We start from the raw sequence: 71,406 nt of genomic DNA on the forward strand, positions 1-71,406 counted from the left end.
TCCCATTTGTCTGGTTTGTTTTCTAGATCAACTGGGCTCCGCCTCCACCGCGGCAGCATCAATTTGAGCGCTGTTTCGCGGTGCTTCCCAGGGATTTGAATTCGAGCAGCACCGTGACGGTTGATTTACAGCACACTCGTTTGGTTCATGTTCCTGCCCCCGACTACCCTGGCGATATCCGTTAAAGACTGGTCAGCAACTCTGCTGTTGGCATTTTTTCTCCTTCGGCTTAGTTTACTACAGGCTACCTTAAATGCTGCAGATGGAATTCGCTGCCAACATGTGAACGTGACAACCGTTTTGGTTTGGGCTCATCGTTATCAATCAAAACTGAGGAAGAGACAGCAACAAACGCTGTAGATTCTGACTTTTATTTCCAGTTTGATAATGCGTGCCTCATCAGGTCCCCAACGACGCGTCTGCTCGTTAGAGGAGGTGTGTTTCCTCAAGGGCTTTTGCATCCCAGAAGAGAATTCGGGAAGCCAGAGAGCCTGAACTGGAGAACCACAGCTGTACCGACGGAGGGATGGATAGAATTAGGGAGGGAGCAAACTGACCGATCCTGGCATGTTTTCCTCTGGGAAGCTTCTATACTTCTAACCGGGGAACCTCGGGGCAGTCTCCAAAAGTTGTTTTTCTTTTTTCCAGGGCATATGAGACATCCTTTGGGAACCAAAATAAGTGTTGGCAAACCTCACCCCAGCCTCCAACCGACCCTTCTCCTTCCCGCCCGCGCTCAGCCGCTACTACAACTCCCAGCAAGCACCACGCAGTGCCGCAGGAGGACCGGTCCGGCTGGAGACCCCGCCCCGCGCGGAGCATGCTGGGAGTTGTAGTCCACGTGTCTGTTCGCTCCTACTTCTGCTATTTGGCATTCCCGCTTGGGAGATGGCGATGGGCTGCCATAACGGGTTTTCCACTCCAGTCTAGTAACTGCAGCTAAACGTGACCGAGGACTGCGCCCTCCCGCTCTGCGGTGCGCGCCGCGTCAGTGCCAGGGAGCTAAGCTCCGCCCCGTCCACGCCCGCTCCCTTGACAGCTGGGCAAGGCTCAGAGCGCGGCGGGCCAGGGGTGCGCAGGCGCAGCAGCCGGTCGCGCCTGGAGGCGTGGAGGGCGGGCCGGGCGCGAGGCCTCGCGGCCGCCGGGGCGCGCACGTAAGCACGCAGAGGCGTCACGTGGGGCGCCGAGGATCGCAGTGCGCGTGGCCGCGGCGGCTGGTGTGGGGTTGAGTCAGTTGTGAGACCCGGAGCTGCGGACCGGCGAGCGGTTCAGCGAGTCGCCAACAGAGCGGCGGGTGTCGGGTTCGGGAGCCGAGCGCTGGCCCCGCGTCTAGCCGGGCCGACCCGCGCCGCCGCCGCCGTCGCCGCCGCCCCCCGCCCGCAGCCAGCGACCCGCCGCGGGCGCGCCCCCGCTCTGCGCTGTCTCCGATGGCGTCCGCCTCCGGGACCATGGCGAAGCACGAGCAGATCCTGGTCCTCGACCCGCCCACAGACCTCAAATTCAAAGGTGGGCAGGGGTGGCCTGCGGGAGCGGCGGGCGGGAGGTGGCGGCCGTGCCCGGTGGGCCCCCTCCCCCGCCGCCCGCGCCCGGCCCGGTCCGGCCCCGCCCGCGCGGGCGCGCGCGCCCCTCCCGCCGCCATCTTGCGGCCCGCGGGCGCCTCGCTGCGGCGGCGGCCTCGTCCTTGGCCCGCGGGCCGGGGCGGGGTCCGGGCGTGGGCGGCGGTCTGGGGACGCGGGGCAGGCAGGGCGGTTGTCTGCCGGGCGCGGGCCGGCTTTGCGTCAGCGGGCCGGAGGCGGCTGGACGTCCTCCGCGCCGGGCGACACCTGCGCGGGGCGTCACCTGCTCGGGGACCAGGGGCCGCGGGAGCTACTCGGGCGGTTCTTACTGGGGATGCTGCGGGCGCTAGAGCTCGCGGAGCCCGTGACTCGTCCTTCATTCCCGGGGCCCCACGAACACACGGGCTTGGGACTGAGGCCGCTCCAGTGTTTTAGAGAATCAAACAGAAAGAAATGGAGTGCGAAAGAAAACACCTTGGTTTCCGTAGAACACGTTTTAAATAGTTTTAGGAGCTTTAAGAGGTTGTATTCTGTCTCTATGAGAGGAGTGTTGTATAAAGCCTGTATTTTGCAAGCTCTTCAGTGCATTTGCGAATTTCTTTGAATGGAAATTTCAGTGAGCCGCGTGTTAGGTTAGGATTCGGTTTTAAGACGACTCCACGAAATATTCAAAGAGACTTCTTAAGTGCATTTTACTGTAGCAAGTTTATGGGTGTAACTTGAGTTTACATAGTTTTCGCTGAAAGGGGGAAGTAAAACACCTAGGGGAATAATGAATACCAAAATTCAGGTAATACCTAACTCTGTAGCTGTTGTCTGAGAACGGAAGAATTTAATGTAAACCTTTATGGTAGGTAGTTTTTCTTAGAATTTGTGTTTTGCACTTATTTTGGGGGAGGCTGATTTTACAGAGGAAGTTTTCTCCTTGTTAATCTGTGTGTGTTGCCATGAGGGATTTGGACGCCGTTAAAACTAGTTTTAGGTCAAGAAGTATTCACAGAGTTGGACAGTTTCTTCTTAGAGAAGTCGGTGTGTTTCAATGACATGCTTACTGGCTCAGTCGTCTCCGCCTCTTTGCTGACTCCATGGACTGTAGCACGCCAGGCTCGTCTGTCCGTGGGATTCTCTAGGCAGGAATACTGGTGTGCGTTGTCATTTCCTTCTCCAGGGGATCTTCCCCACCCAGGGGTCGAATCTGAGTCTCTTTAAGTCTCCTGAATTGCAGGTGAATTTTTTTACCGGCTAAATCTTCCTTGGAGTCTTTACGGTCTCCGTAGTAAGAGGCTAATAATAGCAGAGAGGCAAGTTAAAGCAACAACCGAAACCCCGACCCAAAGACTTGCCAGATGTTTATTTTAGGTATTGAAGAATTACTAGCTATGATTACAGAACAGATTCTTGTGTTATGGGTGAAAGTAATTAACAAAGTCTATTGAAGTTTGGACTTATTAGTTGACTTTTTTTAAAAAAGAATTTCATGGAAAAGCTTATAGGGATACATATTCAGCTGGTCCATTTACTTAGCAAACACTATTGAAAGTTTTGTACCATCTCTGTATTTGATGAAGAGTATTCAACAATTTATTCAACAAACATCAGCTTGTATTTGGGGATTCAGTCCTGAGCAAGGTGGAGAAAAGACCCACAGTTAGTTTGTAGTTTAAGGGGTAAAACGTGTTTTTTCTTAGTGCTTGAACTCCCAGACGGAAGAGGAACGCAGATGCTGTAACAGAGGCAAAACAAGTATGAGGAAAGAAGGCTCTGCTTCCTTCCTCCCCACTTGTTCAGTAGGAGTTGTTCAGTCGCAAAGTGCTGGTCGACCCTGTGACCCCATGGACTCTACTGTAGCACAGCAGGCTCCACTGTCCCGCACTGTCTCCTGGAATTTGCTTAGATTCATGTCCATTGTTGGGTGATGCTATTTAACCGTCTCATCTTCTGCCACCCCCTTCTTTTTGCCTTCAGTTTTTCCCAGCATCAGGATCTTTTCCAATGAGTTGGCTCTTCGCATCAGGTGGCCAAGGTATTGGAGCTTTAGCATCAACATTAATCCTTCCAATGGATATTCAGGGTTGATTTTCTTTAGGATTGACTGGTTTGATCTATTAGAAGTCCAAGGGACTCTGGAGTCTTGTCCAACACCACTATTGGCTTGCTTTCAAATGGGGAATCGGGAGGGCAGGTCATGGGAATGGTTTGCACCTTTCCTGATGTGAGAAAAGATTGGCTTGTGCTTAGATACCCAGGGTGTGCTGTGTGCTTCTGTTTAAGAGTAGGGGATGGGGAACATTGGGAAAGCAGAGGATAGGATGAATTGGGAGGCTAAATTTGGTGTCATTTGATTCCTTCCTTCTTAAAAGTTATTCTTTTAGTCAGAGGTAAATAGGTTGATGGAAACCTCTCTGTATTCCAAAGACCAGTTCAGCATTAAGTGAGGAGACTCATTTGGAATCAGCAGTTCTCTTCATGTTAATTTCGATGATGGTGTGAAAAAAATCTTTCAACTCTACTTTAAATCATCTGTAGTTTTTAGTTGAAGTAGAAGTCTGTTAAAAGATATTTTTGCAAAATGTCATCTTCTGGTAGATTTATTTGAATTATTTTAACTTTACATTTGATTAAGATAGTTTCTCCAAGAATGAGTCATTTAATTATTCTGAGATCGTATGGTGCGTTTTTCTGTTACATGCATAATAAAGTCATCTTACTATGGATTATTGGCACTTTGTACAATTTTGGAGAAGCAAATAACAGTTTAATACATTTCCTACATACTTTAATATTTTATTCTAGTTTATTGTTTGCTTTATACAATTGTTTATATGAAAGTACTTTTATAATGTCATGAACTCTGAAGTAGTTTTTTTGTTGCATTACTAAAGAAAAAGATGTACATATTTAAAAATTCTGTTTTTTTAGCTTTGGCAGTAATTTGACCTAGAATTCAGATGTGAAATTTGGTATTACATGTGAGACTTTTTTTTGGGGGGGGGGGTCTTTAGAGTGTTTATTTACTCCTGTAAAAATTATTCCTTTGTATTATACAAGATTTTATTTTTCCAACCTATTCATTTTGGAGGAAAGTTTGGAGAAGAAAGTTTAGAAAATGTTGAAATAAGTTGTGAATATATTCTTTCTGGTCATGATCAGAGAAAGGAAAATAGAGCAAAATCATTGTGTTGAAGGTTGCCCATAGTAATGGCATCAGTAAAGAAAACTAAGTGCTCTGAGCGACCAGGGACCAGTGATGTTCAGACAAAGCATCTTTGGGTAGCAGCACATCAGGAAGAAGAGATCTGAGGGAGCATGGAGAATACGCCTCCTCCTGGTGGGTATGTGGCACAGTTGTAGGTGTTTCAGCTCACTCGTGTTTCACAGTGGCTACATCAAACCCCTGGGTTGATTCCCCACACCCTGGACATGGATGTCATATTCCTTAACAGTTTTCAGGGAGCTCTCGACTGCCCTCTGGGTGAGAGTTGTAACTCTTAGTGTGGCATACATGCCCTCTGGGATGTGCTGTCCCCTCTTGTAACACCTGTTCGTCGGCTCACGTCCACACTTCCCTGAGAAGGCAGAGCCTTTCTCGTGTCCAAGCTTGTTGGTTTTGCTGGTTAAGGTAGAGATTGCTCATGACTCAGACCCTGTTCCATCAGGTATTTTCTCTGTCGTGTTTTCAACCACTGGCTTCTTCCTTTAAACATAAGAACACATATGCCTAAGTCTTTCCTTTTAAAAACAAACAAACCAGCAAAATATTGTACTTCTTGACTCCCAGTTCCCCGTGGCTCTTACGTCTCCTGGGCTTTGTTTCCTTTGCCGTCAGGCTTCTTGGAAAAGCAGTTGGAGTTCGGGTCTCTTCTGATCAACACTGTGGTGACCACGATGCTTTCTCTCTCCCTGACCCTCTCTTTGGCACTTGCCAGTGTTGACAGCTTGCTTTTTAATAACTGATTCTTCTGACTCCTGTGACATAGTTGTCCTTCAGCCTTCGTCTTTGCTGTCTCATTTGTGACCTCTTTTTTCTTAAATGCTCATGTTTTTGAGATTCTGATTTGGTTTCAATTTTATCTCATTCTGAGCTTCCCCTGTTCAGTCTTTCTTGTTTTGAGGGCTTCTCTGTCTCCTTCATGCTCTCCGCACACATTGCTATACACCCAAATCTGTGTTGAGTTCAGAGTTAAAATCAGCTTTGGGGGATTCCTCAGTGGTACAGTGGTTAAGACTCTGTGCTTATGACTGCAGGGGGCACGGGTTTGATCCCAGGTTGGGAAGATCCTCATGTCGCCAGTGAAGGCGGGGATCCGCTTTGGAGGACATACTGATTGGGTGCATGCATGCTAAGTTGCTTCAGTCCTGTCCAACTCTTTGCAACCTTATGGACTGTAGCCCACCACACTCTGGAATTCTCCAGGCAAGAATACTGGAGTGGGTTGCCATGTTCCCCTCCAGGAGAACTTCCCAACCCAGACGTTGAACGTGTGCCTCTTTTCTGTCTCCTGTGTTGGCAGGTGGCTTCTTGACCACATACTGTTACTTCTTGACGATCCTGGGTTTGACTGTTGCTCAGGTGGCTCCCTGGTAGCTCACCTGATAGAGAAACTGCCTGCAGTGCAGGCATCTCTGGTTCAATTCCTGGTTTGGAAGGGTCCCCTGGAGAAGGGATAGGCTACGCACTCCAATATTCTTGCCTGGAGAATCCCCACGGACTGAGGAACCTAGCGGGCCACAGTCCATGGGGTCACAAAGAATCAGACACGACGGGGTGACTAAGCACAGCACAGGTGGTGGCTCAGTGGTAAAGAATCCGCCTGCACTGAGGGAGATCTGGGTTTGATCCCTGGGTCGCAGGCCCCCTGGAAAAGAAAATGGCAACCCACTCCAGTGTTCTTGCCTGGAGAATCCCCTGGACGGAGTGGCTTGGCGGGCTGCAGTCCATGGGGTCACAATGAGTAGGACTTGACTCACCACACACGCACAGACGTCTCAAACTCTGCATATCCTGAACTGTGCTTTTAAGTGCACGCCTACTCCTTTTCCTATGTTATTAATTTCTTTTTTGTGGCATCTTGATTACTCATTCCAGAAATGCTGTGCACATCTAATAATTTAAATCTGTATTTTTGCAGCCCAGAGATAACTTTTGAATCTCTCCTGTTAAATGCAGCTCAGCTTCTCAGTTCATTTGTTTTAATTCATTCAGCTATATAAGAAAGATTTGAGTTTCTAATATATGTGACGCACGTTGAATAAGTGTTGGAACTACAGTTTCGAGTAAAAGAATCTTTATTTTTATGAGGTGATTGTCATGGGAGAGGTAGAAGCTAATCAGATTTTCAGAAGACAAATTAGCTTTGAAGAGTCTGTGGTGCTGTGAGAACGTGGAATAGGGGTCTTTGATGTGGTCGGGGAAGGCTGCCACAGGTTGACTAAGATTCCAAGAGTGAGTGGAAGTTACCTGGGTGAAGAGGAAAGGAGCGCACTGCTGGAGCGGCAGGTGCAAGGGTCCTGAGGCAGGAGGGTGTGGTGTTCAACGTGTTCAATAACCTCTCCTGTGTTTATGAGGCTGCGGGGTCAGTACCCCAGTCACTGGGTCAGCCGGGCTGCATGGGTGTTGGCTTAGCAGTTCTGTTTATGTCCTGGCTCACTGTTGATCTTCAGTGGGGAGAAGGCCGAGGTGTGGAGGTAGTGGGCTGGCACCACGCTTGTGATGGCAGGAGTGTTGTAATCTGGTCATAGTGTGGATTTGTGGGAGAGGGAGCTGGAGGTGACCCGGGCTGTGGCTGCCGTCCATGCAGGTGCTGGCTCCTGGAGGGGCCGTGGTGGGGACGGTGAGAAGTTTGAGGGGGTCTCTTGGGTGTTTGCACGGGGGGAGAGTGTCCAGACAGCGCTGCGGTCTCTGGCTGCACAGCTGGAGAGGGGAGCTGGCAGATGCTGGCAGAATTCAGGGTCGTGGGAGAGCACCTGCAGGAAGATCCTGACCTCCTCTGATAGGGTAGCTGCATTTAGGCCCTCCAGCTGGACTTGAGGAGGGAACCCATGGGCATTTGGGGTCAGGTGCCTGACTCGGGAGGGATCTGGACTTGGCTCGTTTCTTTGCTTCTGGTGATTCTCTTTCCCCTACCAGTCAGGTCAGCAGGCTCATCTCCTTTCTTGTGTTCCACTTCTCCAGCCTGTCATCCTCACGGATGCTGAAAGAACTACTCTTTGAAAAGTGCACACCTGATTCCATTGCTTCCCTGGTTGAAGAACGTGCAGCATTTTCCTGTTATGCACTTATCGGAGCCCAGATCCACGCCTACCTCTTCAGTTCTCCTCTGCTGTAGCTTTGCTTGCATGCAGTGGTTTCTCCAGACGCTATCAGTGCTGCAGGCCTCTGCATGCTCTTTTCCAAACGTCGTCCCCTCCTGTTGGGAGGGCTGTCTCCCCCCCAGGAGCCCCACCTCAGGTGCCGGCTCTGGCTCTCCAGGCCCCGGGCCACTGCCATTTTAAGGACCCTGTCCTCGTTGCCGCTCACTGGCAGTTGCAGCGCTCACCACGTGGCACAGTACTGATGTTTACATGCTCTTCTCTCACGAGCTGGTTGTGAGGCGCTTGAGGACATGCCCATTTATTTCTATATCCGTGATAACAAGGTCTGGCCTGGGGTGATTGCCCAGTCAGTCTTGATCGCGTTAATAAGACTCAGACCATCTCTCTGTCCTATAATTGTCATGGTTTTAGCCTTGCATCTTTCAGTAGATGCTTCATCTGCCTTTGCAGGTAGTGTTTTCGGAGCTTTGTAGTTCCAGAAAAGAGTATTTTGTTAAGAGCTGACTATTATGCTTCACCTTTTTCATTTGTGAAGTGAGAAGCAGGGGTGGGTGATTTCTCGGTGGTGGTCTGGCTGCAAAGGTTTGTGAATGCATAGGATGGTTGAGTGCAAAACAGAAACACAATTTTTTTATGAAATGGAAGAACATAAGAATTGGGAGACCGTTCTTCTTAGTTTGGTATTTTGTGATTGTTAGTATTGGTATTCTTATTGTTGTTTTCTATATTGTAATAGTTACCTGTTCTTTTTCCTTTCAATAAAATGTTCCTTAACCATGTGGAGACCGTCTGTGAGGCGAGTCTGTTAGCAAGGACCCCTTTATCATTGCTTTCAGAGGTGCTCGCTCACTTTCTTTTTCTTGTTTCTGTTATCTTTACTGACCCTACAGTGAACTCCTGTCTTTCAGAGGATATAGTAGTTAATATAGCATGGATCTTGCTTTCCTTAATAAAAAATTGGCTTAAAAGAAAATAATATTTGCCAGCTTATTAAACTTCACAGCCCACAAAATGTAATATTGTGTGACCACTAAAAAAAATTATTGATTAAGAAAAATTAAATGTAAAGGGAAGGTTATTTTTGCAAATGCTTGTTTACTGGGTTTATTATGCTTAAAATATGACTCAGATTACTCTAAAATTCCTTATGAAAACTTTCAAAACATTCATAAAAAACTTTCTATATACTTAATGAACCTCTGTACTCTTTAATAGTGTCATATAATTGTAGGTTTAATGATTATTGTACTGTTTTGGGGAGAGTAGGATTACTGCAGTATTTTAAAAAAATTCTGGGTATAACATCTTAAGCCTGAATATTTGAGCTTACATTTCTAATAAAAGAGGCTTTTTCTTTACATAATTATGACACCATTGTCACTTAATAAAACCAAAAGTAATCTTTAATAATCTGATATCTGGTCTGTTGAAATCTTCCCAGTCATAGTCCTGATGTTTGGCTGCTGGGTGTCAGGTTGTCATAATCTTTGGCAATGCCTCCTCCACCTGTTTTTTTTTTTTTTTTTTCTCCACCTGTTTTTTATCACACCGTTCACTTGTTGAAAAGACCCCGTAGCTGTCCCCTGGAGTGTCCCAGACTTGTGATGTTTCTGGTATGTATTTCCTGTAAGTTTGGAGTTGGATTTAAGGGCTTCAGGATTCAGGTTTCAGTATTTTTTTGGTACAGATACTTAATAGATAGAATTGTGTCACATCAGGTGATAATAATGGCTGCTTATCCCCCTTTTAGTGATGTTAAGTTGATTGGTGATGACACCCTTATCCCTACAGTGAGAAGTTGCATAAATATGAGTGCATTTATGGTAATACATGTGAGAAAAAAGATCAGAAAGGAAAGGACGTTAGCAGTCCTTAGGTCTACTTTAGGATGCTTTTGTTTTTACTTTTCTGTGTTTTTCAAGATTTCTGCATGAACATTCAGTGCTTTTCAGAGTAAGAGAAAAAATTATTCTGTTATTAGACTTGATACTTTGGGAGATTATATCAAAAGTTTCAATTGTCCTACAATGAGGTGACTATGTAAGGTCAATAGAAAACAAATCTGTAACCATCAGGTAACAGTTAAAATTAAGGCATATGAAGACAAGAAGGAAACCATGTTTGTTTGAAAGTGAATCTAATTTATAACTATCCTGTGACAGCTGACAAATTGAGCTCCTACTGTCAGCATCAGTTGGTGGTCCCTGATGAGAAGCATGGTAGATTGTTGAGGGTGTTTATTTCTCAGAGAATCAGCCCTGCCCACAGATTGTATTTAAAAGCAGTGTGGATGCTCACAGGAGCCCTCCCTCTATGTCCAGACTACTGGACTCATTGGTCTTGTGGTGGGCATCTCCCCCAGGCTGGACCGTGTATGTATGCATGGCTGACAGTCAATATTTTGATGTCTCCTCTTTAAACTTCAGACTTTTGAGGTCGCAGAGGCTTGGAGACAGTGCCTGGAGTGGGCCCTGTGCAAGCAGAAGAAGCTAGCTGAGAGGAAGGGGAGAGCAGGTGGCAGAGAGCTTGTGGATCCACGTAGCAGTTTTTCTTGGAAGTAGCCTTTTGTGAGGCTTGCTATATACTTCATTCATTTCCTGTGCCATAAGATTGAGTGCATCTTTAGAATCAACTCTTAAGTGTGATTGTATTCTTCCTAGTAAAACTCCTTGCTTAAATAAAATTAGACTACAGAACTTATGAGAATATGTTCAACTTGATGACTGTGACACATATTTCACTTTACAAAAATAATCTCCACCAACGTCTTAAATTTTTATAGCTGCCATCTTTGATGCTGTGTTATTAATATGCTGTAGTTTGCTTAGCTGCTTTTCTCTGGCATTTGGGATGTTCAGTGTGGTAGAGTTACTGCCAACGTTTGGTACTGTTTTCAAAATTCCTGTTTAAATTAATGAAATGTTTAGTTATTTGTATTTCAACTTTTAAAGGATATGACTGAATTCAGTTGCCATTTTTAAAAATAGATATGTTAAAGAATTTTTAATATGAGAGGACTTTGAAGTACTAGTTTGCAGTATAATTTGACAGATTTCTTATGAGCTACATTTTGACAGCCTTTTATTTTGTAGTTATATATTTCCATATATATATACACACATACATTAATATATATATTTATACACATATATTTTATTTTGGTGCTTGGATGATCTGACATAAATTGGAGCGACTGGCATACCTTTGAAGGTATAGAGTACCTTTGCATCACAGAGTGTGTTTTCTGTTTGTTTACTCCATGACCAAATTTTACTTTTATAACTTATAGGGGAAGACGAATTCCTTGGTTTTGTTTTCTGAGTACGGTTCCCACTGCCAAACATCTCAATAACCACATCTTCCAAAGATAGCTTTTTCGTATCTTCTCAGTACCCCCACCCTGACTTTAAAAATAAAAGCTTTTATGAATAAATTAAGCTAATACGAATGTTTAAAAATCCCTTCTGATTGTAAAATCAGTGCTTAATGTTGAAAGTTGAGAAAGTATAGAACAGTAAAGCAAATTCTCGATCCTACCACCTAATAACACTTGTTGCTGCTGCTGCTAAGTCACTTCAATTGTGTCCGACTCTGTGCGACCCCATAGTCGGCAGCCCACCAGGCTCCCCTGTCCCTGGGATTCTCCAGGCAAGAACACTGGAGTGGGTTGCCATTTCCTTCTCCAGTGCATGAAAGTGAAAAGTGAAAATGAAGTTGCTCAGTCATGTCCGACTCTTGGCGACCCCATGGACTGCAGCGTACCAGGCTCCTCTGTCCATGACATTTTCCAGGCAAGAGTACTGGAGTGGGGTGCCATTGCCTTCTTTGTAAAATTTATACTATTGTGATAATTTTTTCATAACTATTTTGCTTCTAGTCTAACAAGAGCTTTAGATTTATAAGTAGTGCTAAAACATTTATTTCAAGTTCTCCCCAAAGTATCCATTTCTCTTTTATTCTTTCCTATCCTGCCTACCTAGGTTTTAAAAAGTAGTCTAAACTCTTCAAATATGAAGCACTTATTTCTGTTTTAATGAAAGTGTTTACTTAAGCAGCCTCCACATTTAATGTTTAATTTTGATTGCAAGCATTAAATTTTATGTGCATGTACATCTGATTTTTCTTTATAATGTTGCACAGTGGAAGAACATAAAATTTATATAAAAATAGCAAATCAAATTGTCTCATTTCTTTGTGAAGACAGTGCAGTTGTGTATTCTCTACCAATCGTTTTCAGTACCGTGTCACAAAGATTGTTTAGGCTCAGAGTGAGCAGTCTATGTGTCAGAAGGTCAGAAAGAGTACTCCTAAAATGTTTAGTAGCTTTATGCTGAATGTCAGTAAAGCTGTGATCATCTGAGATTGGATTATCTGCCCTGCTTCCCTGGAGTAGTAGGTGTTTTCTAATTAATGTAGTAAAGTTGTTCCTAAATGTCATGTAGTTTTAGGACTGAGAGGAAAAGTTTAGGAATTGGAGCTGGTTTTGTCTGCTGAGCTAGAGCGGGGGTTAGGCTGTGCTGGAGAAGAGACATGATTTGCTCAAGGTCACCCCCCCCGCCTCCCACAGGGGAGTCAAGGATCTATGCTTTGACTTCATGGTGGCCGTGCTTCTTCACTGGCAGGTGATGGGTGAGTACTTGACTGTGTGCTCAGAACACTGCTAAGTTAACTGAAAGCGCTGCCAGGTAAAGAAAGGACATGGTTCCTGCCTGCTGGTCACTTGTAACCCTGACTTCAAGCCCCTCGAAATGGCCACAAACTACTACCTTAAGTGGATTTTGGAGATTTTTCATGATGCATTCTGAAGTTCTTTGCTGATTATGTAATATGGATAAACAAGGGCAGTGAAGCAGTTTAAGACATCAAAGACTTTGTTAAATAGTTCAGTTCAGTTAGTCTTGTGTCCGACTCTTTGTGACTCCAGGGACTGCAGCACTCCAGGCTTCCCTGTCCATCACCAACTCCTGGAGCTTACTCAAACTCATTCCCATTGAGTGGGTGATGCCATCCAACCATCTCATCCTTTGTCATCCCCTTCTGCTCCCGCCTTCAATCTTTCCCATCAGGGTTTTTTCCAATGAATCGGTTCTTCCCATCAAAGTATTGGAGTGGCCAGAGTGGCCAAAGTATTGGAGTTTCAGCTTCAACATCAGTCCTTCCAATGAATATTCAGGACTGATTTCCTTTAGGATTGAATGGTTGGATTTCATTGCTGTCCAGGGGACTCTCAAGAGTCTTTCCCAACACCACAGTTCAAAAGCATCAATTCTTTGGCGCTCAGCTTTCTTTATAGTCCAACTCTCACATCCATACATGACTGCTGGAAAAACCATAGCTTTGCCTAGACAGACCTTTGTCGGTAAAGTAATGTCTTTGCTTTTTACACTTGAGCTTAGCCAAAAGGCCGAGAAGCGATGTGTCTCTGCTTTTTAATAGACTGTTTAAGTTGGTCATAGCTTTTCTTCCAAGGAGCAAGCGTCTTTAATTTCAGGACTGTGGTCACCATCTGCAGTGATTTTGGAGCCCAAGAAAATAACGTCTCTCACTGTTTCCATTGTTTCCCCATCTGTTTGCCACGAAGTGATGGCACTGGATGTCATGATCTTAGTTTTCTGAATGTTGAGTTTTTTTTTTAATTTTTTTTTAATTTTTATTTTTCAGTGGGTTTTGTCATACATTGATATGAATCAGCCATAGAGTTACACGTATTCCCCATCCCGGTCCCCCATCCCACCTCCCTCTCCACCCGATTCCTCTGGGTCTTCCCAGCCCATGAATGTTGAGTTTTAAGCCAACTTTTTCACTCTCCTCTTTCACTTTCATCAAGAGGCTCTTTAGTTCTTTTTCGTTTTCTGCCATAAGGGTGGTGTGTTTAAATAAAATAGTGAAGTTTGGCTTTTGTATTAATCTCCGCGTCCTTACTTTTGTAATAATGAAACCTTGTAAAAAAGATATGTTTAGTATTTTATTTTATTTTGCATACCAATTTTATTTATTTTCATTTATTTTTATTAGTTGGAGGCTAATTACTTTACAATATTGTAGTGATTTTTGCCATACATTGACATGGATCAGCCATAGATTTACATGTGTTCCCCATCCTGATCCCCCCTCCCTATGTTTAGTATTTTAATAACTATAAACCATCTTGAATTGATTCATTTTGTTTCCTGAAGGGGTCCTCTTGTTTGTTTTTACACTAATGCTTGTATGATGACATTTATTCAGTACCTGCTGTGCCGGGGATTGTCCTAGCAGCTGGGGGCAAGCTGCACGTGAGACCAGTCTTCACAGAGCTCACATTCTCTCAGGTCAGAGATTTCAGTGTGTTTTGGGGAAAATGGAGTAAAGGTAAATAAAGTTAGGTAGCTTTGTGTTTTAGGGCATTCTTTGGTGTAAAAGAGAAAAACTTTTCTTGGTATTCGAAACTTATTTCTGGAAATGTTTTTCCTGTGGAACCAAGAGAAATACAGTAACCATTAAAAATCTTCTTCCTGTATTACTGATTTGACTGCAGTTTCATGCCTTAATGCTGCAGAAGTCTGCCTAGAATGGCTTATGAATTAGGAAATAAATATAGCCAGATAGTTCACATAGAATATATAGAGAATTTATGAGAATTCAGGCCCTGGAGACAGATCTGCTTTGACTTCCCATTTGCACGGTTCTGTGCTTGTCTGACCTTGGACAAGTGTTCTCATGTCTGAGTCACAGTTGACTCATCTGTAAAATGAGAATAATAAGTAATAAGAGTATCAGCTTCATGGCTTGTTATTAGGGTTAGATGACATAATTCATGCAGAGTTCTTGATACTTGGTGAGTGTCCAGTAAAGGCTAGATTGTGAAAGCTGCTGTGATCACTTCAGGACATTGAGTCTGCTTCAGGGTTGTGGGTGCTGTGGAAGGCATGGGACTCCGGGGTGCAGAGACCAGGGTGTGTGATCGTCAGGGCACTACAGGCAGCATCTTCATAGCTGCGTTGGGTTCCTTTGCCCTTCATTGCATGGGCTGGCACACAGGGCTTCAGTGTAGGCGGGTGCTGCCCACGTGGTGGATTTGTGTCATAGCTGGGAGACTTTGAGCATAGGGCCCTGAATCTTTCATGATGCTGCACAGAAGCCTGCCTGACCTTTTTCCAGAGGAAGATCTGAGCTTATCATGCTGGATAGTAGAGAAGCCTACTCTTCGGGAGGAGGTGTTGTCTTCCAGGGCTGTTGACTCTGTTGTACATCCCCGGAAAGACTGTCTGTGTGAAAGCCCCCAGGGCCTGCACTGACCAAGCTGCAGAATTGCCAGGACCCATGGAGACTGGTCTGTCAGCAGGCCTCCAAGTCCCTGGTCTAAAGGATGCCACAGCCTTCTCAGGGTAACGTTCATGCACACAGCTGTTGATTCTGGAGCCGCATCCCAGAGACCTTTTCTGTTTCTGTAACACTCCATGCTGTATTCAGGACCATGTATCCTGAAGCATTTGATTCTCTTCTCAGTAAGCAGATACTGTTGAACTCAAGTTGGTATACATGCTGAGGTGTTCGGAGTTTTCAGTTAAGCCTTGGAATGCAGGAAGATAAGATGGATGGACACAGATGGCTAGGTAGGTTGCTAGGTCTTACAGTAACAGCAGGTGTCAGTTGTAGAGTCTAGGTGATGCATATATGACTATTTACAGTTGAGTTATTTTTATTTTTCTGAAATTCTTCAAAGTGCTGGGAGAAAAGGCAACTATTCTCTCTCCTCTCCCCCCCCCCCCCCTGCACCCCCCAAGTCAGTTTTCTTTGTAACTAAACAAAGCCTGGCATTTAAAGAAAACTTTTAACAGCAGTTTGCATCAAAATATGGATAGATGATAAACATTTTAAGGGTTTGTTTAGTCAGAGTGGTTCTACTTTCAGCTGTTTTTAGCTTAATTGAGTTCCTTTTAAGATTGGATGGTTTGGAGAACTATTTAAAAGGAAATCATTGCTCTAAATTTTAGATACCCAGTGTTTCGGGCCTGGAATACATTTTTAGGTAAAGGAGTCAGGCTGGTCTCCCTAAGGACAACCTTCCAGGTGAGTGGCCCTAAGCTTTTCCTACATTTCTGAAGTGTGAGGGTGCAAAGTTTTCCAGGCTTTTTAACACTGAGCCCACATTGAAGTATATTACATTTCTGTCAGTTTAGGGTTGAGGCTAGGATGCTGGTTTACAGGGAATGGTAACTGGTAGAGTTAGGGTGGAGTATCTGGTGACCCGAAGTGGCCTGGCTGCTTGAGAGGAGAGGAGAGCAGCCTGTGTGATGAAAAGGTAGACTTTTAATAAAATTAGATTTTGTTTTGTTTCTTTTCAGTAGAAGAGTTTAAATGTAATCTGTATTGTGTGGAATTTTGTTTTATGGGGAATATTTTTACGTGTAAACAGTGAAATTTCATCTCTCAAGTAGGGAATACCAGATGGTATCTGTGGTTGGTGATTAGTTTACTACCAAGTAATCTTAAATGGATTGTTGTAGTAATTATGTTTCTAAATGTTAAACTAAGCATTTATGTTGGACACACGGCTGGATTTCTCTCAATTACAGGGATTGTTCTAGAAATTTTCAAAACATGAGTGTTTATTTCTTATGTGAGTGAGTGAGTGAGTGGTCACTCAGTTGTGTCCGACTGTTTGCAACCTTATGGACTGTAGCCCACCATGCTCCTCTGTCCATGGGGTTTTCCAGGCAAGAGTACTGGACTGGCTACCATTTCCTTCTCCAGAGGCTCTTTCCAACCCAGGGATCGAACCTGGGCCTCCCGCATTATAGGCAGACGCTTTACTGTCTGAACCACCAGGGAATACTATTTCTTATGTAGTTTGCTTCAAATGTTTCACTTTTTCATCAGAAGTGCTTTTCACAGGTTTTTTCAGTTTTTTTTTTTAAGGTTATACCAAGAGTCATCTTTTCTTAAAAAAAAAAAACACAAAAAACCAAAAAATCCTTTACTGTTTTTCATAAAAGGAAAACCATCTGCAGTTGATAGAATTATCAGAGTCAATAGCCGTGCAGTTACGGCCCAGGCTCAGAAACGGAACTTGGCTTCAGCAGAGCCCTCCTCCTTTCCCTGGCACAGCTAGCTAGCTCTTTAAAAAAGAGTGACCATTTTCATGTTTTTCTAAACAGTTTAAACACCTAAGCTTTGCACGGGATATTAGTAAAGCTGGAGAGTATTGATAGAATGCAGTAGTTTTTAACCTTATTTGACACAGTATCCCATTTTAACATTTTATATTTTGTAGTGCCCAGTTTTGCATTCTGAGATGAAATTCATGTATGAATTACCTACTAACGTACATAGTTGAAAATCTTAATATATGCCCTGACTGTGTAACATACAGAAGAAACTGGATTTGTAATAAAATAGGCATTTCGATATGTAAGTGTTGGGCATGACTGTACTAGAAGACTAGAAGATCTATCCTATAGACTATACTAGATGTAGTGTATCTGTATATAGATAGATAATATATCTATGTAGACTGTACTGGGAGCCTAGTGAAGTAGCCAGATGGCCTGTGACCTCCTTCAACAAGTGAGCTTCGGTTTAAGGGAAGTGAGGCAAGAGTTGTCTGGTGGAGGCTGACTGGTTTTCTTTAACGTCTTGAAATAAGGCCAAGAGAATCTTTATGCATGTGGGTGCACTCATATGACTGTCACCCACACACGTGTGCTGACTGTCCCAGACCTGTTGCAGAATTCACATGTCCTGAGTGGCATTGCTGTTGGTAGAATAATTTTCTGTATTGGTGTGAACTCATGTTTTCGTTTTTTGGAGAAAGAGAATAGAGTTTTTGCAATAGATGTATTTCTGGAAAAGAGATTTTTTTTTTTTTTTTTAACCAATGTGGATGTCTGGAGGGGTGTGTGAAGGTTTGGTGGGTCCTTGACTGTGCAGGTCTGCCTGGGCATCACAGAACACTGCTGTCTTGTTCCTTTCCCCCAACAGCAGCTCCTCCAGTCCTCACGTCAGACAGAACACCTAAATTCTAATTTTGTGAGATTCTCAGAGTTTCTGTGACCCATGAAGTGTAACAGATATCTGCCTGAACCCGCTTCCAGCTATAAATCTGGTTTTTATGCTTGTGGTCGTTAGTACTTAGTGATTTTGCGTTTTAACCCGGAAGATGGCTTTGGACTCTGAACTGTCTGCTGGAAGCAACCCTTACTGAGAGAGTTGGTTAGAGGGACGCAGTGGTGCAGAAAACCTCAAATTCATTTGTTAGGTGGGTTTATTACAGGTAATTCTACATTTTACTGAGGTTAACTTATATTCAGTTAAGAATTTGGTTTTAGTGAAATTTTTTTCTTTTGACATGTTATTTTCATCTTTAGATAGTTTGTATTTTCATGTCTAGAAAGATCACAGTCTAATAATTGAAGATTTATATTCATATTCCCTGATGGGCAATCAAAAATGTGAGTACTGTTTCAGAATTCATATGTTGATGAAAATTGACACATGGTCATTTAAAAAATCAGTTTAAAAAACCAGTTATTTTACCTTATTTTGAATAGTTGGTACTTTCCTCTAAAATTGGGGACATTTTAGAAATTGAATTTAAAATGACAAGGTTACATAATTATGTTATGAAAATATAGGATTGTTCTAAATTAAGATTTGTAAAATGTTAGCTATTTTACTAAGAAACTTTTAAAAATTATACTTCATGCTAATCTTAAAATCCTAGTTGAAATAATAACATAAAAATGGACACATTCTCAGTTACCTGTAGTAACTTGTGGATTTTGAGAATGTTAGGAAATGGGATCTGTCTCTCTAAGAGTCCTGGTTTTACCAGTGGATTCACGTGGGAGAATGCACAGCTGGGGGCTTTCCCGTTAACTCCCTGGGTGGGGGTGTGGGGATGGGGTGGTCAGGTGTCTGTCAAAACGTGCAGGCAGTAGCAGTGCTGGGAGGAGCAGCAAGGATGTGAGACAATATGCAAATACAATGAGTGACTCGACCGTGAAATTAAAACGAGCTGTCCGAGAGATTGTAGCTCTGTGTATATTGTATATATTAAAAAAGAAAGCCTACTTGTTGATTTAAATGCCTGTTTCATGGTAAAAATTTTTTTATAACTGGTTCTCTGCCTTTTTTGTGTTTTCTTCTAATGTCCTCTTGTTTCTAGCTTCTTCTTCACATCCCAGTTCCAAATCTTCGTTAGAAAATATAACTCAAAAACTTTTAAGCACAGAGTAGAATTAATTTATCTCCTTGAACTTGAAGTAAGTGCTTTCTCCTGGCCTTTCATTTGAAGTCTCTCTTTTCCTCTCCTCTTATCAGTTTGGTCTACTTTCTGCCCGGCCCTCCTAGCACTGTCCTTCATTTGTCTGTGTGTGTTGTTCCCCTTCAAGCCTTTGTCTTAGATAATTTCCCACTACTCAGCAAAAAGGGAAACTATTTGGCAGAGTTGGGGAATTTTCTGTCTTTTCTCAGTCTGGGATCCTTACTAGAAACATTTTAAAGCATACTAGAAACATTTTAAAGTTTTAAAAGACATGTTTACTCTGGTTTATTTAATTTCAGCCTTGAAATTTGATTTCAGACTTCTAAAGTTTTTTTTTTTTTTTTTTTCCATTTAGAAACCACTTAAAATTGCTTTTGGGTTAGTGAGAAGTGTGTGGTTGTTGCTTCTCATTGGGACATATTTTTTAAGTTTTATCTTCTGTCTCCAAATTAACCGGTATTCAGTTTATTGTCTAAATCTGCATAAAATGTCTTTAGGCTTTTCTTGAACCAAGAACTGTACTGTTTCTCCGCACTCCAGTTTACCCCCCCCCCTTTTTTTTTTTTAAAACAAACAGTGGTTTTAGATTTACTTATTCAGGCAGGAGTGCATCACCCTTTTGGTTTCTTTGTTTTGCAATTTTATGTTTGGGTGTTGAACCAAAGCTTAAAAATACCTTTGTATGTAGAGCGTTTGACACAGTTGCCTTAGTGAACACGTGAGTGAAAGGAGCGAGTGAGGGGATCAGAGCTGATGGAGGTAGGGGGGCCACCCGGCTCCCGGCCTGCTGTCTTCAGGTGGAGAGACTCTGTCCTTGGCTCGGTCAGGAGGGTCTGAAGACAGGCTCTGGTTTGCAGAGCACTGGAGAACCGATCCTTTCAGTAATGGGGTAAGCATGTACTGGGAGAATACAGTTTGGGGCTTATTTCGTAAGTTGTGACACTTTCAGAACACGTTTTACGTGATGGAAAGAAGAAAAGTTGGAGTAGGGATTTTATGGGTTGGTTAGGAACGAAGGAGAGAACACAGCCCCTTTGTGAGTCCCCACCTGTGTGTGTACTTCACTACACACTACATAAAGTCGAGGTTATGTTTCTCCAGTTTTGAATTCTGTGTTTGTGTGGGTGTGAATCCAATTACATTTTTTCCCGTTTTTGCTTTTTTAAAATCTTACAGGCCCCTTCACAGATGTAGTCACTACAAACCTTAAGTTGCGAAATCCGTCAGATCGGAAGGTGTGTTTCAAAGTGAAGACGACAGCGCCTCGTCGGTACTGTGTGCGGCCCAACAGCGGGATCATTGACCCCGGCTTGACTGTGACCGTTTCAGGTAGCAGATGCTCGTGTCGTCCTCTCACTGTGTGCAGACTGCTGCCGAAACTGCCTCCCCTTCCCTTGGGGTGGGGTGCGGGGTGTGTTTGGGGATGGAGTGGGGGGTGTGTGTGATGGGCTGAAAGCAGTTACTGTCCGTCTAAAATGTTACCTTGTTCTTTATTTCTGCAGCTTACTGCCACATCCTCTGCCCTTATTATTTGGTCTTTGAAACTTTGTATCATTTTTGGCTTTGCTCATTCTCTCCCATAGATCACTAGTGTGACATGTTACATGCAGCTATGGAGGGATTATTGTCAGTCTTTTGGTTAAGAATGTACAGTGCATATCTTTGGCCAGTAAGTTGTAATAGTCGATGAGGCTTCTGCCTTTCTTGTTAATGCTGGGTGTCAGTTCTGTACCCCTTCTGTGGTTCCTTGAAGTCCGCGGTGCGTGCTTGGCCCCCTCCTCATGCAGATGGCTTACCTGCCCTGGAGCAGAGCCAGTGCCCCCAGAGTGTTCGTTCTCCCCTCCTGACACTCTCACGGTGCAGGCAGGAAGGTAGTCAAGGCGGCGCCTCACAGGCCCCACGCCAAGACCAGTTACTCCCGTTTTCTGGCTGTGGCTCTCACCTTTGTGAAGGTCTGTCACAGTAGCATGGGCTTCTCCAGATTAGCCTCTGCGGATACAGCCCAGATGTGTGTGTGTTCAAGCATACAGAGTATGCCTGGGTAATCCTGACAGGTATTACTAAGATATTAAGCAATTCTGTATCAGTGTTCCAGTTTTCAGGCCCACAAAGCCGGCTAGGGGCTGGCTCCTTGAGATGTTTCGCGGTGGAACCTGATGCAGTGGCAGTTGAGGCCAGACTGCCATCAGGCCTTGTGGGGCACTGAATCCTCCCTTAGGTAACTAGCCCCATACGCAGAGCCTGGAGGCCCTGGAAAAGGAGTTTTATGATGTGGCAGCTGGGCAGGCTTGCTGTCGTGTTTATTCGAGCTGTCAGTTCATGGGAAAGGTGGCGGGCAGTGAGAAGAGTGAGCAGTGGGGACGTGTGTCCTGGAAGTTGCTCTCTAAGGCCACAAGCCTGCAGCTCAGTTGGAAGAAGATAAAATAATTTCTATCCACATGATTAAAAATGGATTTTGGCACGAGCAGCTGTACCCCTAGGAATCCAAGAATCTGTTCAGAGTGACTTTCTTGAAGGGTTTTAATTCACTGAGCTTTTCCGGTATTAGTGTTTGTTAAGAAGGTGTATATACTTCTCCAAGCACACTAGTTCCTGTGTCCACACGCATCCTCGACGCCTTTCCTTCACTTGGAACTCGGCACTCCAGCGTAGTGCAGCCCCTCAGTGGGTGAGGGGTCCTCCAGTCACACTTTGCAGCAGCCCTCCTTGATTGACTCTGCATACTCACTCTAGCACGCGCTTTTATGGATTGTCTTTCTCTTGTTATGAGGTCTGTCAGCAAGTCAGTCACATTTTTGAAGTTTTCTTTTTATGCAGTTTCTAGTGAATATCCTGGGGTGGTGGCTCAGTGAAAGGTGTTCCTGGAGATAGATTGTTCATTATCTGGATTCTGGGCATTTATCCTGTGCGTTTTCTTTTTTCCCCATAATTTTGCTTGCTTATTTATGGCTGCTGGTTCTTCGTTGCTGCATGGGCATTCTCTCCTTGTGGTGCACAATCTTCTCATTGCAGGGGCTTCTCTTGTGCAGAGCACAGGCTTCAGGTGCTCGGGCTTCAGTAGTGGTGGTTTGTGGGCTCAGTAGTGGTGCAAGGGTTTATTAGTTGCCCTGAGGCAGGTGGGATCTTCTCGGATCAAGGACTGAACCCATGTCTCCTACATTGGCAGGCTGGTTCTTTGCCACTGAGCCACCAGGGTTCCCCTCTATCCTCTGCATTTTCTACATTTGCTTAATTGCATCTGAGTTTTTGAAAATGTTGACATCTATCTTAGAAATAATCTAAATATTAGCAGGGAAGTTAACTCCACAGTACTGTGTACATATTTTGTGGAATTGCTGATTCATTCTTTATAGTCTCTTATTAGATTTATATTACATAATTAAACCATACCGAGCCTCTAAAAAACCTCTTGTACACCACTGAAAACCATAAATGCTTGGGAAAAAATTTTAAATATAATTAGTAGGACAGTAGAAAAAGTTCAGAAATCATGAGACTGTATAGTTTCCTTGTACACTTTGTTGTCTTAGACTCATTTAAACACACTGATAAACTCTTGAATAGGTGTTTATTTAAAATCTATTTTAAAAAAAGCTAATTATATCGAAGCACTAATAAATGGTAGTGAGTTTTAAGTTACCTAGAATTTCTCCTATAAATATTTTAGTTGTCTGATTTTAAGAGCTGTTATTACCAAATACTAATGTGAAAACTAAATTTATAAGTGGTTTTAAATACAAATTTACTAGATTTTGAATTTATAGGCATTGTAATAGTTAATGTTAGCAAAGTTTTGAAAATTTTCCAAACTTAAGTTTAGAGAGGGCAATCATAGATACTTATTTTTTAAAATAGCCATTTGTTTATTTTGTGGGTTGTTAAAGTTGTAGCAAATTAAAAACGTAGACAAGGTAAAAATAATTGAAAATCATAAAGTTGGTTCTGAATCAACTTTAATAATCCAATGTTTCTTGCAACCTTCCTGGTTTTCTTTAAATTTGCACATTAGTGAGTACTAGGAATGATCAAAAGTCAGTGATGTATCCGTTCTTCTTCAGTAATGCTGCAGCCTTTTGACTATGACCCCAATGAGAAGAGTAAACACAAGTTTATGGTACAGACCATCTTTGCTCCACCAAACATTTCAGACATGGAAGCTGTGGTGAGTAGAGAAATTGAACAGAAATCTTTTGGGGGAATGTTGTTTAAACTTGGGTTTTGTTTAGTTCTTCATTGAGAAACCTACTTTTTAAAATAAAAAAAAATCTGTGTATCTCTTCACTATGGATAATCTAACTCATGTCAAGAATAAAGGAATTTTGAAGTCGTATTTCTTAGAGACGGTTTTAGAAGCGCACTGCTAACAGTGAAGCCCTGTAATCTCTAGGGATGTGAGTATAGTTTTAGTGGTGGTGACAGTAGCTCTTGTAAGGTTCTGTAGAAAGTTATGTGGCACCTGGAAACCCCCCAGCCCCTGCCTCCAGGCAGCTACACTAACCCTTTGGTTATCCCTTGAGAGGAAACCTACTTCTTGCAATTGTATTTCCTCTGCCTCATTGTTTGGTTTCCTGTGTTTTTAGTGGAAAGAAGCAAAACCCGACGAATTAATGGATTCTAAATTGAGATGTGTATTTGAAATGCCCAATGAAAATGATAAATTGGTAAGTAGGAAAATTTAAGAAAATTGGAAGCTGCTCAGCTCTTAGTCACTGAGATTTAACTTCTGCTGCTGGTTTTGGCCTTGGTGGGTGTGTGATGTATGATATAGCTGGTCTAGATTCGGTGCTTAGGCTTTTTTAAAAAACATGTGGACATGCTCTTTTCATGTTACAACATTTTGTTTGTTCAAGAAGAAAAGTACTTTTAGATACTTTTGATTAAAAGTATGATTGAAAAAGAAATAATTTAAAAAGCTGCATGATGGAGAAGAATCATCTCTTCCTACCAAAATCTTAACCACTTAAACCACTACAAGTTCTTTGTTAGAATAAGACGTGTATATATAAATATGATTAAGTTACAGACATAAGCTGCTTTTTGGCAGCTATATACCTGCAGTTTGGGGGTAAGATTTAATTTACATGGACAAACATTTATTTCAGATTTGGCTATTCCACGTATTTTTTTCACTATTGTTATTGGTCAAAATACATCTGAGTTAGTAAATGATTTTTATGTTGTGTTTCGATTAGTGTGAGGCAAATAAAATTTGAAGGACTGATGTTTATATGCGCAGAGTTTAAAAAGTAGCCTTAGAGAATGGGTTGTGGTCACTTCTCTGTTCCTTTTCTGAAATGCAAATTTGAATTTTTTCTGTGTTTTTTAGGAGGGACTTGAAGGGTCAGTAGATTTGTGTGCATGTGATTTAACATATAAAGTAATATGAACACATAGCATTGTGTTTGGCACATATTAGGTTACAGTCTGCACATTTTAGGTTACAGTCTGATATGACTATTGTCTTTGCCCTGGAGGCCATTTGCTCTGTTGAAAAGTAAACTTGCAAGTTAAATACATGGGCTCAATTATTGTGTTTCTCTTTGAGGATAAGCTGAAATGAAAAAGTGCCTGAGTGGTAATTAGGTGTTGAACAAATCATTTATTGTGCTTTTAATGCCTTTTTAAGGGGATTTTGAAATATTTGCCAAAGACAGAGAATGTGAACACATATTCTTACTGGAGAGTGAGGTTCTGATGGTGCAATAGCACTGATGAAGTTGACACTTTCCATGTAGAGTGCACTTTCTTTTTTGCCGAGGTTGCCAGAAGGCTAATAGCTTGGGTAGTTCTTACCGGAACCAAGAAAGCACAGTAGCACATTGTCTGGGTTGACTTGTTTTATTTCTAGTTTAATTGAGCTGTAGTTGACATGCTCTATAAGTTTAAGGTGTCAGCATAAGGACTAGTCTTCCATACATTGTGAAATGATTACTGCAGTAAGTTTAGTTAACATCCGTCGTCTCATATAGCTACCAAAAAAGCACTGTTTTCCCTGTGATCAGAACTCTTAGGATCTGCTCTCTTAACAGAGAGCAGATCGCACATAGCAGTGTTATCTGTAGTACCACATAGTTGAGTGTGCCACATAGCCGTGTTACCTGTAGTCACCATGCTATATGTTACATCCCAAGTTCTTGTTTATCTGGAAGTGTGTACCTTCTGACCACCTTCATCCAGTTGCTCCTCCCCATACCCAACTCTTATAGCCACAGACCTGGTCTCTGTTTCTGAGAGTTTGGGGCTTTGTTGTTGTTTTAAGATTCCATGTGTAAGTGAGCTCATCATACAGAATTTGTCTTTCTCTCACTTCACTTAGTGTAATGCCCCTGAGGTTCATCCATGTTGTCACAAATGGCAGGCTTTCCTTTTTAATGGCTGGATAATATTCCATTGTATACATGCATTCCAGTCTGTGCATATACACCACAGCTGCTTTATCCATTCTCTTGATGGACACTTGGGTTGTTCCCATGTCTTGTCTGTTGTAGATAATGCTACTGTGTGAACATGGACGTGCAAATATCTCTTCCACATAGCGCTTTCCTTTCCTTCAGATGTATTCCAAGAAGTAGAATTCATTGAAATAGGGTTGACTTATTTTAAAAACACGTTTGGGTATTTTCTCACTTTTATGAGTTTTATGTGATTTTTACAGTTGTTTAATAAGCACAAAGCTGTCTTTCAACTGGGCTTCTCTTATGCTCTGGATAGGAGACCATTTGAGATTATAGTCTGAAAAGGGCTGGCACCCAAGTAGTATTGGAAACCAAACCAGAAATTGAGGGAAATGATATGACTGTGATAGATGGGCCCAGCCATCTTCCACCTTACACAGGGAGGTAGCAGGTTCACCAGACAGAGACCAGCCCAGATTATCCAGCAGAGTGGCTTTGAATCTGCTAAAGGCTTGAACAGATACTGCATAGTGAGCCCAGGGCCCTGCACCATGGAGCTAAAGCCAAAGTAGTTTGGTCCTAGAAGTTTTTCAGAGCAGGTTGTTAGAAACCTGGAGAGTGTGTTCAGCAATTTCAAAGTTCTCCAGGGAGTATCTGATCCTGAGCTTGATATACTAGCTGCAGAGGATTTGCACTTATTTTTTTTATTTTTTATTTTTCAGTGGGTTTTGTCATACATTGATATGAATCAGCCATAGAGTTACACGTATTCCCCATCCCGGTCCCCCATCCCACCTCCCTCTCCACCCGATTCCTCTGGGTCGTCCCAGCCCACCAGGCCCGCGCACTTGACTCATGCATCCCACCTGGGCTGGTGGTCTGTTTCACCACAGATAATATACATTGAACTACTTGGACTTGTAGTATAGTTTTTACTGACCAATTAAATTATAGGGAATACTTGCTAAAGGTAATGATTTTTTAAAGCAATTGATTATGAAAAACTTTAAATACTTAGAAAAATGAACAGTAAATTAACCCTTGTGAATCAGCTTTATAAACAATAACAAGTTTGATTTTATCTCATCTCCATCACATCCCATCTCACATATTGTTTGAAGTCACATCTCAGACATAATTAATTTCAATCATTATTGTTTCAGTATATATTGTTCAAAGCTAAGGATGTTAAGAAAAGTAGAAGAGTGAAGACAACACTGTCATTAGTCTTTGAAAGTTTAATGTATCATTAACATCACGCTGCCAGGCAGAGTCACAAGTGTCATCTAGACATTTGTAGTTTGATTTGAAATCAAACATACTGCTCTTGGATGATATATTTCTTAAGACTCTTAAACTGTAGATTCCCTTGTTTTCCTCTTGAAAATTGTTTATTAAATCAGGTTTGTCCTGTAGAGTCTCCTATAGCCTGGGTTTTGTTGGTTGCATCCTTCAGGTGTCATTTAACTTTTCTGCTGTTTTTGGTATTTCCCCTAATCGAATCTAGAGACTGGATTAAATTGAGGCTCATTTTTTGCTGGTGAGGGAGAGAGAGGACTGCTGTATAGATGATTATCTGTTCTTTCAGGGAGGCACATAGTGTCTTTTTTGTTTTGAAGCTAGCAGCTGTTGGTGTGTAGACAGTGGTTCCCAGCCAGGGGACATTTGTCCATGTCTGAAGGCATTTTTGGTTGTCACAGCCGTTGGGGTGGGGGGTTGCTACAGACACCAGTGGGTAGAGGCCAGGGACACTGCTCAACTTCTCCAGCGCACAGGACTGTTCCCGCAGCAAAGATTCTCTAGCCCTAAATGTCAGTCAAGTTGAAAGTGAGAAAACATGGTTTAGGTCCATTAATTCATTTAAGGTTACGTAATGGTGATTCTGTCATTCCTGCTTCATTGTGTTAGAAGTATTTGGCGCTCATTTGATATTTGCTGATACATTTGGTGGTGGGGTTCTCAGTCTTTCTCTTAGGTTAGAAGCATCCCCTCACTGTGTTCTTCTGACGATATGTTCCATTAGCTTTGCCACCTCCTTCCTTTTCTCCTCGTTGCTGTGTGTTCTGTGGACTGATGGACTTAAACCCGTTTGTGTTTCAGCCCCTTAGAGGTACCATGCTGGTACCAGGTGTTCTGTAAAGTACTCTTTTGGAAACTGTTCCTGCTTAAACTCATTCTTGCGGTGCTGCTAACCTGCAGGTTCTACAAGGAACCGTGACACAGGGATCACTGAAGTGGACGCAGCCTGCCCCAGACCTGCTATCTGAATTGTTGATTAACTGACTTCCTGTCGAGGTGTCAGCTTGCTATTGTGTCAGAATCTTTATAGAAAATGTGAAGCATCAAAGTAACCAAACCTGGAGTGTTTATAATATACAAAATACGAAGTTTTTGTGTATTTGTTACAATGGTTAAAGATGAAACCTTATATATATATGTATGGATACACACACATGTGTAGAAATACATTTGAAACACCTCTTTTCTAATGCTTTATTCATGTAGTGATAAGACCCTGTTGGTAAGACCCTAATGGTATCTTGGCATTTCCAGTTCAGTGTTAACTACAGACGATGTTAATGAAACTGCTCTAAGATCATAGTGTCTTTGACATACTGCTTTCTTTCTAGCATCCATAGGTACAGTTATGAAATTACTTAATACCCTGTTTCTGTATATGTGTCTTCACTTTAGTAAGAACTTTGTTTATTAGGGAATTAGGGCATGGTTGAGTTGTGTTTTGCATAGATAAAGTTTGTCAGTTTACTACAGATAAATTGGTTAGGTGCCATATGAAGCTGAATGCTGACTACACAAATTGATTAAAGAGGACACTCCCTTATTCAAGGAAAACACACTTCTAAACAGTTAGTAGCATATATTTTTAGAAGTAAAGTACGAAGCATTTTTTAGTATATAGTTACGATTATTGTGTAGTAAATTCCTATGGTGACATGGTTTGATCTCTTATTTGTTTGGTTTGTTTGTTTATATGTTTTTAAAAGTGTGTTAATTTCAGCAAAATTCAATTTAGTCTTGACCAAGTTGCTGGTGACAGCCTGTGGTTTAATACACAGCTCCGTCCAGATGGCACTTGCATTGTGTTCAGCACTTAATGTTTGGAGCTGAAGAGAAGCCCATGCCAGTTAGCGGCCCCTTCCACATTCACTCTGAAGAGTTGCCCATCTGAATTTAGTACCTTTAGTAATCAATTTAGAAAGCTTTAGTTAATATCCAAAGCTGATAGATGTTGCAGTAGCTATCATAGTTGTTATACTTTGTTCTCAGAGCTGGGGTAGGCAGCAAGTCTCAGCATTGTGATGTTGACTCAGTATTTCTTAAATGTTTGGTACTCCATCCCATTCTCACCCCTGCCCGCAGCTCCTCACCCACCTCCCCGAGCCACCCCAGAGAAGTAGACGGTCAATTAAACACATTAGGTAAGACACTCTGTTTGAGGATCCGTGTCTTTTTAGGTATGCTGTTAGTTCTTGGCATTTACTGTTCCTAAAGACAGTTGGAAAAGAGTGTGTTATTATCTTGTTGATTTCCTTAGGGTTTTTAGAACCTTGATGCCAAATATATAACTAAGAAAATGAAGTTTTTGGTTATGTTGTAGGAAAGGTGCTAGTATAGTGGTTGAGTCCATTTTTTAAAAAAATCATTTAAGGAAGTCATTTTTGCAATGAAACAGTCATAATGTATTTGAACCATCATTGGAATATGGGCTTCTTTTTGGGAAATAGGTCTCTGATTTGGATCATACATAGAATGGCCTAGGAGTCCAACTCTTTTGTCTTAGAATAAAAAGGGATACTGTTACACTTCTTGGACAGTTGTGCTTTTAGGCGCTAAGACTTGTGGTCCCCCAGTCCTCAGGACTCTGAGCACGTCTTTGGTGCATTTTAGTGAGTTCATGGCAAGCGCAGTTCTCTGAGTTGTTAGCTCTTATGATTATCTCTGTATTATGAAATCTGATGTCTAGTTAGTGTTCGTGGTTTTTTTAGGGTGAGTGTGGTTTCAGATTAACTTGTTAGTAATGATATTTGATCACTTACTCAATTCTGTTGAAATAAAATTTTTTGATTTTTTTTTCTTTAGGCCACCAACTATACTTGACATTTTCCAAATTTTAAAAAAGTATTACATTTCATTTATAAGCCTTCCATTTAACATCTGTTAATGGCGTTTGCTTTATGACATAATGTTATTTTCAAGGAAAAAATACTTACCATAATGAAGAGTGAAGGGCAGTCAAGAAAGGGAACCTCAGGGGTCCTGTGTATAAAGATTTTTTATGATTAAGCATACATTATTTTCTGTTGCGATAAAGAACAGATTGGTGACAGTGCATTATCAAGTAAGATGGAGTTGTCTTTATCATAGTTATGTATAGTGACCTGGATATCCATAAGTATTATTTGAGTCTGCTACAAGCTCTTTGTATGTTATTACCTTTATGTGTGTGTTAAAGGAATTTGAGAAGATAGAGAACTGTGGAGATACAATGGTGTATTAGAAAGTTATGTGTGTCTTTGTATCTTGATCTTGGGAGGTAGGTAGGGGTGTGTGCGTGCATGTTTGTGTTTGGGGGAGGGGTGTCTGTGCTGAATACAGAAGTGTATAAATTATTGCAATTTTTGAACCCTTGAAAAAATTCATTTAATTTAAACATTGTTCAAGTTGAGTGTTTTCAAAAGTAAGAAAACGGAAGTGCTTGTTCATCAGGTATTGACGAGTATTCATTAGTAACGAAAATTAGGAGCCACACAGGTAGAAGGTCCTCATTCTAGGACAACGTGAGGCTGGCCTAAGGTTAATAAGGTTTATACGTTTAGTTTAGTGCAAGTTGATTATAGCTAATTCATAGAAAAACTTCAAAAGGGTACTTTCTGCTTTAACATAACTATTATTTATTACTATTTCTTATGTGTGACGCGTCTTTACAGAATAAGTTGAATGTTGAGAGCCTCATGATCTCTGTGTTGGTCGTCCCCAGTCCCTCGCAGGAGCGGTCAGAGCGCGGTGAGAATCTGAGACTGTGTCTCCCCCGCACCTCAGGGCCTCGCTCCTCCAGGGCCCGCTGTGGCCGCCGCTCCTCTGAGCAGCGTCAACAGCACAGGCACAGCACCTGCCAGTTATAGTGCGAAGAGTGAGCCCAGGGGCTTCAGTGTGTTCAAACAGGAGAGGAAGGTTTGTTTCAGGGAGCTGACAGATAGGCGAGTCTGCCAGTGTCACTGATCATGGTGGCGTAGTCACTGAGCACGTGCGAGGTATTTATTGTGAGTGTTTTATGTGCAGTAACTAGAACTGAAAATTTCAGCTATGTTTAAAATGACAGCAGAACCACAGTCACTTAAAAACCACGCATACAAATTCTTCTGTTCTAAACAGCAAACACAATACTCGATAACATCCTGGTCTTGAGCAGAACAGTGTAAGTGGGAGCATTATCATGAAATGGATGTGCTTTTTCACTGTCGCTGAGGTTTGGGGAGCATCCTCTGGGAAAGATCTGACGGGGGCAGCAGGTGTCAGTCAAGGGGGAGCTGGTGGATGTCACTCTCCAGGCAGGTGTTTATGTTTATATATAAGAAGGATCAGTGAGATTTTTGCCTTATGTCTTCTGTCTCATGCAGCTGACGGTCACTGTCTTTAACTGTCGGCGCCCCCGGGGGTAGGAGAATGGTGGCAGGAGCCCTACAGATATGAGGTCACGTTTGAGTTTATTAGTGTCTCTGTGTGTGTGCGTGTGTACACCTAACATCCACTTGAGTACGACGCTGGCACACCTGTTGATGACCTTGATCTCCTGGCGGTGTCCCGGGTGCTGTAGGCTGCCGCGCTCTCGCATTTCCTGCTTCTGGGAAGCTCCAGCTTTCAGAAACCACGGACACTAAGGCTTCAAAAACCTACTCCTTTCTCTAAAGGCCTAATAGTTCTAACAGTTTTGTGATTTTAGTTTAGACTGGAGGTGTATTGATACTTTGGTAACTTTATATTCAGACACCACCTCCTCTTAGCTGAGGTCTTATTTGGGCCTCCTGCAGTTTCCTGCCGCAACTCTGGGCTTTGCCCTTTACCCCTTGCACATGCCCTGGACCCCTCACTCCCCCAGGAGCCGCGAGTGTTGCCCAGGTGTGCGTTCTTTCCCTCCTCTGTCCATCCCAGGGCTTCAGTGCAGAAACCAAATTTGCCTTTTATCCCCACTTTTCCTTTTCTGTCGAGCCCCTAAGCCCTCACTGTTTGTAATTAGCCCTAAAAGGAATAATTCAGAGTATTGGAACTGAAATTCTAAAGGAGGCTTTCTAAAAAGCACAGCAGTAAACTCATCTGGTGGAGGGGCTTGCTGCTGATAGGCTGAGCCACGTGAAGGAGGGTAGTGTGCTCTTAGGGGTGTCATGGCCTTGACTGCTGAGTCTCTTCCGAGTTGCAGTGTTAGATGTGTGCAGCGTCACTGCTCCTTGACTGCTCAGCATCACAGCTTGTTGAATGTCTCCAGTTGGTGTCCATGGCTCTCAGAAGAACCTGTCTCCTCTTTGGAGAGTGTCTGAAGCAACTCTCGAGGGACCACACAGTGGAGCCTGAGTTAGGTCCCAGTAGCCTTGGTGTCTCCAGCTTGTCCCGCACCAGTGACGCCCCCACTCAACCCTTCTTTAGCCACCCTGAGTTAGGTTCTATATGCTTCCACTACAAATTAGTTAGTAAATTGGATTTCCTTGCCCCTGCTGTGTGTGCTGCTGGCTGGTTTGCAGGGACCTGAATGCTTGTGAGCACAGGGTGTGTGTGCACTTAACTCAGCGTGACTGTCTCATGACCTGCTGGGCTCACTTCTGACAAGTATTTAGGCTTCACTATTATCTTGTGCATTCTAGTCTTAACATGTATGCTCCACAGATTGGTTATGACATTCCTTTTCCTTTTCCTTATAATGGCAATATAACTACTTTAAGGAAAGTTTTCAATAAAAAGATATAATTCTGTCACTGTGAGATGCTGTCAGTTGACGTGGTATTTAAAATCCCAGAGTGGGAGCTTCCCGTCAGATGTTAATAAGAGTGAAATGTTTAAGTAACTTTGGTAAGGCACAGAATAGTATTTAGTGACATCATGTCATTTAGAATGACACTTAAAAGATGTACATATAAATGAATAAAGAATTAAAAGTTATATGTATGCTGAGTTTATAAAATGTGCATATGAAAGAATATTTGGAAGGTAATATAGGAATAGTAGTTAAGTTGAATTGACGAGAGAACGGGAGGTAATTTTCTCTTTCATATTCTCAATTTTCTAGAATTTCAAAAATTTGTTCAAAAATAAAAAGCCATTTGGGAAGAATTTGATGAGTCCTCGTTCTAGTTTTGTCTTTGCTTGGTTGACCTTTTGTATCTCCTCTTAATTTCTTAGTCAGCTTTCTGGCACGAGGGTGATACTCTTTCTCCAAACCAGAAGAGTGCCAAGTTGTGGTATTGTGGACTGTTTGTCTTCACAGAGGAAGGAAGGCCATGTGCCATCCTGGTTCCCAGATGCTGGGCTGCTTCTAGGTGGAAAGGGAGAAGTCACTTGGGAAGCCATTTTGAAGTGAACTCTAGTGACTGTGAAGGAAAGGAAGAGAGAAGTGTGGAGGGTACCAGCATCTGAAACGGGATTTTTAGCAGACCTGACAGGCTTGGCTGGGAAGGGAGAGAGGGGAGAATGAGGCTCACACGGAAGCAGAGAGGATCCTGAAGCAAACTTCTTGGCACCCGGACTGGTGGGGATGCTTCAGAGAGAGATGGGAATCTGAGTGTCGACTGGGACCTCAGTATAATCAGTGGTGTTCATTTTTACATGGATCTAGACATAGCAATCAGAGCACAACCCCTTCATAGGAAGTATGTCTTGTCCCCATTTGTACTGTGTGAATTCCGGAACTGGGGTGCTGTGGCAGGTGTTGACTGTGATTAAATCCTCTGATGAGTACTGTGGAACCTGCCGTAAAGTTAATTTTGAAAATGTTTCTGGTAGAATTTTATATCTGAATAAAGCAGTTTATACCTTGTTATCTGAAAAGTTAGATTTTTAGCAAGTAAAATTTTAATTGAAGACAACACTTGTTGTGCTACTCCTGTTGGGGTGCTTGAAGGTGGAGAGGAGGTTCTGGTGGACAGGTGTCCTGTTGAGGCTCAGGGCACCTAGGGGCCCGGTGGGTCACATGGGTCAGTGCTGGCCAGACTTCAGATGTGGGGCTTGTAATTTAAAGTGCCAGAGCCCCACCTTGGCTCTTACTGAATCTCATGACTTGTAGCAGGGAGCGTTACTGCATAAATGTGGGGTCACTCATGTTTGAGCACAGTCAGGTGGACTCCCTGCCTGCTTTTTCCCCACGACATGTGTTTGTGCTCATTATCTCCCCTTCAGGCTCCAGATCCTCCAGTGACTTTTTCTGTGAACAGAACTTGGGTTTTCTCCCACGCATTTCTCTTAGGTGGTCTGATTTCATTTGAGTGGTTGTGACCACATCCCCCTGCCCTCCGGCAACTCACTCAGGCTGCAGAATCAGCACTGATTGTGAACTTCGTGTGTGGATCCGGGCAGGCGTCCCTTGGTGTCCTTGTTGAGTGACCACTGGCTGGGGTGCTGGGTTTAGGGGTGAACGCACAGACCAGTGACTCTTGCTCTCCCAGACTTTGAGGTGTTGTAGGGAAGGATCCTGGAGGATGATGAGCTGCTTGCTGGCTGCTCTGGGGTGGGAGGTGGATGCAGAGCAGGGAACCACGTGTTCAGACCTTGGTGACCGCTCATGCTCACTATTGTCCTGTAAAGCTGGTCACAGGGGACAGATGTTGGCCATTTAAAAAACTTTAATAATGAAATTGAAACTGGCAGAACTTGCTGTGTAAATAATTTCTTGGACAAAAATGCGGAGTTTAAAGTTTTGTTTAAAATCTGTAAGGAGAGTTGTCAGTTGACAGACTCCGCGCCTGCTATTTCTGTGATGCAGAATGACATGGAACCCAGCAAAGCTGTTCCCCTGAACGCTGCGAAGCAGGATGGGCCCGTGCCAAAGCCGCACAGTGTTTCCCTCAACGACACCGAGACGAGGAAGCTCATGGAGGAGTGCAAGCGGCTGCAGGGGGAGATGATGAAGCTGTCGGAGGAGAACCGGCACCTGAGGGTGAGTGTCCGCGTGGTCCCCGCTGTCGGTGACGGCCTTGATGCCCTTCTGGCAGTTGGCCTGGGTGCTGGCGGTCGGCGTGGCCTTGCCGCTTCCTCTGTCGTTGGTGCAGCCTCCGCGTTCCGGGCCTGGTCTTGTCGGTTGCGGCAGCAGTGCCGTCCCTGCGAGGGGCCCCCGTTGTCCAGGGCGGGGCACTTAGGTGTGCTTAGTTGGAATTAAGATGTGCTGTGAGTCACATAAGTGAGTGAAAGTCGGTCAGTCCTTTCCGACTCTTTGCAACCCGTGGATTAGTCCATGGAATTCTCCAGGCCAGAATACTGGAGTGGGTAGCCTTTCCCTTCTCCAGGGATCTTCCCAACCCAGGGATCAAACCCGGGTCTCCCGCATTGCAGGCGGATTCTTTACCAGCTGAGCCACAAGGGGAGCCCCAAATCCGTGTTTTGTATTGTTATGTTGAAATAATATTGGATTCTATTGGATTCAGTGAAAGATACATTATTAAAGCTAGCTAATTATATCAATTTTGGTACCTTTTTAATGGGCTTAGAAAATTTTAAATTTCGTGCATGGCTCCCATTGAAGGCTCCTGTGAGGTGACTTGACCTGTGCTGAGATGATTTTTCTGGCTATTTCTCCCTTTCCCAAGCGCCTCTCTGAGGCCCCTGCACTGAGCACCTACTTGGAGGGTGGAAAGATGGTCTCTGTTTCACAACCACACTCAACCCCGTGCCGTTTTAAGGGGGCTGTTGTTTGCACTTTCTCTTTACCTGCTGTGACCTCAGTTCAGTGTTTGATGGACGGTTTGCTCCTCAGCGTGCTGAGCCCAGGTGTTCAGAGAGCTGAAGCCTGAATGTCAGGAACTGCCAGGCTGACCAGACTGGGAGACAGGTGATGGAGTTGACTGATGTTCTCTAGGAGATGTTGTTTGAAGAAGCATCCTGCTGTTTAAAAGATAAAAGAGCCTTGAAGACCGCTGGTGCACGAGTTGACCTCTGGCCCTTTAACAGCTCACATCAAGGCTGGCATTGTGGCAGCCTTCCGGGCAGGATCTCCCCACTGCCCTTCACCTCCCCACCTCTGCTTCCTCATCCAACCTGTTCATCGGAGTCTGCTGTGAGCTCTTAGCTCACGTCCGGGCCACACCCCAGACGGAGGGAGGCAGAATCATCGGGAGTGCCTTTTAAAGTTCTCTCTGGGACCGAGAGTCATTGTGGTGTCCACATAGGACTCAGCAGAACAAGACCCAAAGCCACAATGCCTCTGAGCAGTCAGTTATGTGGGTAGACAGCATGACGAGAAGTGCGTGGGGTGTTACTAGTGAACGCACGAGGGGAGGCAGTGCGAGAAGTGAGACCAGCTTGTGCTGAGGAGGTGAATGAAGGGTTGCCCCTTCGCTGGTCAGGGTGATAGGCCAGGTGAAGCCAGCTGCCTCCGTGCACAGGTGTGGGTGTTTTCCAAGGTCATTCTGCAGCTGGTGAAGTGTCATAACAGCCTCCTCCTTTGAGTGACTGCTGTCGTGTTACTGAGAACCTTGTCCCCTAAAGTCCCAGACTGACTGTCAGAAATTGCTGTGTGAGACAGCATCAGTCAGGATGGAGTGGCCACTCTGGTCTGGAAGTGGAGACCACCTTGGAGAAAAGTGGTCTCCAGGCCAGGTGCAGAGCCTTGGGGGCGGGGTCCTGTGAGCAGCACTCCTCCTCTGTTGTGTCCCTCCCTCCTTTCTCACAAAACAGGGTCCCATGTCTCCTCCTTGGTCCAGGCCGGGTGCCAGCCCTTTACTCACACCCTCCCTCTCCCCCAGTCCCGAGAGGTCTCGGCTCTTCCTGTGTGGGGCTGTCTTGCCACGTGTCTGTAAGCCGAGCTCTGACTAGCACTCACCTGTTTCTGGTTGTCTGTGGCTGAAGGGCCCATTGTGAGGACAGTGTGGGCCCCCTGGGTCACCTGTGTATGGCTCTGTTGTCTGTCTGTGGATTTGTAGCTTGTGGTCTGACGCATATTTGTTTTTGAAACCTCTTTTCGTGCCTGTGTTTTTTCCTAGGATGAAGGCTTACGGCTCAGGAAGGTAGCACATTCGGATAAACCTGGATCCACTTCAGCTGCATCCTTCAGAGAGAACGTCACCAGTCCTCTTCCTTCACTTCTTGTTGTCATTGCAGCCATTTTCATTGGATTCTTTCTAGGGAAATTCATCTTGTAGAGTGAAGCATGCAGAGTGCTATTTCTTTTTTTCCTCTTGACCAGAAAAGATTCGTTTACCTGCCATCTCACTGGTAGTGTGGCCCACGGTGACCATGTGGCCCACGGTGACCATGCTTTGTGTGTTCAGCGTCATGTAGGCCTCGCCCGTAACGGTCTCACGGTTAGAAAGAAACACGTAAGAACAGAGTGCTGGGCTCCGGACAGCGCCATCGTCACCAGACCGTCCCTAGCAGGTGTCATTGCACATTCAGTCCTTTATGAAATTCATAAATAAAGAATTGTTCTTTCTTTGTGGTTTTAATAAGAGTTCAAGAATTGTTCAGAGTCTTGTAAATGTTATTTTAATAATCCCTTTAAATTTTATCTGTTGCTGTTACCTCTTGAAATATGATTTATTTAGATTGCTAATCCCACTCATTCAGGAAATGCCAAGAGGTATTCTGTGGGGAAATGGTGCCTCGTACAGTGTAAATTTTCTCCTTCACCTTTGCTAATATCATGGCAGAATTTTTCTTATCCCTTGTGAGGCAGTTGTTGACTGAATTTTCATCCTTCCAATCCTGTCCCATGGTATTTAACACAAAAATAATAAAACTGTTAACAGATTCTTGCTCGATAGCTTGTTGTGTCTGTCGTGTCCTGAGGCGGGTGCCAGGGAGCGGCGATCTGGGTTATGAAACGCATGATTTACCTCACGGAAACCCTTGCAGGTGTCATGGTGTTTGTGGTTCAAAGGCCTCATTCCTTTAAGGAAAGGAATTGATAAGATTTCAGGACACTTTTGGTATTTTGGAAGGTCATAATCCGTTTGTCTTCAAGATAATACAAAATAAGCAAGTATCATGAGAATTTTAAAAAGTGCTGTAATGTTAGTCAGTTTATGTGTCTGCCCTGTGGCAAGATTCTGTTTAATTTATCCTGTTCTTAGATTCTTGAGTGTCTATCTTCTCAAGAAAGACTAATTTTCCTTGGTTCTAATCACCACTTTTTGACCAGCCTAGTGATTTTGTAGCATCTCAGAATAATACTTAAAAGTACTTCTGCGGCTCCCCCCTGCCCCGGTCCAATTTGACATGTGAGGTAACATCTATTATGGAATGTTGGTATTACCGAGTAAGCCTGGGCAATTCCTTTGTGAAAAATGACCTTCTTTGCAAGGTCATTTTTGTCAACCTTCTGTGTCAACCACGTGAAGTGGGTTTTCAGTGTAAGTGCGTGGCAGTGTCTGGTATACTTCCCTGCACTTAAGTCTTATGTCTCATTTAGTTCTTCTGTGTTGGCATAGAAAATCTTGAAACTAGAAAAAATAGATTGACTTTTTCTACTAAGTGTAATCTAATCCAAGCAAATTTTGAGTTTTGAAAATAGGTGTTGGTTTTGTAAAAGAAGCACTGATATCTGAAAGGGAAGTTGGACTTGGGGACCTGGCGTGCAGTGAAGGATGTTGGCCCCACGTCTGTGTGTGCATTTTATGAAGGAGAGAAACAGCCTGAAGTATTTGGTTGCATTTTCATTTCAGATGTGTTTTGGGCTTGTCAGGTCCATGTGCTGTATGGTGTCTTCTAGAAAACCCCTTTGCCTGTGTGCACGAGTTACGAGAACACACGCATGTCTCTGGAGCCGCTTGCCTGCCCAGGGCCCAGGGTGGATGCTCTTTCTGCTTAGAACCTGGGAATGCACGCTGGCAGCAGCCTTGCCATCCCGCCCCATCAGTGCAGAAGCAGGCACTCCCTGGCCTAAATTTCTCCCTGTGATCAGTGTTACTGGTGATGAGCATCAGGCTGGCAGTTTCAGAGCTGTCAGTTTTCAAGCTAAATTTAGCAGAATCCCATTTGATGGGAATCCTGTGTAGTTAGGGTTCGTTTTGTTCAGCTCCTTTGCTTTTTGGTTGAGGGCTCTGAGGCCTTTTTGGGGACTGAGAACTTCCCTCGTGTCTCACGGGAGGTGGAGGCAGGGCCAGACCAGGAAGCCTGCTCTCTGGACTCCAGCTTCCTGTCTGTTTCTGATAACTTTGACATGACAGGAATAGTGGACATTAATACGCTGTTTAATAACTGTGAAATTTCCTGTCCTAAGATGAAACCACAGGCCGCTATGGAATAGTCTCACCTACATGTCTGGCTTTAATGTTTAGGCTAGGACTACCCCCTCCCAACTGGTAAGAGGTAAATGCATTTTCCGGAAGGCATTTCACTGACTGTGTGATGCAGTGGTTGGTCTTAGCTGGGAACCGTTTACAACATAAAAGTCCACGTGGGCTCCTCCTCTGCTTTACATTCCAGGAAGCACTCTGACTGTGTGGGAGGCGCCTCATTTCTGTATGAAGTGTGATTTGGTTGCTTTATGACAGTTACTTGAGAAGAGTCCCGACTGTATTAATTGACTGGTAATATATAGGCTAAACTATCTTTAACCCTTCCATGTTTAGAAATCTTTGCTCTGCCTGCCTGCTTACTTGGAATGTAAGCGTGAGGGGAGCGCACTGTTGACATCACCGAAGCCACAGCCACGTAACTAAGGCCTTAACGTTCTTACGTGATGCTAAGTGCACCACCTTCCTGCGTTCTTTCTGTAACTAATGTACGTGATTTTGCCCATTCTTGTATTTACAAGAGACAGATTTAAGAGTTATATTCTGAGTGTATCATATGTCACCTTAAAAAATGACATTTGGAAAAATGTATCAAAGTTGGTAATTCTCGTCAGGGAAAAGTAATATTCTTAATTTCTCCTTCTGTTATCTTAGCTCAGAAGTTCCCCAAAAACGGATGTTGTCTGCCATGGGATTTAGTTCTGGATTGTAATCATTCAAAATATATCACTTTAAAAACAAGTTTTACCCATAAGGTAAAAAAATACATTTCCTTACAGGGTTTATCCCTGAATTGTGATCTTCTGCCACTTTAAAAACATTCAAGCACTAATTTTCCCAGAGCTTTGCACATTGCTTTCGGTAATTCTGGTATGTGCATAGATTTGAAAACATTGACCTTTATGAGAATTAGGGGACGATCAAGCTTTTACCATGTGGAAAAACAACAAAACAAGGTAAATAAGTGATCTTCATATGCTAGCTTTCAAAGGGAGATAAACTATTGTGTGAATAAATAAACTGTTCAAAAGTGTGGTGAAGTGTCATTTTCCTTTCTAAAAAACAGCAACAGGGGATTTGATCTCCATGGAGTACGGCCATGCGCGTGCTCATGTTGTGTCAGGGCATGATGGCGTGTCACTCACTGGGATTCGAGACCGCTGGCAGGTGGTCTTCTCTCAGTGACCTTGACCTGGAGGTCAAGGGCTTGCACTCCAGTCCCGCCCTGAGAGCCGAGCTTCTGGAGAGCTCTGGGCAGCTGTGGTCTCTTGGGAACTCCCAGCCTGTGGGGTGGGCGCAGAGAAGTGAGAACATCACCCTTGAAGGGAGAGAGTTTGGTCTTCCTGTGTTTCTGATTGTAGAAATCATGAGGTGTGCATTTTAGGCAATTTGGAAAATAAATTATATTAAAAAACTAATGCTAAGTTCTGCCATCCAGCATCAGTTTCTGTGAGTTTACCTATAATTGTACTGATCAAGCATAACCATAAATTACATACAACTTTGCATCTTTTTTTAACTTAAGCTTTCTCAGGTTTATTGAAAACCAAGTATAAGTGACTGCAAAAATGCTTTTTGTGATCCTAAAGTATCTTTATGATCACATTCTTGACTGTAAGGTTTTGAGCATTATGGTGTAAAGCTTGACTAGCCAGGTAATTCCCTTTCTAATTATTCATATGTTCCCTAATACCACATTGCTCTTGTTTTAAAACTGGTTTTGTTTTCCAGTTGTTCTGGTGTGTATTAATAACACCCACCTTGGAAAAAGTGTAGGAAACTACTAAGATAGCTATTTATTATGTTAGATTTCAGTGGTGGGTGACCAGACCCATGCATTAGTGGGTGTGATGCACTTCAGAAGGTGTCCTGACACGACTGGTACCTGCAGAGATACCCCTTAATTGGTGGGGAGTGGAGACTTGGCATGATCTTTTGTTTTTAAGCTCCAGTCATTTTAATCTGCAGCCGGAAAACTGCTTTAAATGCTAAAGCAAGGTACAAAATCAGTTTTAAGACTGAAGCCTTAACAATGTAGGTAACCTGCATTTTCAAAATTCTTAGTATGTTAACCTTTATTAAGTTACAGGCATCACTTGTAGGGATTGCTACTGCACGAGCTGTCTGTCAGGTTGGTTAGAACACCAGTAAAGTTTTTTATCTTGCAAAAGGATCTAAATTGTCCAAAAATGAGTGATTTAACAAATGTTTTGAGGTTCAGCTTTAATAACTGCTTTGCTAGCAGACACCCAGAGTGATTACCCACCTGAGAGATGTGTTTCACCCATCATATTTCTCAAAGCACAGAATGGTTTTCAAGATCTTTATCACAGTGTACCAGATGGTACTCTTTGGTCAACTTGTAGTCCTCATCCCCGTATCGCGATACAGGCACTATTCTTAGCACCTTTGTCGGGGAGGGCCAGACAGGCTTAGGGAAGTGAAGGATGCTCGGGTGTAAGGGCTCTAGGTAACAGGTCAGGTGTTGGATCCTGATGATGTGCTCCTAGAGCCCGGGCTCTTACCCACTGAGGTCCATCTCGTGGAGGGGGTGCCTCGTGTCCTGTCCTAGTCAGCACCGTCTCTGGTGTGGTCCTTCTGTGATGCCTGTGGTCGACTGCACAAATGATGCAGCCCTCCCTCTGTGCCCGAGGATGGATGGGTTCCAAGATTCCCCCAGGAAACCATGACCCAGGGGTGTCCAACAGTCAGTTATATGAAATGACTGAGTCCCATCAGCTCTGTTGTATCCGTGATGCACAGCCCACACATGCTGGAGGGCAGACTGGAACTTTGGAACCTTGTGGTCCTGAATCTTCTAAGACCTTTTTTCTTGCCTTTATTTCCCGTAGAATTGAAATAACTGGCCACTAGCAATCTCAGCTCTTAAATAAAGACAGGATGAGCATAGGCAAACACATTTGTCAACGTCACATAAGCAGGAAACTGTGGAACTCAGAAACTGGCTTATGTATGACCTTCACAGCTGGAGGAACAGTGTGTGACTTCAGTCTTTACATGGTCCTTAAATATTTAAACCAAGTGTATGGATTTTGATCATTGATAGTCTAAAATTGTGATACTGTTGATAATCCTGGAGAAGGAAATGGTGACCCACTCCAGTATTTTTGCCTAGAGAATCCCATGGACAGAGGAGTCTGGCAGGCTACAGGTTGCAAAGAGTCGGCATGACTGAGCGACTTCATTTTCACTTTATAATCCTACAGAGAACAAAAGAGATCAAGTGATGTACACACCTAAGGAACTTGAAAAATGTAGATTTTGGAGGGGAAAGAAATAACTGAACTGAGTTACAAAGAGAGTTATGAAGAATTGCAGGTACTTGTCTATTTGACTTTTCTAGCAGTAAAAATTCCTCATTTTAGTGAATTTCTTGTTTTAAGAAGTAGAGGTTTGTTGGGAGTAACAAAGAATTTAATGTAGTTTTGGGGGCAAACTTGCTTTTCCATCGTGTGCTGTTTTAATCCTGTGTGTATCCTTAAATGTGCAGTATGTAGATAAATATACAAGGGTGTGTAGCAAGCTACTTTGATTTAAATTTAGGGAAATACTTGATTTGAAAAATTCCAACTAACTTTTGAGAAGCAAAGGGAAGCTTTGTTGCAAAGTATTTCTTCGAATGCCCTTCTGTACTTTGCCATCAACTAACTATTTTGTGAAATAACTGAAATAAAAATCAGAATTTCTTGTAAAAGGTTAATGATCATGTTTAATTTATCAAATTGAGTTCTCATCTTCTCAAGGGAAAAATGCTCTTAGACCGTGAGCACCCCCGCCCACCCCCATGGAATTTGTTAATTGGGGGAATTTCCTTACATGTTTTAAGAAACTAGTTTCTTACCAAGATCCTATATTCTACAATGAGGAAATGGCTTAAGAATCTTAATTTTTAATTGGGTAAAGTGTTCCTTTGTCAGACAAGTGGTGGGTGGAATTTTAGGGAGGTAAGTACATCGGAATATATGCTTAGGTTCTTGACAGTGAACTTTATAAAGTGCTCAAAATTTGCGTGTTTGTCCTTGTAGTGTTTGCACCAAGAGGCCATACGAGGGCACATGCTGTTCCAAGTTTTTAACAATATCGCTGTATCTGGTTGAGGCAGTAAACATACAGATGTTTCCATGAAGTGGGTTTCAAGCTATGTAAATAACATTTCTTTCCATCTAATACTTAGATCCCGTAACTCTAAAAAAGTACCTTGCAGAGAGAGGCCTGGTTGGATTGCACCACCGACTCAGTGGACATGAATTTGAGCAAACTCTGGGAGATAGCCAGGAAGCCTGGCACGCTGCAGTCCATGAGGTCACAGAGTCAGGCACGCAACAACGGAGGCCAGTAGGAGACAAGGCTTCCATTTGCCTGTGTCCCCACCCCAGGGTCGCAGGGCTGAGATGGGCGTGCCTGCAGGATGGGGTCACCTTTCCCCTGGGGCTTTGTTGTTTTCACTATGAACTTTTCCTCAGCTTTGACATTTCATTTTTCCATATTTGCCTTTGATTTCTTGGTTTCTTTTAAAAAAGTAAATCATCTACAGCAGAAACAAGCACAATATTAGTGGTAAAGCAACTGTACTCCAAGAGAAAGGAAAAGAGAAAAGGAACTCATCAGAGAGAAGGACTGATGTCCCCTCTGTACTCTTTCCCGAGGGCTCTTCCCTCAGGCAGACCGCTGAGCCGCGGTGTCCGGTGGGGGGGGGGGGTCCTCGTTCTTGCATCAAGATGTTACCCTCTAGTATGTCACCATCAGCACGTAGCATGTTTGCCTGTCATAAGCTGTGACATAAATGCCATCCTTTACTCAGCGTGCTGTCGAGTTCTCCCTCCCCTAGAAGTTCTTGGAGGCGCGCACATGTCCGGAAATCTCCCTTGGCGTGTCTCGTTCAAGTTCCAGGACCTAACACACCACGTTCTCTGCCCTGCCAGCTCGCACTCGTCACAGGGATGTTTTCTGTTGCTGCCAAGGCTGGCATTGAAATTGTGATGGCAAGACCCCGAAGGTCCTGGCCCTTCTGCTAAAGCTGCATGTCTCATGGTTGCGTTTCATTGTAGGAGGGAGATAGGAAGGTGGGCAAACGCTGCCCTACAAGCTGCCTGTGTGATGTGTGTACACAGACGCACAGAACTTGAGCTGTAAGGACAGTGAGTCTACGTGGAGGGAGGCGAGAATGCAGGTCCGTGTGTGGGACCCTCGTGTGGTCACACTGCCTTGCTGTCTGCTTCAGGCATGTGCTGCGGGCTGTGTGTTCGTCCGTGTGTTGGACGGAGGAGGTTTTTCTTGGATGTTTTGAAAATGGAGATATGTGAATGCTGGGGCTTCCGACTTTGGGGAAACTCAGATTCACTTCCTGTTTGAAGGCTCTGTCTTTCTTCCGGGTTGGCGGGATGAGTCCTGGACCTCATCTTGTGGGACTGGTGGTGACTCCTTCCCTGAGCCAAGTACTGGCGGGCGTGGGCTGGGGTACGATGACACCAGGTTGGGATTGAGTTCTGGAAGGTGGGATCCACGGGAATCTTATTCTCAGGCGACAATAGATGCCTGAAGACACCTGACCTTCATCAATAGGTGGTTGGGCCCAGAAGGTCCAAAGCATCATCAGCTTGAAACACCCTTAAAGTCTGAGGAGCAATGGAAGCCACTTCTAGGAGGAACCGTTGTAGGTTAGGGCTTATGTAACTCCTCTCTGGAGCACCTTTTAACAGAGGAGAACTGGGAGGACTGGCCTTTCCAGGCTACTGTGTTGAGCCGTGTCCTGGTCCCAGGCCTGGGCCTCCCCGTGCCCCACCGTCTTGGAGAAGGTGGATGAAGCTGCAAAATTGGCTTTTGTTATTGTTTAGCCGCTAAGTCGTGTCCAACTCTTTGTGACCACATGGGGTGTAGCCTGCCAGGCTCCTTTGTCCATGGGATTCCAGGCAAGAAGACTGCAGTGGGTTGCCATTTCCTCCTCCAGGAGATCTTCCTGACCCAGGGATCGAACCTCGGTCTCCTGCATTGGCAGGTGGGTTCTTTATCGCTGAGTCACCAGGGAGACCCCCAAATTGGCTTAATGATGTTCAGTTCAATACAAATGAGAGCACACTTTGGTCTCAGTCTCTCAATACTGGATGTATTAAATAAGTAATTTTCTGCTTTTGAAAATCTTGGCATCAAGACAATATTCCACACTTACTACACACTGCATTACTACACACTACACATGGCTAGAAGCTTGTGGCCAGGATATGGTTTCAGAGTTTAAACATTTTGCAACCCAGGCTCTTTACAGCTGACCTTTCAACCAGTTAACTCAGATGACTAGCTATATATGTGGTGTTTAGTGTTACAGTTTCGAGTATGAAGCATGAGTTGCTTGGGAAGGAAGCATGTCAAAGGGTTTACTACCCTGGGCCCTGGGCTGACATGGCGTGGGTTATGTTCTGAGTTTGGTCACATCCCTGGTTATGACCTGGGGTGTTTTTCTCTGTGCCCCAATTCTTCCGCTCGTAAGAGGGCGTCCTACCCACGCCTGCTTCACTGAGCATGAAGGGGGTGGGAAAGCAGAGCCTGGTGCCAAGCGGATGCTCAGCAGATGGAAGCAGGTGTTGTCCACCTACAAGGGAGGCAGAAAGTGGGCCGTTGTCTGATTATTTGGGTCAAGAGTGCAGTATCCAGAGAGGGGACTGGCTTGACATTTTGAAGTTGTGAACCAGATCTGCTGAATGCAGTGCCTGGTCGAATGCAAACACCTTTAACTGACCCTGAATTTGAAGAAGAGAGGAGCTTGGGTTCGGGTTTCAGCTCCGCCCTTGCACACGGTGCGACCTCCCGCAAGGCCCCCTTGGCAGCCACACGCCTGCTGGTCACACTTCCCATGCAATCCAGGAGGGTGTGGTGAGGACTGAAGGGCACTTTAAAGAACCCAGCATAGTTTGGGGTACATAATAGGCATATTAAAATTGGCACTTGTACTCTGTCCTTTGATCATGTATCAGAAAGATACAATAAGTATTTAAAAGTTTCTAACAGCTGCTTAATGGAAGTGAGGACCTTGAGTTAGAAAATGTAAAAATACCTTCACATTTAGAGAAGGAGGTTGTTCTTACTGTGTTACACGTGATGCATTTTGGTTTTTTATTTCCTTCTTTTTTTTTCTGAATGTGAAGGTGACGCTGACTTTAGAAGCTTAGAAATTATTGCGATGCATATGGTAGAAAAGAATTCTGATACTTCTCCCCAGAGATGACTTATCAGCAGCTTCTTGAATGCTGAGCTAAGTATCAAGTACTTATATACTTATATATATACTTGATATATATATATATACATATATATATATGTATATATACACTTGATATACTTACATCAAGTGTAGAGTTAGTATAATATTTGATGTAAATATACATTAATTACTGAAGTCCAATACTTTGGCCACCTGATGTGAAGAACAAACTCATTGGAAAAGACCCTGATGCCTGGAAAGATCGAAGGCAGGAGGAGAAGGGGAGGACAGAGGATGAGATGGTTGTATGGCATCACCAACTCAGTGGACATGGGTTTGAGGAAACTCTAGGAGATAGTTAAGGACAGGGAAGCATGATGTCCATTGAGTCCATGGGTTGCAGAGTCAGACACAATTGAGCGAATGAACACCACCACATACAAGTCTAGTTCTGTGTGGGTTGTACTGGGCTGCAATGGGGTCATCCTGGGGAGAGTTTGGGGTCCTGCTGAGGGCACCCCCAAAGCCCTTTCCCTGAGAGGCAGCAACGTATCCTCTTCCTGTCCACAGCTCGTTAGCTATTGTGCTAAACCACCTGGTCTTAGGAAATACTCCTTAAAATCTCAGTCTCAAGATTGTAACCACTGTGACATGTTTGAAATGAGAATCACTAGAATTCATTGGTTTCGAGTAACACCTGTGCTCCTGGCTTCTTTCAGGTTTCCTAAAACTAGGTCATTTTTAGCTGAGAGGCATGGCTGGGTTTTAAAGCAAGCAGGGATATTGGAAGTGTGGTGTGACCTCCACGGGGTACCTGGGGGGATACTCGCTGAGTTCCAGGTGTCAGTGGGATTGGCCTTTGTTCCAGGGGATGGATGGGGCTAACAGCTTTCTAAGAAGATTTGGACGTTTTGTTTAAATTTGACACCTTCAACCCCCTGTCCCTCAGACCCTTCCATTTTTTTTAAGTTAAATGATAACCACCTTTTCATTTTTAAAAATAGTAAATCAAAGGCTGTGTGTGTTTGTGTGTGTGGGTGTGTGTGTTCAGTCGCTTAAATTGTGTCCATGTCTGACTCTTTGAGACCCCATGGGCTGCAGCACACCAGGCTTCCCTGTCCTTTATCACCTTCCAGGGTTTGCTCAGATTGATGTCCACTGAGTCAGCGATGCCATCCAACCATCTCATCCTCTGTCGCCATCTTCTTTTGCCTTCAATCTTGACCAGCCTGCTGGTCTTTCCCAAAGGCTGGCAAGCTCACAAATGAATTGTTGTAAAACTTAATTCTGCCACCAGGTGGCAGGGCAGTCTCAAGTCTTGAGGGGGACGGGCCAGCCCAACGAGCTGGTTTATCATCTCAAACAAATCAGACGTTTATGTTTATTATGCACAGTGTCATTACCAACTGAGGGAAGCGTTTGTCTTGATTCTAAGGATAGATACGAAACTTCTCCCCTCTCCTTCAGAAGATAACAGCTGATGTAAAGTTTGTTTTTCCATTATAAAATTGGAATAATTATAGCAATAATGTGGGTAAACGCTAATGATGTCTTTAATGAAAAGATGCTATAGAATAATACCTTTAATTTCATTACTGACTTTCATTGTAAGCTTTAATTTTTTACAATATCTGATAATTGCGTAAGGTGTTGTATGTTTTTTCTATCTGATTATTGAGGAGCAGCTTTTTAAGTTAATAATTGAAGTGGTTGAATTCTGGGTTCCATGTGCACACCCTGCCCACCTGGCTAATGTGTAAGAGGCCTGTGTACTGACTTTCAGGTTGAACCGTGGTGAGGGAAGAGGAAAGCTTCAACACGGGCTTGAAAACAACAGAAATTTAAAAAGTAAATCTCCTAAGCAGAGACATCACATTGCTGACAAAGGTCTGTATAGTCAAAGCTATGGTTTTTCCAGTAGTCATGTAGAATGTGACAGCTGGACCATAAAGGAGGCTGAGTGCTTAAGAATTGATGCTTTTGAACTGTGGTGCTAGAGAGACTCTCCAGAGTCCCTTGGACTGCAGGAAGATCAAACCAGTCAATCCTAAAGGAAATCAACCCTGAATATTCATTGGAAGGACTGATGCTAAAGCTGAAGCTCCAATGCTTTGTCACCTGATGGAAAGAACCGACTGACTCTGATTCTAGGGAAGATTGAGGGTAGGAGGAGAAGGGGGTGACAGAGGATGAGATGGTTGGATGGCATCACTGACTCAATAGACATGAGTTTGAATAACCTCTGAGATGGTGAAGGACAGGGAAGCCTGTGGTGCAGTCCATGGGTTCGCACGGAGTCAGACACAACTGAACAGACTTAGCTTGCACACACATCTTCACAGCAGAGTGTTTCCTGACAGTCTCAGTCTATGACAGTGATGCTCACCTGGGTCATCCCACCTGCAGCAGCCCTACAGACAACTCCCTGACCAGGGTCCAAGGATGTGGCTGGATCAGGCTTTGTGGGTCTTATGACTGCAGAATGCACCTCAGCAACAAGCGTCTGGAAACTTTGGAAAAAAGATTTATGACTCACCAGTCCTGGAGGACCGGCGGCACACCCGGACCACACACTGAGGTCAAGGTCGAGGGAGGGAAGGAGTGACGACCTGGGGCTTGACCTTTGTTAGGGTCCCAGGTGGGGTGCTCTGTGTTTTGTAGGTTCACTCTTTATTGGCAAATTGAAAGCCTAAGGGTAGGAACTGGGGTGCAGGCAGAGAGGAGTGGGTCACTCGAAGGGTTAGTTATCTGGGTCACCCAGGGCCTTCTGAAAGGGGACCTTCCTGGGTGGCCGGCCCATCACCGAGTTGTGTAGCTGGATGTCTTTGAAGAGGGTGCCTCCATAGTCACAAGCTGATGGTCAGGAACTTGCTGTCCTGGGGGTGGAGCTGGCCTTGGAGCCTGGACCCAGTCCTCGTCTGTGCAAACCCTACACGTGGGCAGGTGGGCAGAGGGGACGATGCCTCTGGGTGAGCAGCCCTGGTCCTATGGCCAGTCTGGAATTGAATGGGAGTGTCTGCCCTGCGATGAAGGGGGCATCTTCCCCTCTGCCTGGCACAGTGCACCAAGACGAAGGAAATGATTGGCCTGCTCCACAAGCAGCTCCTTCTGAAGCTGCCAGCCTTGAAGGGAAAAGAGAGGGCGGGGGCCACTGGGACCGTCTGCTTCTCGTTAGGCTGTGCAGAGAGTGAGGCATGGGTGGAGTTCATTACCGCCAGTATATGGTTTATCCTAAGGATGAATAAATACACTTCCTCGACCTACCTCAATGGAAAGGAATGATGCCTCAGGACACTTATCAATTAAAAAAAATCTGATTTTAACTTTTGGGGAACAGTTTTAGATTTATTCCTTTGCATACCATTTCTAATGATGTTCTTTGACTTCTAAGAAGACATTTTTGATTGACCGTAAAGAATAAAACAATCTTTGTGGTGTCCAAACCATGTTCCACAAATTCAGCCTGGAAGCATCTGTAAAAAGGAAACAAACCAACCAAAAGATGCCACACAGATTTTGAGAGACTAGAATGTAACCTTTAAAAAAATGTTGACTGCAAAGCAGGCATTCCATTGAGTTTTGAGGTAGTTTGAATGGTGTATTTCCTGTGAAATTGACTTGGCTGTGAAGGCCCACCTGCCTTTTCTCCACATCACTCCTTTCCTTCTGCACCCATAGACCCTGCCATTGTTTGGGGTGACATTTGCCAGGTAAAAACATTGACATTGCTTGTTGGGGGGATGATCATGTGATATGAGCAGTCAGAAGTAAGTAGGAGACTGCTGGAAGCTACTGGGACATTTCATTTTCTTATTTTTGCTTATGTCATTTTTTCCTTGATACTGTTTTCCAGATTGAAACATGAATTTGGTGGGCTTTGCCTCTAGTGGTCATCTTGGGACCATGAAGTAAAGACTGAGGATCATAGACCTTTTTTCCTGCCAGGCTTCCCACCCCTCACAATTGACCAAAGGTGTCCATTCTACTTCCAAAATCAGGCAGAGGAACTGGGAAACTTGACTGCCATTGGCAGGGTCTGCGGCTTCCCAAAAGATTCTGCTGTGTTTGAATGGTGTTCCTCAGCTCTGATGTGTCCTAGCCTGCCCTTGCTACAGCCTGTCTTTTAAATAATTTATCTGAAAATGCCATCATTTCATCTATATCCTGGGAGGATATTATTGCTGGGTGTACCATCTAGGTTTGCAGTTATTTTCTTTCAGTCCTTTAAAAATATGCTTCCAATGTCATTGGCTCCCCCTGGTCCTGTAAGAAGTCAGCCATCAGTCTATTTATCACTCCTTTAAAGGAATTTGCCTTTTGGTTCAGGTTGTTTGGGACTCTCTGTGCTTCCTGGACCTGCATGTCTCTTTTCTTCAGCAGGTTAGGAATGTTTTCAGCTGTTATTTTTCCCACTAGGTTCTCTTTTCCTTTCTCTTTCTCTTCTTCCTCTGGGACCCTTATACGGCAATGTTTGTAAGCCTGATGTTGTCTCTTAAAATATCTTCTTTTTTTTTTTTGCTTTTTGCTGGTTCTGGTGGGAGTGATTTCTACCAGACTGTCTTCCAGATCCCCAGTCTATTATTCTGTATCATCTAATCTGCTCCTGGTTTCCTCTAGTATATTTTTAAAATTTCAGTTATTGTATTCTTCAGCTCTGATTCAGTTCTTTTTAACATTTTATCTCTTTGTTGAAGTTCTCAATGTGTTCCTCCATTCTTCTGAGTTCAGTGAGTAGTTTTATTACTGTTACTTTCTAATATTTATTTTTATTTATTTGACTGCACTGGATCTTAATCACAGCTGGTGGGATTTAATTACCTGACCAGGGACGGAAACCTGGCCCCCACATCAAGAGCGTGGAGTCCTAGCCTCTGAACCACCAGGGAAGTCCCTGCTCTTGACTCCTTACCTGGAAGATTGCTTATCTCTGTTTTGTTGAGTTCTTTTCCTGAAGTTTTGTCTTGTTCTTTTGTTTGGGACATATTCCCTTGTCTCCTCATTGTGCCTAACAGTCCAAAACATATGGACATTGGTGTTTTGCAAAAGCTCCATGTGATTTTAATGAGTACCGAGATTGAGATTTTCCCAGCATAAAGTATGATAAAGGTAATACTAAAAGGGAAAACAACAGCCTAATCTCACACAGGGATATAGCTGCAAAAATAAAATATTAATATATAAAAATCAACTGTCATAAAAATTTCACTAAATAGACTTTATTGCAGCAACACATGAATGAGTCCCTCACAGAAAAGTTATGAGCATAATTTACTACTTTGCATTTCCTGTGGAGAAAACCCATAAGAATCTATCAATACATGTTGAAAATTTAACAACCAAATAAAAACTTTTTAATACGAATGGAAAGAAATTACTGAGATGTAATAAAATCTGTTTGGTAGATATTGTAATTCCTACCAATACCTGGTTTCTGTCTCCTTCCAGCCATCCAGATGATTACACTTTTTGGTCGCCTTGAAGCTCTGTGGGTGGAGTCATGGTGCGGGTGGGGGAGGTGAGAACCCAGCATGCTCTTCCTTACTCGGTGATCCAGGAGGCTTTGTGCTATGTTGGCAGATCCATGGGATCAAGACATTGTGTTTTTCCATGGGGAAAAGCATGCCTGGGGTTTATCCAGCCCCAGTGTGTGAATCCACTGAGATTTTTGGAGTTGCTTGTTACCACAGGGAAGATAACCTCTTTTGACCAGAGGTTTTGGGAAAAGTTTGCCTGCAAAGGGCCCAGATAGTAAATATTTCAGATATTACAGGACACGTGGTCTCTGTCACAACTACTCAACACATCCACTGTAGCAAAGAGCCACCATAGATAATATGTAGTTGAGGAAGCATGCCCTGTTCCAGTAAAACTTAATTTATAAAAGTGGGCAGTGGTTGAAACATGCAACATACAGCATTTCTGGGTCTGACTTACTTTATTAACATAAGACGCTCCTGGTCCATCTGTGTTGCTGCAAATGGCAAAGTTTCACTCTTTTCTATGGCTGAGTAGTAGTCCATTGTGTGTGTGTATTTGTATTCACACATCCAGTTATCAGTTGACGGACACTGAGTTTGTTTCCACGTATTGGCTCTTGTCAGTAATGCTGCTCTGAATATTGGAGTGCAGGCACCTTTTCTAGTTAGTGTTTTCTTTTTCTTTGGATACAAACCCAGGAGTGGAATTGCAGGGTCATATGGTAGTTCTGTTTTTAATTTTTTAAGGAACCGCCATACTGTTTTCCACAGTGGCTGCATCAATTTACATCCCCACCACTGCTGTATTAGGGTTCCCTTTTCTCCACACCCTCGCCAGCATTTATTATTGTCTCTTTGGTGGTAGTCTTCTGACAGGTATGAGGTGATATCTCGTTGTGGTTTTGATTTTCATTTCACAAGCCTGTTGACCATTTTTGTATGTCTTCTTTGGGGAAATGTCTATTCCTCTGCTCATTTGAAAATTGAATTGTTTGCTCTTTTCTTCGACTCAATGGACAAAAGTTTGAGCAAACTCTGGGAGATGGTGAAGGACAGGGAAGCTGGCATGCTGCAGTCCATGGGGTTACAAAGAGTCAGACACGACTGAGTGATGGAACAACAATATGAAAATACATATGAACATATAAAGATATGTACATACCTATATATTTGGCCATGCCTCATGGCTTATGGGATCTTGGTTCCCTAACCCGGGTTGAACCCGGACTGCGGCAGTGAAGGCACTGAATCCTGGCCACTAGGCCACGAGGGGGCTCCCTGTTTGTTTGCTTTCCAGTTGTTTGCATTTTTTGATGTTTTTTGGATATTAACCCCTTATCATATATATGATGTGCAAGCATTTTCTCTTATTCCATAGGTTGCCTTGTCATTTTTGTTGATGGTTTTCTTTGCTGGGCAGAAGCTTTTTAGTTTGACCCCACATGACGATTTTTGCATGTTTTAGGTGAGCACAGGGTCTCTTGCAGTCAGCCAGTTAACAGGGGAGCCAGGCAGTTGGGCATGCAGGCTGCCCTCTGTGTGCATCCCGTTAGGTGAGGATGCAGCGCATGTACGTAGGAGCTCGGACGTCATGAGCAACAGGAACAAAATAAGGAAGCTTGTTTTGGCTCCGCCGCGGCTGCTGGAGGAGTGCAGGCGGGGGGCTGTGGCCGACGCCTGCCTCCTGGCCTGGAGGGCCAGATCGCTGCTGGCATTGCCTAACCGTGATGGTCAATGAACCTGCCTCCTATAACGTCTGCAGATGCTCTCCTGAGAAGTGTGCAGAATGCATACCCAGATGATTTTGTGAAAAAACTAACTAGGTTGTTTGGTACAAAAGCTGTACATGTTGAGAGTTGGTGAAGCTTCTGAGGTACCAGAGAATCAGGCTTCCTGGTGTCATTATCGAACACCATCAGTTGTTTTCATTTTCTCCTGAGGGGCACTGGTGTTGAATTGAAATCCATCAATCAGCTCAATTCCTCGGGATGGGCAGAGCTTGGACTGTGGGCTCCACACCAGAGTTAGAGCCTGGACGACAGGAACTATGTATGACACAGTCATGACCTCTGAGGAGTTGAGAGCCCATGCTTTAAGGAAGAAGTCCAAGTTTCTTAACTTATATGGGCTTTCACGTCCTGGCCCTGCCTCCTTCTGCCTTTTCTCTGGGGCAGATTTTTACTTTTTCAGGAAATAAAACATGGGGCAGTCTGAATCTCCCTGTGTCCTCAGAATTGGGCCCACGGCATGTTGAGTGACCATGTCCTCATGCTTTCTGGGGGTCTTGGGGACGTCACGGTGCTCCCGGAGAGCTGGTGGCAAGTTCCTTATGGCCGGCAAGGCCTCCAGGGTCGTCCCAGTTTTCTTGTCATCCTCACGTCTCAACTGAGAAAGCAGAAGGGCAGGAGGGGGTGGAGGCTTCAATATTTGAAAGCACCAAACCCAACAGAATTTATGTGGACATTGTAATTATTACTAGGCTGAATTAATGACCTCTGTCCTCTCCTTTTTTGGCTGGAAGAACATAAAAATCCCAATGAAAGGAAACAGATGTCTTTGCTCTGAGCATTTCCAAAGGAAACTGCAGTTATAAAATGAGACGCCACAGAAAGGCCTGCCGAATAACAGAGATGCTCCGGTAGTGTTTTTGCTCCCCAGCTGCGTGTGAGCGGAGTGGGTGCCTCTGGCCAGCACAGCCCCCACATCAGAGGAACCACATCAACAGCGTCGTGGAAACGTTTGGGGAGAAACTTGAGTTGTGCTTCTTGCTGCACTTGGTTTTCCTTTCAACCAAAAGCTGAGTCAAAGAAGTCAGTCCCCAGGAGAACTCGTGGGCTGGTAATGAAACGTGATTTATGAGCCAGGAGGAGCAGAGACCGCCCGCGGGGAGGGTGATCCTCTGTGCTCAATTTCTAGGCCCTGGGGTAGCCGGCGAGCACTCGGGGTCACCCCTCAGTGGATGAGACCCCACTTCCCCAGCAGGAAGGGCCTCTGTCCCGGGTCACTGCTGTTAGGGAATTCAAGGCTGGCCCTCCCGCTGGACTCTGTGTCCAGGGTGTGACCTTGGCTGGTGGCTTGGGTGCACTGGGGAAGCCTCCTTTCTTCATGAAGGCTGGAAGGGCGAATTTCTTCTCTCTCCAAGCAGGGAGGTCAGTGCACACTGTCACTCTTAGAGTCTGCTTTCCTCCAAAACATCAGAGTGCAGAGTACTGTCCATGTTTTCAAAGAGGCCCAGGACTCATCTTGTGTCTCTCCATCTTTGCCTTCTTCATCCTCCCTTCTCTTCTTTTCCTTCAGCCAGTGCTGTTCAGAGACTGAGACTCAAAGAAAGCAAGAGGGAAGCTTGGCACATCCCACTACTGTGGTGGGAACCCCAGAGGTGGCACCGGTGCTTCTTGTTGGTGGAGTCTAGTGGGGGCACCCAGCCCTGGGTGCCAGGTAGCCGGCATGGTGGTCCAAGTGTGAAAGCACTGGTTTGCTTGACTCTCTGGCAGCCCCTCTGGGACCAGGAGGCCTCAACTTCGCCAGGCCCCTCTGCTGGCCCCAGCTCCCTGCTGTGTTCCACAGGCCAAAGAGAGAGAAGGGCCCCATGGCTCTCGACATCAGAACATTTGCTTTAATAGATGCCTTTGTCCCTTGAGGCTGCTGGACCCTGCAGGGCTCGAATGAATCACCAACTAAAATGGATAGGGTATCGAGTATCCAGAGGAGGTATGGGCTGGGCTTCAGGTCAGCTCGACCATTCTTGCTCTCCTGTTGGATCTTGTTTGTTGGATGTTCTCAGGTAACTTTCGAAGGATGTGGGTGGGTGTGCCCTAATTTTGATTTGTGGTTTAGCTGTCTACTTCTGAATTAAAATGCCCGGCAAACAAAAGGCCTGGCTCTTGGGTCCAGGAAGTGAATTGTAGAAACTTGGGGAGGGGTGATGGGAGCCATCGAGCACAGGCTGAGATGGGCTGGGATGGGCTGCAAGCTGGTTGAGGATGAAGTTAATCCTCAGTCCTGGAGGGTTGTGCCCGCTGGGAATCGGAGCTGCCACTGCATTAATAAAAGTGCAGTATTCAAGGCACGAGGGCGCGTCCCACTTAGGCTTTGCTGGACCACCCGGGCGGTGCAACTGGTCCTGCAAGGGGCGCCTCTCTCCACAGGGGCACAGCTGATGGGGTGCTTTGCCAAGAGGAGAGCTGGGGCCTCGTGGGCCCCCAACCATGCTGCATGAGAAATGGGGGAGGGGACACAAACCTCGGCTAAGAGAGCTGACGGGAGCCCTTGGACCGTGTAGGCGCTGCTCCGTGAGGCTGGGCCAGAACAGGCTGTGGGGGAGGGGGCTCAGCATGAAAGGACCCTCCAGTTGAGCCCCCGGGGGGGCGGTGAGGACCCCGTGATGGGGAGATTGCATTCCTACCTGTGGTGCGAGGGTCACAACAAAGGTTGAAATAAGTGACTTTAAAGTCTTCTCCAGCTGGGAGGTTTTTATGATTTTCAAATGGACAAATATGTGTTTTTTCATGAGTTTGAGTGAAATTCGCTAAGTGTGTCAGGAGGAGTCGGGCTCCTGGGTGATCCGTAAGGGCCCCTGGGAACAACTGGAGCGGGAATTGGCTCCGTCTGTGCCCAGAGCTCACACCCCGTGTGACCCTGGATTCTCCCTGTGGTCTGACACCCTGGAGGCCTGCCTGCCTCAGCGACCCTATCTATGCCTCTGTCCATGTCGAGCATGTCCCTGGGAGTGGATGGTTAATTGTCCTGACATTTGCCGATCATCAAGAAGTTGGTAGGGAGCACGGAGCACAGGATTCATTTCCCTCCTCTGATGCTGCCGTGCAAACCCATTCATGTTCTGGGAGAGGCTGAGCTAGCCCTCTCTCTGGGCCGACAGCGAGGAGACAGGTCCAGGCCACCTCCAAGGAACCCAACACATGGGAGCAAACTGAGTTTCCCAGTCGTTCTGAGTTTCCGATCTGGGGCCAGAATGCAGGCTATTCAAACCCTGAAGGCAAGTCCTCCTGCTTTGGCTTTTTGCAAGAGAAACAGAGGGTCAGTGCCAGACACCCTGGTGGGGCCCAGGGCAACCGGTTAGAAATGCCTCTGAAGGCTGTGTGTTAAGGTCATGTTTCTGAAGGCCCCCAGAGAAGAAGGGGTGACAGGGAAACTACAGATCACCACCCCCCACCCCGCCTTCCCCCACCTGCTTAAAACAGGTCTCCAGGCTGCTTGGTGGGAAAGAGTGTTGGACACCCGGGGCCTCCTCACACCGCCCCGCCGCTGCTCCGAGGATCATGGCGCCCTCACCCCTGAGGCTGGATGTCAGCTGCCTCACTGGGTCCCACTGGGCTCTCGGTGGGCACTGGGAGGCCCAAAGGACACTGTCCTGGTCTGGGGGTGAAGATAACACATCAGCCTGCTTGGTACTTGCCTTTCTTACTTGCCCCTTGGGATGGGCCGGACCTCCTAGAAAGGCTCTGCGACTCCGGCTGGTGTGGACAAGCTGCCAACTAAGGGACCACAGGTGTCTGAAGACCCTCGGCGGGGGTCACTCTCCAGGCTGACATTTGAGACCAGGGTTCCCAGCTGGGTCACAGTCCCGGGGCATGGCTGGCCGGTGAGGGAGACACAGACGTGAAAACAGGGGCATGACACAAGTGAGCGGAGGGCAGTGTGTGTGCTGTGTGTGCATGAGTGTGCGCATGTGTGTGGCGGGGCAGACGAGGAGGGGCTGAGGGAGAAAGAACTGATGAACTTGGGGAGAAGTTGAGCTGGACTTATTCTGACCGCACGTAGCCCTAGAGTGGTCATGTTATAAATCATTTTCTTATGAGGAATTCACTTCCTGAGCTTTGCACAACTTCCCAAGCCTGGTCTGTGCGTGAGAACAGAACCTAGAAATCCGAGAAAATGATGGTTTGTGCAAATGTGGTTTGAGACCACAGCAGGCGATCCCGCCAGCTTGGGGGAGTGAAGGCTGGAAGGGCTTTGGCTCTTGCTCCCAGAGCCTCCAAGGCAGAACTTCCAAGACCACTGGTGACCACAGGCCCTTGAACACTGAACTGAAAAGGGAATTAAAGGGAATTGGGGCCTAAGGATGTTACCTGGGTTGGAGCTTCAGTGTGGCCCTCGTTCCTCAGAACTGGGGTGTCCAAAGCCCGCCCAGTGCTCCCTCTCTGGTCCTGTCTGCAAGCACATCCATGGTTCTGTCACCTGTGGGCGCACACTCTGTGCTCAGAAATCGTGACTGATTTAACTCCTGAAAAACGAAATCCTCGAACGAATGAATTGCCCTGGTCCTGAGTCAACAAGAAAGGTTCTTTCTTGAGTGGTGTCTTTTCCCTTCTGCCTCTTAGCTGCTCTATAGCTGCTCTGTGTCATCTGGAGCTTTCCCTGGGCAGGTGCTGTGATGTCTCGGCCCCTGGAGGGCGCAGCTCAGAACCTCCCACACATCCAGCCCAGGTTAGAGTAAAGTTGACCTTGGTGGATACCTACGTGACCATCTACTAAGGTGTAGCAAGCAAATGGAGGGAGAGGCTCTGAAACTTCACTGAGTGAGGTTCTGAGATGTGTCATTGCATCTAAGGCACTGCAGTGATCACGCTGTGGAGATTAAAATCAGTTTCACCAGCGCCATACGAGTGGGTCCGCTAATCCCGAAGGTCTGAGGGCCTGGGGTCCCCTTTGTGCTAGTCTGCACCTTAGACCACACCTGCCTGCCTCCTGGGCCCTGCTCTCGGATGGCCGGGCGCACCCGGGGTTCTCACCTCCCCACACCAACACTAGGATGGCAGATGTGGAGCAGACCCTTCCTGGATGGATGATGACTGCCCTGCGGGGGGCCGGCAAACCCCTATTGCCACATGACCCCATGTGCAGTGCTCTCCCCGAGGTTTCCCCGGGTGGAGGCTGCGCAAAGACTGTCTGCAGGGCCAGGCTGCAGCTTCCAGTACCTGGTGCTTCATAGTCACCATTGCACTTCCTCCCAAACTCTGCAAGGAGGCCTTGGTTTCCATGGACAACCCTTTAGAAGTTGTGGCACATGGATGCAGTTTATGGCTCCCGGGTTCCAGAGCACAGGCTCAGTAGTTGCAGCTTGAGGGCTTAGTTACTTCGCAGCATGTGGGATCTTCCCGAACCAGGGATCAAACCTGCATCTCCTGCATTGGCAGGTGGATTCTTAGCCAGCTAGCCACCAGGGCAGTCCATGCATAGTATCTTGCACCTGCTGGACACCAGGTCAAGGAAAGCTGTGCTTCTTCTGCACTAAAAACTGAGGGGCGTAAAAATAAATGAAAAAAAAAAAACAAAAATAAATACAAAAAAAAAAAAAAAAGAAAGTAAAAAAATAAAAACCACTGCAATGTTGTGAAGTAATTAGCCTCCAACTAATAAAAATAAATGAAAAAAATAAATAAATACAAAAATAAATACAAAAAACAAAGAAAGTAAAAAAAAAAAAAAACTGAGGGGCAAAGTTGGCTTGTGTATTTCATTTCTGTTCACTTTAGGATTTAAAATTCCTCTTGACAGTGTACAACAGAGACCAGTGGGACAAGCACTTACCTCTCGACTGGGTATTTAGAAGTCATCGACTGGCTGAGCAGACAGAGCCCACCCTGAGCTCTCACCGTGGTGGTGGTTTAGTCACTAAGTCGTGTCCGACTCTTTGTGACACCATGGACTGTAGCCCGCCAGGCTCCTCTGTCCATGGGATTCTCCAGGCAAGAATACTGGAGTGCGTTTCCATTTCCTTGATGGATGGATTGTGCCATTTCCAAGATCCAGGGAATCTTCCCGACCCAGGAATCGAATCCTGCACTGCATGCAGAGTTTTTACCGACTGGAGCTATGAGGGAAGCCCCACTCTCAAGGCAAGCCCTTTCTTTTAAGAGAACAAACAGTATTGTGGGCTCGTGTATTATGGCTGGAAAGAGCCACAATAGGAAACCAAGGAAACGGCAGGCTGGATGATTCACGTCAAAACCGTTGGGCATTTTACAAAGCATCTCAATGGAGCTAATTATAACCCCAGCATCATTCTGCCCATTCCTGGTCTTCAGAAGGCAAAGCAGGCACTGACATCATGCGCTCCCTTGTTTGTTTAGCTGGTTTCTGAGGCACGGAGGATTTATCCCTCCTAATCTGTGAGCCACAAACCCAGCATGTGATGCCTGCTTGCAGTGGGCAGTGCTGGTCCTACTGGCCAGGTGCTTGGGGCCCATGGAAAACACATCTGCAGTGCACCATGCACATTGTTCTCTCTGGACGTTGGGATACCTTGGCATGATGGATTCTAAACTCCATGAGACCAATGCTGTGGGAATTTCCCAGCCTCTCGGACTTGTGTTCCTGGCCTGTTCTCTCTGTGACTTTGAGTCCACGTGGTGAAGATGCCAAACCCCCTCCAGAGCTTTATGGCCAGCAAAACGCTCTCACACCCGGTGGTCTATTTGTCCTCAGGACAATCTGTGGGGTGGCCAGGACAGTGTGATCAAATGCAGGGTGATTAAGTGTTCTTTGGTAGCATGTAACACAAACCAGTTTTGGTTAACTTCAGCCAAAAAAAAAAAAAAAAAAATTATTGGGAGGCTATAGAGGGTTTTTATGTATAAACTTTCTTAGTCCACAAATTATTTTGGGTCCATATATAACCATGGGGCAATGCAGAAGAAAAAGCAGTTGAGGGAGTTAGAGTGAATGGAAAATAGAGGATGGCGTTTGGGCTACTGAAGCCAGGGTATGGTCCACATCTGTCCCCTTGATGGGACAGCCCGAGGCAGCAGCCCTCGGCGGGCACGGGCAATGGGAGGGTGGGATTGTGTTCCGGGTTCTGCTGGTGAGGCTCTCGTCCAGCTCTCTGTAGTTTTTTCAGAAAAGAGAAATATCCCTGGCTCTATGATTCCTCCCTCGAGCACCTCCTTTTCTCTATCTGCTCCCCTGTCCTGGCTGAGAGCAGCCTGGCCATGGCTTCAGCATCTTTCCTGGGCTCTGGCCTCCAGTTTCAGACTCCTTCCTGGATATTCCCACCTCCAGGCCCTGCACATGCTCTTCCTTATTACGTCCATAACAGAAGAGGATAGTGTTCCTCTGTATTTTTCTAGCTGGCACATGAGCACATGACATTTCCCATCTGGAACGCCTCAGGCCCTTTCTCTTCTGTCTGGGGAATGACTATTGACCTTTTAAGTCCTCTTCAAAGGTCACCATCTCCGAGGCTCCTGCCAAGTCCTCAGGATGGAGTGGTCGCTGCCTCCTCGGTGTCCTGGCATCTGGCCCCTGGTGGTCATTGAGCCCATGGGCTACTGCCACCCTCTGTATGTCTTTTTCTAGGACTCGCTTTGACCAACATGTACACTGGGATCAGCACAGCTTTGTCTGTGGGAATTCCGCCGTAAATGCTCCCTGAGGAAGAAGGCTGGGGTAGCTGAGGTGGACACTTTCCTGATTGCCAGGAAGACAGTCCAGGTCACCGCATGCGAAGATGCGAGCGCTCGGCCCAGTGATGAAGAGAGACCCTAGAACTTCTCACCTGGTAGGTCAGGGCCTCTGTAGGAGAAAGACGCAAAGAACTCCTGCATAGGTATAGTAACAAAAGCATGGTATGGTTTTTGGTTTCTGATCTCTAGGAAGAGCTACAGAAAACAGAGATTATGCTATGAAACAGCAGTCAGAAGCATTCGCCTGGCTGTGAAGTCAGAAGCTTTTGCCTGGCTGTGATAAAAAGTTTGCCTGCGGCTGATTTAATATGAGACTGTCTTCACCTCTAAAACATCCCAGAAATACTTGAAAGTGGCTGTGTTCTGGGAGATTCCTCCAGGCAAGATCTCCTTGAGCCTGGGAGACACTAGGGCTTAGTTAAGTCTGGCATCGATAGATAAGTCTGTCAAGGAAAAAACTGAGAGCTTGATGTGAATGATTAGATGTTTCTTTGAAGCTTGCCCCTCTTATGATAATGAGCTATAGTTAGTTACATGCTTGCATCTCCAGAGGATGTGGCCAAGGATGAAACAGGTCCCTGAAATAAAAGTATCTAAAGGCTGAGTCATCTTGAAAATGTCAACTATGACTTAAAATATTTAAGATGTCTCACAATGTCTATGATGTATTTTAGACTTTTGGATGGGCAAAGACCCTAAGATGAGAAAATAAAGCCGTTAAGACTTATGCAGTGTGGAATGAAAAGATGGGAAAGGGTGATATAATACAGTTGATGCAATCATAAGATGCTTCAATCAGCCTAATGCTCAACCTAGAGATCAGAAGGGAAGTTCAGGGCTGATCAAATGTTTCAATGTACTGAGTGAAGTAACCTTTTATAGAACGTGAATTACTATAAATACACAGAAGAAGACTAACTCAGCCAGGAACTGAGGTGTGGGACGCTGGGGTAGGCAGTCCTGTCCCTCTGCGTCCCTACTCCTCCTTTGCAGCCAGTGAGCCTTTCCAATCACTCCTCTGTCGCAGAACCTTAGTGCAGAGAGGCAGATGGGTTTGCTGACCAGCTCGATTTCCTGTCTCAGATCATGGACCCATAGCACACGCTCCTTTGTTCACTAGTAACCTCCCTGGTGGGCAGGATTTGCCTTTCTCAGCGCTGAAAGCTCAACTCCAGCACGGTTCCTGGCAGACACAGAGCTCAATAGACATTTTCCGGACTGGATATACATTTATTCAAGCATGACTCAATTCTCACCTTCTCTCCTCATTTATTCTTTCAGAGACCACACCTGCAAGTCTGGTTTGTGGCTAGAATAGGAAAGGATATGTGTTTCCATGGAATGAAGATGTGTCAGAGTGAGCAGGCAGGTGGCAGAGAATAAGGGAAAACAGACAAGAACCCAAGAAGCTCTAGAAGGTAAACCAGCTGAACATAACACTCAGAGATGAGAGGTGTGGTTAATGCAGAAACTGCTGAGTGGATGTGAGAGTGCAAGTCTGCGAGGAGCTGGCATTGGCAGTTGGACTGTGTATGTGTTCCTCCACGGGGACTGTAAACACACGATTTTATCAAGAATCTTCCATTTATAGCCTATTATTTTCTCCCTTGACTGTCACCTTTTCTGTCTGCCTGCTGTCCCAACTCCTGGGTATCGGAGTCCAGTGCATCTGCAGCTCCTAGCTGGGATGTTTATGGGGTGTCTGATACCCAGGCACTGAGAGCTTTTCCTATCTCTGGGGGTAGATACTCAAAGACAGAAAGCAGAGCACAAGACCTGTGCATGTGGCTGAGTTAGAACATTCAAGAGCCATGTGCCTGGACCTTGTTACCTTAGCTCCCCACAGAAAAGCAGTCGGTGAATTAAGATTTAATGTCACATTTTCAGTTTTCACAGAGGGCAGCTGACACAGAAATGCACGTTTGAAGAACAAACTGGGGTCTTTCCGAGAAGCACAGAGGAGGACTTGATCACGTTATCCAAAGAACAGGAAGGTTTACTTAACAACCTGCAGAACAGAGAAAGCTTTGCTCCCGAGATGAATCGTCTGTTCACCCAACAGTGACAAGTACATCCTGCATTGTCACAGGAGGCTCGGGACTGGGTCCCCAGTGGCTGGATCCTCATGCCCCGGTGCCTGTTTGCTCTCCAATCAGACTTCGACTCTAATTTTACTATTTGTTTTTCTGTTGTATATTGTGTATATATCCAGAAAGATCCCCTAGAGAAGGAAATGACAACCCTCTCCAGTATTCTTGCCTGGAAAATTCCACGGACAGAGAAGCCTGGTGGGCTGTAGTCCATGGGGTCGCAAAGAGTCGAACATGACTTAATGACTAAACAACAAACAACGTATAGTGATTAATTTTCTAAGTTGTCTCAAATGTGTGCATGTGTTCTTTTTCCTACTTACCTACCCACCTGCTTACCTGCTTACCTTCTTAATTACCTACCCACCTGCCTTCCTGCTTAACTACCTGCCAACCTACTTACTTACCTGTCTACCTTCTTGTTCAGGTACTCCCTGTCTTCCTAACCACGTATATGGTCCCCCAGAGCTGCTTAGTTGAATTAAAGGAGGAACATGATGAGATTGCCGTGCAGTGCTGTGTTCAGTTGTTTCAGTCGTGTCTGACTCTTTGCGACCCTACCGACTGTAGCCCACCAGGCTTTGTCCATGGGATTCTCCAGGCAAGAATACTGGAGTGGGTTGCCATGCCCTTCCTCCAGGGGATCTTCCTGACCCAGGGGTCGAATCTGGGTCTTCTGCTTTGCAGGCAGATTCTTTACCACTGAGCCACCAGGGAAGACCATGATGAGATTAATCTGAGTTAAAAAGAATTTAACAGTGGATCCATTAGCCCAGAGCAGAGATGGCTGCAGCAAGTTGAGGCATCGCAGTCTGGGTCCAGGGCCTGGAGTTCCACCCTCGACTGCTGGGTTGGTTCTAGACAGTAGCTCACCTCAGGCAGAGGAGTTTCTGAGCGTCAGGAGCTCTGTCTGCTGCCCCAGCTGCTGTTTTGGTTTTCCTCGATTTGGGGCTTTTATCCTGTTCTCCTGGCCGTACCAACTCTTTGCGACCCCATGGACTGTACCCCACCAGGTTCCTCTGTCCATGGGATTCTCCAGGCAGGAATACTGGAGTGGGTTGCCAAGCCCTCCTCCAGGGGATCTTCCCAACCCAGGAATTGAACCCACGTCTCTTACGTCTCCTGCATTGGCAGGCATACTCTTTACCACCAGCACCACCTGGGAAGCCCTATCCACCCCGGCACCTCCAGGTAATTCCAGCGTGTTGCCCTAGGGGGTGGGGGCTGTTGCTCTGTTTGTCTCCCAGTGCAGAAAGATAACATGACAGGATGCATGGCAGAGGCCTTTGGAAACAAATGTGGGTGTTCTTGCTCTTATCTAGAGGGAAATGCCAGCTCCACAGTGTCATCATCTTAGAATACAAATCAGATAGTCACAGGCATGCCTGAGCCCTTCTACGAGATTGAGACAAAATCAAGGTCAAAGAGAATGAGTAACAGACATTCGGGAGATGCTGGGGCCTTAAAAGTGCTTTTCATCTTTGACTTTGAAAAAATTATCAGCTGGGATGAAAGAAGCGGCCACTCCCCAGGCAGCTGGTGCCCTTGTCCTAGGGTGACCGCTTGAGCAGAAGGAGCCCTGGGAGCGACCGCCTCCAGCCGGAGGTTCTGAACTCGCTTGGCTTCCCTCGTCAGGACAGGCCCGCCGCGTGTCACTACGTGATCGTGCTGCTGGGGGACAGACATGTGCGCAGGCGTTTCAGGGCGTGAGTCCTGTTAAGGTGGGGATGCTGACGTGGGGAGAGGGCTACCAGATTTAGAAACAAAGAAATGAACTCCCCAAACCAACAAAGACAAATGAAACTCCTCCAAACCAAATGCCCAGATACTTTTGATTTCAGATGAATGATGAAAATTTTTTAGGCTAAAACCATGACACATTTGAGATGCACTCATACCAAAGCATTGTTGGTTGTGAATCTGAGCTCCACTCCTGAGAGCATCTGCATCCCATCTGGTGGCCCTGTTTGGTGGGGAGCAGGGGAGACTCAGTATGTGAAGGAGCCCCACACTGCCAGGCACACCTCTCGTCATGCCCCGGCAGGTAGGACTGTGTGCATCTCTGTCTTCCTCACGGAGCTCAGTTTCCGGTGGGGCCTGCCCACCATGGGAGGAGCCAGCACCAGTCCCGGCCTCCTGCTCTCCTTCCTGGGGAGCTTCCTGGGGAGAAGCAATCAAAGGACCAAGCCTTGGCTGCATGGTGTGCGGTTGTGGGCTCGGCCTGTGGTCTATCCAGGCATGGCTGACCATCGAAAGGGATGGGAACAGCTCAGGGGCAGGTGGGGGCCTGCACTCCAGGACTCTGCTGTCGGCCGCCTGGGGGCAGCAGAGGGCAGCGGACGCCTGGCCTCTGAGTGAGGGGGTGGGGTGCCCCCACCCCGACCCCATGGGTGCCTGGATGGTTCCAGGCACAGGACAGGCCTGTGAGCCTCTGAAGGACTCAGAGAGCTGGGGGTCTAGTGGACGGATGCAGAGCCCTGGGCACACGATGGGGGTGTCCCTGCTTTGACCTGACTCCTTTGGCGCACAGGAGCCAGATAGTGCTATCCAGTGTCCAGTGGATGCTACGGGCCCAGGGGGACCTCTGGGGAACCTGGATGGTGTGTGTGAAGGGGGCAGGGGTGGCCCCATGCAGGGGAAGGAGAGGGCGGAGAGGGGAGAGGGTGGCCCTGGACGTGGCAGGTTTGTCGGGTTAAATCCTGGACTTTGATAACTTTAGGAAATGATGCATTTTATGGACAAGTTATGCATAAGCAAAGGAAGACGGAAGGAAAGCCCGTCCAGGCCCTTTTCTCCGTCATGACCACACCTGTGGCTGGAATCACTAGTCTCAGACTTCCTCTGTGGACTCAACTTCTTTTATTTTTACAAAACTGAAGTCACTCCACCCATGCTGTTAAGATCCCCAGTTTTTCCTCTGTACAGGATGAGAGTTTTTCTTGGAAGTACACGTCCTGAGATGACTTGCTCGGTTGTACCCAGTTGCAGGGTCACTGGGATGATTTGTGTCAGTGCTGCTGCCATATCCTGCCTTCTCCAGTGTCTGGATGGACCGGGTTTCCTGGGGACCGGGTAGGGGCTTTTTCTAGGGGAGGGGCCAGCAGAGAAGGAGGTCTGGACGCCACGTGGCCACCGTAGGGAGAGAGGATCCTACAGCCAGAACTGGGGCCATGGTCAGCTTCCGCTCAGCATCCGTGCCTTTAGCTCCGTGGGGCTTGTTCACCTGACCGCGTCCTACAAGCTTAAGGTATGAATTCACATCCCCCCTTGGAGGAACATCTGATGGGGACTCAGGAGGGAAAAGCTGTGCGATGGCTGGCCTGGCGGGAGGATGCAGACGTGGAGGAAGAGATAAGGTTACACGCCCCAGGCCCCACCGCTGGCGTGTGGAGCCTTTGATAATCAGCTCCAGTATCTCTTTCATGTCACTGAGCACAGAATGAGGCTCCATCAAAGAGCCTACTTCAGAGAAGAAACTGGAACAGACTGGATGGCGGAGCGGCGCTGGGAGGGGCAGGGCTGGGCGGTCAGCACCCGGTCCCGGGCCTCCACGCAGCTTTGGCAGCTGTGCTGGCTGTCCTGGGGCCCCCTTGGGCCCCCCTCCACTTCCTCAAGAGCCCGGCGACCCTGGCCTTGGAGTCCCCGGTGCCCAGGAGCTTGTCAGGCTGAGTCCTGGAGCGGCCGCAGAGCATCAGCTACACAGCCTCTCTGTTTTTTCTCCCCAGTCCTGACTTTTTCTTAGCGTTAATCTGCTCTGAGATACGCGTCCATTTTTGGAGACACTTGGGCGTCCAATAAAAACAGGCGGAAGAATAGCCCTCTGTTTGCCCGCCTTTAGGAATCCCAAAGGCCTGCGGTGACTCACGGGGCTCCTGGCTGGAGCCTCCCAGCACCCAGGGACCCTCGGGGTCCACTCAGTGCCCAGGGGACATTGACTCTCAGGTCACCCACGGGGACCTTAAGCTTCTTCCTGCCAGTCGCCTTCTGACCTGCAATGTCACCAGCATCCATCAGTCTTCAGTGGGTTTCCTTTCCCTATAAATGTTTACATTTTGACATGATGTAAAGTGAAGAAAGTCCTGCTGAGAATTCCCACCTGAGATGAACACACGTGATGAATGAGAATGTGTAATATATGAACACACATGACGTGCTTTAAACACATGATGTGCTTTAAACATGTGAAACCCAGGAGTGAGCCACCAGGAAGCCTCCAGCCGCTTCCCTGGAAGGCAGTTAAACAGGGTGGACAGTCCTTGTTAAAACTCCTGCCCATGGCTTAGAAATGAGCAAACACTTGGCATGAAGGCTCATGACGGATGTAGGGAGGCTCATGGCCATCTGGCGATGTTTCAGGACGGTAGGTTCTGACTTCTCTCCTGGCGACGCCACCACAGTTTTGGCCTCTGTCCTCACATCTTGCAGGTCTCATTCCCTCTTTTACTTCTCATTGAATGGCGACACCCGGGCAGGAAGTCATCCTACAAAGGGTGGGAGCGGCTGTTGGGCCGGGCCGGGCCATGGACCGGCTGCACCACCTGCGCCATCTGCCCTGCATGCTCGGTCAGTCTAGACCCGTGCTTGTCATTGGGAAGGAGGGGCTGACCTTTCTCTCCATTGTGGTTTGAGAGTTAGAGAGAAGCTGCTTGGGAAGCACGTTCGGGGCTGCTGAGGGTTTTGTCAGCTATGATCCACACCTTAGAGTCCAGGGTTAAAAATCGAACGCATTGAACATGGCATGGCCTTCAGCTATTGGAGGGTCAACTGCTTGACCAAGTGACTAACCTGGACAGCCGTTTCCAAGCCAGCTGACTCCAGCCACCTGATGCCAGGCAGGTTTCTGAACTCAGTTCGTCCCCTCGGGGCCAGTGCTGGGCAGTGGTTTCCCCGTTGACCTGGCTCCTCTTTCCCACACTGACCGTCGGGTGCTGAGCCGGGCTCGGGCCCTCGCCCCGGCCCTGCTTCATCTGTGGGTGTTCCCGAGCCTGGACTGAGGCCCATCCTGTGTGAGTTGGAAGAAGTCTGGACCTGGGAATGGAGAGGGGTCTCCCCATTACCTCTTCCTCTTCTTCCTCCTCCTCCTTCCACACACAGGTCTTTCTCAAGGTCCTATCCTCATTTTTTATATAAATAAAAAAAATATTTATATACTTCCCATGTCAATCCTGTGACTGTAACTGTTTCCTTTATATGCATGGTTGTCCTGTAGGAGCTTTAGGATGATCCATGTTTTATTTTACCTTCGTACCCTGATGGTGCTTAGCATAGGGCCTGATACATTGTTGGTGCTTAATGAACATCCATTAAATATGTTCATACATGATGGGAAAAGATGACATAGAAATGAAGTTTGCCAGGAGTGTGAGCTCCATCTTGGCTGGTGGTTTTCCATAAAAGGGCTGTGACGTTCCGAGGTATCCAGTTCCTGGCCTGGGAATCACGATTTTTCTCAGGATCCAGGCATGTAAAGGGCTGGGCAGTGAGAATGAAAGTGGGCTGTGTTCATTTATTGAACACTTTATTGAAATCAAATATTCATTGTTTCCCCAACCATGAATGGAACCAATGTCATTAAAAAAAAAAAAATCCTACCAAGGAGGAGAACAAAATCTCCAATTCTAAACCCTGGTGTATCAGTTTGAAACCAAACCTGCGTGTTTTGAATTAATTGAACTAGAAAAAATAAAATCATCAAAACATTTTATATTCAAAATATTTTAATTTCGAATGGTTTAGTTGTTAGGGTCCCTGAAAAAGCACATTCTCTGTGCTGGGTGTAGTCCTCCTTGGTCGAATTCAACAAGAGTTTATTAAGAGCAGGATATTTATATATAGGTAACATGTAAACATAGGTCACAAACCCAGGATGCTCAAGACACTGAAGACGTTTTGTTTGGTTTCCTGGAAGCCCAGAGGGTAAGAAATGTTGTAAGTGGGAAAGAGATAAAAGAGAACACCCCTACGAGTGCTAGCAATGAGACCTGGCCTGACTTCTCCCGCTCAGTCTGCTGGGGACCGTGAAAGTCTGCTGGGGGCTCTGAAAGGTTGGGCGTCCACTCTGGCTGTGGACCTGACAAGTCGGGTGGCCAGGGGACAGACATTGGGCAGCCTTCACCGTCGCCTCTCTGACCCTGACGGGTGTGTCGCCCCGTTTGGCTGGACCAGGGGCCGGTGTCTTTGGCTCCCACGGGAAGACGTCCAGGCCGAGCCCTCCTGGAAACGGACTGGGAGAATTTACCAGATTCCTTCAGGAAAGCCAAGAAGTCCTAGTTGATTTCACGGTCATTTCCAAACCGTTTATCAAAGATTCTCTGCTTCAATGTAAAGCTCCCAAATATGGTATTTTCACGAGCCAGGCTGGAATGTGGCCGAGTGCCTGAGCATGTAAATATTTACCAAATAAGCAAATATGTTTGGAGAAGTGTTTCTGACGTAGCACCAGTGCAGCAGCTGTGGGCATTAACTCTCAGAAGGAGGCCATTTTCTGGATTATTCCCAGCAGGGCCTGAGGAAGTTTATCAACCTACAGATTTTTTAAGGTCCACAGAGCCTGTGGAGGACAGTCTGCATTTTCTGAAAAAGGTGACATTTTGTATGTCAAGAGGCTGTGGTGACCACTTTCTGAACTGAGAGTTTTGGCAAAGAGAGATGGGGTGAAGGAGAATCCAGAGGCATCAGTCAGACTGGGGTTCATCTGAGTCTGAGCTTTGGTGCACTCTGTGACTTCCTGCAACTAACTCACCCCCTCTGACCTCCATTGCCTTCTCTATAAATGAGGGCAAGCAGTCCATGTTCTGTGGGGGTGTGGAGGGTCAGGGGGTGATGAGTATAGACATCTAGTCAGACCATGCACTCGTTAATACTAGTTTTCCTTTCTTCTGAATTATTGTATTTTTTTTTTTTAACTTTAGGGTTCTCCCCAGCATCACATTCTGCCCCACCAGGACATTTTTTGCAGCCCTAGAGGCAATGATATTGAATCCACTTGTTCCTCATCTGTGGATACTAAAAACATCAAAATGTTATTCCAGGAGATGGTTTGATGTTCAGAAATCCTAAAGTGGCAGGACTGGGAGAGCATCTGACAGCTAGAGTTCAAGGCCACGTGGGTCACTGCTGTCCTTGCCCTGTCCACTTAGACAGACCCCGAAGCCAACCCGTCTGTATAATAGTAAAGAATGACATGTGATTGCATTTTTTTTTGCTCTCCGGTGTGACCACAAATATCTTCTCATTTAATCATCAAAACAAGCCTGTGTGAGCATGTGTATGTGTCTGTGTGTGTGTGTGTGTGTGTGTGTGTGTCTGGTGATGACATCGTTATCTGACTTCACAGATGGGTAAACTGAGTCTCAGAGGGATCAAGCAACTTATCCAAAGGCAAAACCCCCCACTTCTGGCAAAAGTGAGTTTCAGACTGCATTTTCTGTCTCCACACCTGGAGCATGTCCGTCTCATGGGGCCTGGACACCAGAGGTTGTTAAGCATGATCCGTTTCTCTCTTTGGCTTAATTTTGCTTGGTTTTGTCTGGAGACCCCCACAGAGGTCTCAGGACTGAGGCAGATCTTGTGGACTCACTGGGCAGTGAACAAAGTTACTGAGGGTCAGGCTCAGTGCAAATTTTGCAGGCTGAGTGATTTGAAAGAAAAGCAACCTGGCAAGAATCAGAGTTCAGGACACAGGGGGACTTTTAGAGGTTGTTTTATTTGGGCAGGCATTCCTTAGTTCATTCAGCATTTTTTATTGAGGTCCTGCCATGCAGCAGGCACCATGTGAGGTGCTGGAGGGTCAGTGTCAGCTGTGATGGATAGAAGCCTCTTTTAGGGGTGCAATGTCAGCCCTTCATCCATTGCTCTAAGCTCACAGGTGAAGAATGGGCTTAGCGATGGGAAATCGAGGGCCAGGTGACTGGTCACCGATGGCCCGTCCTTGGCCCTACAACTCTCAACTTTAATCCATTGCCCATGCAGTCACCAACCAGAGGAGAGCAGGCATCCAACACCCCTCTTCTCTCTACATAGGCAGGAAGAACACACACCCTCTTCATGGAGAGTGGTTCCAGAGCTCTGCTTTATGTCCTATCCTTCTGGCCTGGATGATGGTGTCCACTCGATGGATCCCTTAGGAGGAAAGCTGGAACAGCATCCCTGGAGGGGGAACAGCAGGGGGCTGTTGCTGATGCCATGGCCCCCAGACCTGGGCGCCAGGAAAGCAACTCAGGGCTCATGTCCCTGC

The 71,406-nt window shown here is 45.6% G+C and overlaps 1 protein-coding gene across 1 annotated transcript; it reads left to right on the forward strand.

Moving 5' to 3' along the window:
• Nucleotides 1-1,183: 1,183 nt before the first annotated feature.
• Nucleotides 1,184-39,995, forward strand: VAPA (VAMP associated protein A). Its single transcript, XM_065932586.1, has 6 exons — nucleotides 1,184-1,506; nucleotides 20,293-20,445; nucleotides 23,175-23,278; nucleotides 23,697-23,777; nucleotides 34,498-34,671; nucleotides 36,710-39,995. The coding sequence occupies exons 1-6, from the start codon at nucleotides 1,428-1,430 to the stop codon at nucleotides 36,866-36,868; spliced, it is 750 nt and encodes a 249-aa protein (XP_065788658.1). The 5' UTR covers nucleotides 1,184-1,427; the 3' UTR covers nucleotides 36,869-39,995.
• The last annotated feature ends 31,411 nt before the right edge of the window (nucleotides 39,996-71,406 follow it).

The sequence above is a fragment of the Muntiacus reevesi genome, chromosome 4, assembly GCF_963930625.1.
Source record: "Muntiacus reevesi chromosome 4, mMunRee1.1, whole genome shotgun sequence".
In the NCBI taxonomy this organism is placed as follows: Eukaryota; Metazoa; Chordata; class Mammalia; order Artiodactyla; family Cervidae; genus Muntiacus; species Muntiacus reevesi.

Bases quoted from the DNA above. Each gene is read 5' to 3' on its own strand.
- VAPA (XM_065932586.1), top strand. From the start codon at position 1,428: ATGGCGTCCGCCTCCGGGACCATGGCGAAGCACGAGCAGATCCTGGTC. The intron at 23,279-23,696 runs GTGAGTAGAGAA...CTGTGTTTTTAG, and splicing joins TTTCAGACATGGAAGCTGTG to TGGAAAGAAGCAAAACCCGA. The intron at 34,672-36,709 runs GTGAGTGTCCGC...GTTTTTTCCTAG, and splicing joins AGGAGAACCGGCACCTGAGG to GATGAAGGCTTACGGCTCAG.